Source organism: Sorex fumeus, unplaced genomic scaffold (genome assembly GCF_029834395.1).
Source record: "Sorex fumeus unplaced genomic scaffold, SorFum_2.1 ptg000019l, whole genome shotgun sequence".
Lineage (NCBI taxonomy): Eukaryota > Metazoa > Chordata > Mammalia > Eulipotyphla > Soricidae > Sorex > Sorex fumeus.
Window position 1 is genome coordinate 5,034,684 of NW_026606076.1, and position 72,089 is coordinate 5,106,772.

Here is a 72,089-nt window from a genome sequence, read left to right on the forward strand (position 1 = left end):
GCATCCTCATGGGTCTGAAAGCATAACTGCTCACTAGAGATATTGTCACAGTGTGCATGACCAGAAGAATTCCAACTGGGCTGTTGCTCCCCAAAAGCAAAGAAGGATTCCAATTACTGTGCTGTGCCTGATAGTCTTCTCGTCAAAAAAATTCTAAACCTGAAGGTTGGTTTCTAACATTTACCCATGTCGGTTGCAATTCTGACACGTGGATGGATTTGGCACTATGGATTTGGCATTATGGTACTTTGTCCAGGCCCATTTCGATGCCAGGGTAGCTAGCTCACCACTTGCCCTGGGTCCTTCCAGTCCCTTATCAGGACCCCACCTTTGGGGATTGAGGAAGTAAGGGCAACTGAGGCTTAAGTCAAGAGAGCAGGTGTCTGGAGACAATCAACTCCCAAGCCACATTCTTGTCTTATAACTATCTTCCTGTACCCATACAAAAAGCAATTGCTCTGAAATAGCTAACCATGCAAAGGACATTAAGAAAAAGAGAAAGACAATATTTACAAGTCAAAATATTATCTGGAGACAATCAACTCCCAAACCACAGGCTTGTCTTATAACTGTCTTCCTGTAACCATACAAATAGCAATTGCTCTGAAATAGCTAACCATACAAAGGACATTAAGAAAAAGAGAAAGACAATATTTACAAGTCACAGTCTGATCAGGCGACAAAGGTAATTGACAGGTTGGGGGCAATCAACAAATAAAAGCTCCCAGTGGCCATGGAGGAAGGGCAAACCAATATTATCCTTAATATCTGGCGATGCTCAGGGGGTTCTCATGGCTCTGCACTCAGATATTAATTCTGTCGGTGCTCCGGGAGACTCCACAGGATCCTGGTGGTTGAACCTAGTTTGGCCATGTGCAAGCAACACCCGACACCAATCTACAGTTGCTCTGGTCTCAATTGGAAACAGTTTCGATGAGCTTAACTCTGCACAGAACATCGTTTGAAAGGATGGAAGGGGCCCCATTGTAAAAATTTTTATAAGTGGAAATATGAGTCAACTCCTAAGCTCCCCACATCCCAGCAGGTCATTTCGTTTACTTGATTACTCACGAGGTTGGTCACATTCCTTGATCCCACATATGTCACTTTACGAATATTAAAAGAAAAAAAAACAGTTATGAATGGAAAGAACAAAATTCCATCCATCTATGAGTCAGTCTGGAGCGATAGCACAGCGGGTAGGGCGATCGCCTTACAAGCGGCCAACATGGCCGACCCGAGTTCAATTTCTCGGCCCCTCTCGGAGAGCCCGGCAAGCTACCGAGAGTATTCGATATGCCAGACACAGTAACAACAAAGTCTCCAATGGAGACGTTACTGGGCCCGCTCGAGCAAATCGACGATCAACGGGAGGGCCTTTACTTTTACTTTACTTTACTATGAGTCAGATGGTGCTCAGGGGACCATTTGGAATTCAGGACATTGTACCAAGATTGACTGCATGCAACCCACTGTACTAATCCGATGCTCAGTTTAAAATAATGTTTGTAAAACTCCCTCCTGATAAGAGAAGGAAGACATGGAGGGTGCGGGATCCCGGAGGAAAAAAAAAAAGAAAAAACAGGTTCCAAAAAGAGCCGAGATCACCCGCAAGTTCCAGATGGAATAGGTGCCGCATCCCGCCTCCCCCAGATGGAACCCCGGTGACCAGAAGCCTCTACAAACACAGCTCGAGTATGCGGGAAAGGGGACTTTTTCTCAAAACCGCGCGGCCGCTTATGCGGCCGCGCAACATCTCTCTGTATACAAAGTGATCAATGAGAAGTAAACCACCCAATCTTTCTCCCTTAAAGTCAGAGTTAAGTTTGGAGCAAGGCCACAGCCCCAGAAACACAAGGACTTAATGCAGAACCCAGCAGCTTAGAGCAGAAAAGCGAACGGACGATGAGTTAACCCAGGCCATCATTTCTGCCCAGAGGGGAAAGGGTGTTGCCCCATTCACCCTCTCTTCTCTGGAAAGAAGGATGGCGGCCACATGGGAGCCTTGTGGACAGCAGGTATGAGCCGGGGGTGTGGGGGGCGACTAAAACCTCACGAGAAGGGGGGCGTTCCAGTCCATCCTTCACGCCCACCCGAGGTCAACAGTTGCCCCCCACGAGCGGCTCCCCAGCACGGCCACAGTCCCAGAAGCACAAGGACTTAATGCAGAACCCGGCAGCTTGGAGCAGAAAAGTGAAAGGACTATGCGTTAATCCAGGCCATCAAGTCTGCCGGAGGGGAAAGGGTGTTGCCCCATTCGCCCTCTCTTCTCTGGAAAGAAGGATGGCGGCCGCATGGAAGCCTTGTGGACAGCAGGTATGAGCCGGGGGTGTGGGGGCGACTAAAACCTCATGGGAAGGGGGGCATTCCGGTCCGTCCTTCACGCCCTACCGAGGTCACCATTTGCCCCCCACGAGCGGCTCTCCAGCACGGCACAGCCCCAGAAGCACAAGGGCTTAATGCAGAACCCAGCAGCTTGGAGCAGAAAAGTGAAAGGACTATGCGTTAATCCAGGCAATCATTTCTGCCCAGAGGGGAAAGGGTGTTGCTCCCTTCCGCCCTCCTCCCTCTGGAAAGAAAGATGGCGGCCACATGGGAGCCTTGTGGACAGCAGGTATGAGCCGGGGGTGTGGGGGCGACTAAAACCTCATGGGAAGGGGGGCGTTCCGGTCCGTCCTTCACGCCCTACCGAGGTCACCGGTTGTCCCCCACGAGCGGCTCCCCAGCACAGCCACGGCCCCAGAAGCACAAGGACTTAATGCAGAACCCAGCAGCTTGGAGCAGAAAAGTGAACGGACTATGCGTTGATCCAGCCCATCAAGTCTGCCGGAGGGGAAAGGGTGTTGCCCCATTCGCCCTCTCCTCTCTGGAAAGAAAGATGGCAGCCACATGGGAGCCTTGTGGACAGCAGGTATGAGCCGGGAGTGTGGGGGCAACTAAAACTTCATGGGAAGGGGGGCGTTTCGCTCCGCCCTTCACGCCCTACCGAGGCCACTGGTTACCCCCCGCGAGCGGCTCTCCAGCACGGCCACGACTCCAGAAGACAGAAACCAATTTCTTAACTATCTGACTTTCAGTAGAAATACTTCCAGGGTCAATAGGTAAAATAGCAGAAATCCAAAACCAACATTTAATTCTTGAACCCAGCTGTAGAAAGCAAATCACTTCACAATGCTTTGTCAGCATGTCTGACTTGGGGGGGTTGGTAAACTCTAAATAATAGTGGTGAATCTTTTATTGAAACAATGAATCTAATCAAAGCAGATAGAGTGTTAACTAGAATTCATCTGCCTCACAGGGACGGGGAGGGGTGGGGGGTGGGGTATTATTGGGGTTCTTCATGGTAAAAAATAAGTATTGGTAAAGGGAAATGTGTTTGATATTTGCATGACTGAGACATAAACCTGAAAGCTTTGTAACCTTTCCCACAGTGATTCAATAAATTAAAAAAAAAAAACTCCCTCCTGAGGTTTTCTTGTAGCTGAGAGTCCACTGTTAGCGTGTTGCCAATGGGTAGAGCATTGGCCAGACCGTGCTCTCTGATGTTCTTACCAGCCTTTGCTCCTGTTCCATTTCTCCATCTCTCTGGGTTTCTCCTAGCCCAGTTTCTCTCTTAAGACCAGGGATGACTCCGGAGTCACTGGTTTCACCCCCATCTGGATTTATTACTTCCCCGTGAGTCTCATTGTCCCTTCCCCCACCAGTTACCTACCTGCAGAGTTTGATTTCTTTTTACATGAAAACTCTCATGGCATAGAATAACAATTGGATTCCTTCTTTGCTCTTCTACATGGAAGCAGCCAGCCCTGGTGGAATATCTTTTCCTGCACACTGTGATAAAGGCTCAACTGAGCAATTTTTCCCTCATTCCCATGGGGATGCCGAGACAGGTGAGATGTCTTCTGAGGGCGATTTGAAGAACACCTTTCCTGTGTCCTCAGCACCATCACGTTCCCTTAGAAGCCCATAATGGACAGAACCCCCAGAAATGTAAGCACTGAGAAAAACTTTTGAGTCCAGCCTCACCCTGCTGGGACTATGTGAACATATACACAGGAGAGAAACTGATTAAGTGTAAGGACTGTGGGGAGGCCTTCAGTGGATCCTCATGCCTTATACACAGGAAATTTCATACTAGAGAGTCCGTATGCATGTAAGGAATGTGTCGTGGCCTTTATCTGAATCTTACATCTTAGTATGCACAGAAAAAGTCACACTGGAAAAAAGCCATATATTTGTACGGAGTGGGAAATCTTTGCTTATTCCACAAGCCTTGACCAGGGTTTATGCACAGAAAAACTCTCACTGGAGAGATACCTTATACATGTGTGCAACGTAGGAAGTCCTTTGCTTATTCCTGAAGTCTTAGGTTTCACAATTTTCATTTTGGACGAAACCCTTATATATGTAAGGTAAGTGTAAAGGCCTTTCATTCCTACTCAGGTCTTTCTTAGCATAGCAAAGTTCATACAGAAATGAAACATTATTCGTGTCACTACTGAGGGAGGGTCTTCACTTTCTATTCAAACATTTTTGTCCACAAGAAAACACAAGCTGCAGTGAATCCATATATATGTAAGGAGTGTGGCAAGGCCTTTGCTTATTTTGCAAGCCTTTTGAGGCACAGAAATTTTCATACTGGAGACAATTCTTATGTTTGTAAAGACTTTGGCAAAGCCTTCAATTCGCCCTAACTCCTTATTTAATATAGGAAAATTCATACTCGAAAAAAAAAAACATATGTAGGTATGTGAGAAGTTCTTTACTCAATCCTCGAGCTTTGCTGTGTGTAGAAAAATTTATCCTGGACTGAGGCCTTATATATGTAAGGGCTGCAGGAAGATTTTCATGCAATTAGCATAGTTTTCTGAACAGAAACATTCACAGTGGAGAGAAACCTCATAACTGTTAGGAATGTAGAAGGGTCTTCAGTTTGTCTTCAGCCCTTCCTGTGTGTGTGAAAAGTCATTTTGCAGTGAAACTTTATATATGTCTGGAGTGTGGGAAGGACTTTCCTGGATCCTCAGGCCTTTTTATGAAAAGGAGAATTCACACTGGAGAAAAACTACATATGTGTAAGAACGTGGGAAGCCCATTATTCACACCTGCAGCCTTAAAAGAGAATACTGGAGAAAATCCTGTAGGGAAGGAATAGAGGAAGACCATCATGTTCCCTCAAACTTTAGTAAATATAAAAGTTATTCTGGATCAATCACTTCCATAATTACAATAGCCGGGGTCAGAAAATGAATCTTAGGTAAAACAATTTTAGTTTCCACAAGTGCATGGGGGCCTGATACAGTAAGGAAGGAAATAATCCTGGTATGTGTGAAATCTTCCTGTGATACTAGTACCATAAGTGAAAGGTACTTGCTGATTATCCCCTGCACCATGGTTATGACAATGTCCTGGCATGTGGACTTGCCAGTAAGTTAACTGGTAAATAATGTTTCTTAGTGATAAAGCAAGGTGGAAGGAATTAAATAAGAATTAAATAGGTACAAAAATGCATTTTGCTGGGTACTGTCAAGACTCACCATGGTTTCATTCTTTGCTGTGACTCTGACTTGGCTCAGAAACCCTGGTTTGCGGGGCATCATGGCCGAAATTAACCATGATGCTGCAGTGAATCCTTTTGACATTGGATACTCAGCCAAACCTCCATTCTTCAGGTCCTTCTGCGTTATGTTCCGGGTGCCACATCCCGCTGTGCTGTCCATAAGTTGTGTCCAGGTCAGCCACATGTAAGGAAGCACTTCACTCGCTGTAGCGTATCAGCACTCATTGTATTCAGCTTTCCATTGGATTTACACAAAGATTGAGGGTAAATGTTTTGAGATTTTTACTTTAGGAGCATTTAAATCCTAACAATCGAATATTCACCCAAATGGTAAACACCATGTAGATCTGTGCCAAAGGCCAAGCCAGGCTGAAAAGTGACCAGTGTGGTTTGCTGCCTGTTAGTCCCATGCGTGCCTCCATTCTAGGGGTTGGAATATCTCTCTCTCTCTCTCTCTCTCTCTCTCTATATATATATATATATATATATATGCATATATATGCTATGTTTTGTGTACTTAATTATGTATTTTCATTTTGGGGCAAACCTGACAGCTCTTAAGGGTTACTCCTGGTGGTTCCCATGCCACTATTGGGGATGTCCGGGACTGAACTCAGGTTGACTGAGTTCTGAAACTGCCTCCTATGGCTTTGCTTGTAGGCATGAGTCCACTGCTCTCGTGTTCTTAAGGTTTAGAAGCCTTTCCTCCTGTTCCAGTGTCTCTCCGCATTCTGTGTTGTTACTAGATCTGTTCCTCTCTGCATCTCCAGGGCTGGCTTCAGAGTCACTGTGTAATACAGGATCGGGGGACTTCTCTCTCCAGACCCCCACTTTGTGACTGAATACTCTAGCCACCACTTCTCTGCTCCTTTATGCAATCCAATTCCACTTGCAGTACACTTTTTCTTTTTGGGTCACACCCAGGGATGCTCAGGGGTTTCTTCTGGCTCTTCTATATTCCTGGTCCTGCTTGGGGGACCATACAGAATGCAGATGAATGAACCTGGGTCAGCTGCGTGCAAGGCAAACGCCCTCTCCACTGTGCTATCGCTCTAGCCAACCAGCCTTACACATTTACCTGCATTTTCCTAGTTGTTTTCTGCGCAGCTGGTGTCTGGCCCTTTAAGGCTGCCTGCAGAAGCGGAAGTGACATCACAGCAGGTCTTTTAGGTGTTTGCGTGCAAGATGCTGGATCAGCCTCCACTTGTTGCGCAGGTGAGGGGCGAAGTGGCTGTCCCACTGGAAGGGGTCTGTGAAGGCCGGATTTGTGGCAGGACACCAGCAGTCTTCCGTGAGCGCCCCGCCCGCTCCTCCCTGTGTCCGCGCTGAGGGGCAGGGCCAGGCCACCTTGCAGGACGCTTTCGCGCTCCTTTTTCAATCCTTTCCAAGATCCAGGCGGTTCCTGCGGCGAGGCGGGTTTTGTGGGGGACGCGGAGCTTTGGTGGGTGCAGTGGGGGCTGTACTGCGGCTCAGGGGTGGCGGGCGTGAGTGCGTGGTTCTGGGGATCCCCTGCAGCTCCGCCGTGGGGCGGTGGCAGGTGGGCGTGGGGCTGAGAGCGGGGGCTGCAGAGCGTCTGGGCTGGGCCGTCCTGATCCTCCCAGCACGGTCCTGAGCTGGGCCCTGTCCTGGACACTTTGGCCTGGACCTCCCTGTGTAGGACCTGCAGATTCACAGAGCGGGGAGAGAGCACAGCGGTTAGGGCGTTTGCTTTGCACCTGGCCTACCGACGTTCCATCTCCGAGCTCCACCAGGACGGGTGCCTGAGCGCAGAGTCAGAAGTTTCTCGTCCATGTCACCAGTGGTGCCTCCAAAACTATAAAAAGGCCTGTTCATTTTTGACCGGCAGGGGGTAGCTCCCTAATGGCAAAGGACACTGTAGCCCTCGGTCACTAGCCTTGATGTCCAGGGCCATCCTGGGGCCGTGGTCCTAGTAGAGGTTGCAGTATGCAAATGAAAATTTACTTTTGGGCTATTTTTCATTGTATTTTGGGGACAACTGTGGAAGCTCCGGGATTAACTTCAGTAGCAGCACTCTGCAATTTTTTTTTCATCTTTAGGGGTCACGTGAGATGCAGAGTATAAATCTGGGTCTGCAAGGGAAGCACCCCTCCCAGCTTCCAGCTTACCATCTCTAACTCCACGTTGTTTTTTTCTAGTATGTAGAATTTCTGTACCCTAAAATCAAGCTGATAATTGCACCCCGACTCTTTATCTCTCCCTGATCATGGCAAAACTCAGCTGTTACACTGAGTACTGAGAGTTGTGTTCAAATAATGTCTGGACATGTGCTGTGTGCCTTTGGTGGCTCTGATTGGTCTCCCCACCCTGGCCGGTGAAGGGTGATAGAGGATCGAAGAAGGAAACAGGCCCAGGCTCTTGGTGATCTGCTGGATATTAACTTAAGAATGTTTTAGGCTTCATCTGCGAATTTCCCCTTTTTCCCCTCCCAGAGAAGCTTATCATGTCCTTGCTAACATCCCTAATTTAGTTAAATTTGGTTTAAATTTAAAAATTTAGTTAAAGTTTATCTTTAACCTTTACTTTGTATTTTACCTCACGTTGTCTCAGTTCCCCAAGTCAGTCTTGATTACTTCTAAGCCAAAACTTTCTGGTAATTCTCAACTTTGTATTTGTACTGCTTTGTAGTTGAAGTGCTGTGTATTTGTACCTGCTTTTCAATTTCCTCTGTAGCTTTTTTATGTTTTTACTATACAGAATGTTCTTTGGTTATACAGAGAAAGGCCATAAATGCTATACTCCTAATATTTGGGAGTTGATGCATTCTGAAGTATATCTACTCCTGGGCATAATTGCTTGGTCATAATTATTTGACTCAGGCTATATTCGCTGTAGTTCCTAATGCCCCAAAAGGGAATTCCTGCCATCGGACTTGGATGGTTCCATGGCAAGTGGCAAAACTACCCTGGCTTCAAAAGGAACATTCTAGAAAGCAGAAAGAAGAAATACATGGTCTTGATGCAAACTGTTACAACTTTAAAGACAGGACCCCCATGGGAAAGGACAAGTTGAACTGGCCTGAGGACTTAGTCTGGGATTTACAGTAAAAGCCTTGCTTGCTCTCAGAGCCCAGAGAACTAAGTGTTGGGATCCCTGTCTCTTACTATGTTTGTCCATACAACTGCAAGTATTGATAACTTATACAACTAGAGGAAAAGATAAAAGCAATGCAGATGTCCCTGGGAGACAGAGTGTCTCTTTGAGTGAATCTCTCCCTGAGAATTCCTTCTGCCAAATGTTTTTTTCTGCATAAATGATCAGTCACTCCTATGTCCGTACCTCATGCCCCCTCAGATGTTCTATAAGTGTGGTAGCTGTTCTGCATTAAAAGGGCCATTTTCACCATCAGGCTGTGGTTTTCTGTCTTCCCGTCTCTCTGTCTCTGCTGGAAGGGGCTCAGGAGGTGGGGAGGCAGCGCTGGGCCACCAACACCTCACCGCACCCCCAGATTTTACATTGTGGACTCACAGTGATGAGTTGCCCTTTATTCCGTTCTCCTGCGTACATATACCAGTCTCCCACTGCTCCTCATTCCCTCTCCTCACCCGTCTCCCACAGCCTTTATTCTCCAGCCCATCCCACAGAGTCAGGGTTAGCAAATAGACAGAGATGTGGTTGTACAATCAAAGGAAGGGGAAAGCTTCTAGCATAAAAATCTGACTTGGAAGGAGAGATCAGTTCAAGGGCAGGATTTTCCCTTAAGGACATATTTTTCTTTGCTTAGTTCATTTTCATTGAAACAATCATCTTAAATTGACACTTAATCTTTCTGTTCATTTTGAATGGACACAGTAAGAGATCTATTAAGCTTATAGGGTGTCTCTATTGGGGATATTTCCTATAGCTCCCAGACTACTCTCCCCAGGAGAGTTTAGTCCTTCCTAACCCCAGAATGATCCTTATCCAGTTGCTTATGTTTGGGCCATGATGATGTCGGTGGGCCCCACGGGTGACTTATGTGAAGCAGGGAGGAGAAAGACAGTCACTTTCTCCCCAAACGCCTCTGCCACCCGGGACCCAGGGTTACTGGGTTCTTGTCTCACCTCACAGAAAGGAATTTCAGGAATACACAAGCAGTGAAAGAAATAGATTTTATTTGGAGGATTTTTAGGTGTTGAGGGAGAGAGAGGGAGAGAGTGACGTACTCAAGAGACAACACAGGCTTCTCCAAGAGTGGAGAGAGCCCCTACACACATCCTAACATTAGACACAAAAGCATGAAAGTACACATCTCAAGAGGGGAGATGCGGGCGACTCATGTGCTCGGGCACCACATGTGCTAGGAAACGTGGGTGGAAGAAGCACATGGGCTCGGCAACATATGCGCGCCCTTCCTTTGTTCAAGGTGGCCTTTATAGGGTTTCTCCAACCTTCCCCCATGTGGGCTTCTTCCTATGTAATATTTCCATTACCGAGGAGGTTACCAGGGAGCTTGGGAGTGGTGATGGTTTTCTTTGGGCTGAATCACTAAAGTTAATCAGATTAAGGGAGAGGGCCCAGGTTTTTGAAAAGAGAAACTTCATGGGGAGGGGGCCAACATCCTCAGGGTCTGCTGATGGTCTTATAAGGTCTTTGTTTTCTGTATTCACAAGGTGCATCAGTCCTAGAATTATTCCATGAAACTTTGTTAAGCCAAGTTTCATTGTCAAGGGCCTTTCCCTATCTACCTGCCTACCTCAATGACAGAATTTGTTATGGTGCTTACCTGTCCCTTTTCAATACCAGGGTAGCTCAGAGCTATCCTGGTTCCAACCAGTCTCTTGCTTTTGATGTGCTAGGAACATAGGCCAGCTGAGGCTTAAGTCTCATAAATATGACAATGCCCAGGAGTATATAGTATCTGGAGTCAATTAACTCTGAAGTCACAAAAGCATAATATTGTGTTCCTTTGTCTATGCAAGATCCTCCCAGCACAATCTTCCCGACATGGGACTGCACTGGTCCTTGTCCAGGAGGAAAAAGGACATTTGTCTAAAGTAAACTGCAGAGGAAATAAAGGAAAGGGAAAGTCAAAATTTCACTTATGAATAAAAAATCCAGAGATCTCTGGAGAATCTGACTTTTCAATTCACAGGTTCTAGTTAGGGGAAGTGGGTGATTAATGCATAGGGGAGGTAGAGCACCTGGAAATTAAAGATGAATACTAAGGAAATGGGAGTGATTCGGGAGTATTATTATGGGTGTTACTCAGTAAGCCTAAGCTTGTAGCAGAGGAGAAATGATGGACCAATATTAAACCTAAATTGTTTAGGACTCTAATCCAACAAGGGGAAGGATTGTATTTTTTTAAGCAAGATATTTTTGGTTTTTCAGGAGTAAGGACATTTGCTCAGGGATTACCCTGGGTGTGCTAGGAGCATATTTACTTAGGGCCAGAGCCATAGTACAGCGAGTAAGCATTTAAGCATCCAAGCAGTCAACCTAGGTACCAATCCCTGTATCCCATGTGGTCAGTACCAGAGTGATTCCTGAGTATAGAGTTAGGAATAAGCCCTGAGTCTGCCAGATGTGGCCTCCTAACAAAAATCACACAAAGACACACACACACACACACACACACATATATATATTCATCTAGTCAAACGCCCAACTAACGTTACTGCCTGTCCAAACACAATACTGTTGTTTCTTTTTCCAGATCAGGAATTTCAGCTCCCTAACATCAGGCTGCAAAGCACCCTTCATCTCTCCCTGAGGTAAAGGGGTTTTAAATGTTTATTTTTTGTAAGAAGATTTTTTTGGGTGGGAAGGGAGAGCTGTGTTCATGACTTCTGGTATTTTTGGAAGAAACTTACATAGAAAGGGGCGGAGCAAAAGTACAGCAGGTAGCGTGCTTGCCTTGCACACAGCCAATCCAAGTTCTGTGTCTTGAATCCCACTGGTCCCCAAAGCTGCCAGGAGTGACACCTGAGCGCAGGGCTAGGGATATTATCTGAGCAATCTGGTTCTGACTCAAAGAAGAAAAACATGCACACACACACTCACACAGATACACCCACATGCACACAGAAAACGTGTGATCTCAGAAAAAGAGAATAATAATGAAAAACAATGGCAGAAAAAGGTTTTTTATAATTATTATTAGTGAAACACCATGAGGTACAATTGTAGACTTACAAATTTTGGGGTTTCAGTTATACAGTGACCGAGTACCCATCCCTCCACAGTGCCCATTCTCCACCACAACTAATCCCAGTATCCCTCTCACGTCCCCATCCCCCATCCCACCCTTCCTCTGTGGCAGGGCATTCCCTTTTGTTCTCTCTCTCCTTTTGGGTGCTGTGGTTTGCAAAATAGGCATTGAGTGGCAATCATGTTCAGTCTACAGTCTACTTTCAGCATGCATCTCCCACCCTTGGCGGATCTTCCCAACACCCTTTGTTTGGTGCTGCCTTCTCTATCTGAACTGCCTTTATACCTAGAGTGTGCGACTGGCCTCCAAGCCATGGAGTAAACCTCCTGGTATTTATCTTGGCTATTCTTGGGTGTTAGTCTCCTATTTTTGTTACTTTATGTTCCCCAAATGAATGCAATCTTTCTATATCTGTCCCTTTCTTTCTGACTCATTTTGCTTAGCATGATACTTTCCATGAAGTACCACTTGTATGTAAATTTCATGACTTCGTCCTGCTAATGGGCTGGAGCTATGAAGTCTCACAATGGAGACGTTACTGGGCCCGCTCGAGCAAATTGATGAATAACAGGAGGACCATGACACATCCTTTCTAATAGCTACATAGTGTAGATGTACCAAGGTTTCTTTAACCAGTCATCTGTTCTAGGATACTCAGGTTTTTTGCAGATTCTAGCTCTTGTAAACAATGCTGCAATGAACAAACAAGTGCAGATGTCACTTCGACTGTATTTTTTTTTTTTGGTTTTTGGGTCACACCTGGAGATGCACAGGAGCTACTCCTGGCGGTGCTCAGGGGACCATATGGGATGCTGGGAATTGAACCTGGGTCAGCTGCATGCAAGGCAAATGCCCTACCCGCTGTGCTATTGCTCCAGCCCCCTGACTATAATTTTTGCCTCTCTGGGCTATATTCCCAGGAGTGGTTTTGTTGGGTCAAATGGGAGCTCAATTTCTAACTTTTTGAGAATTGTCCGTACTGTTTTAAAACAGGGCTGAACCAGATAGCATTCCCACCAGCAGTGGAGGAGAGTCCCTTTCTCGCCACATCTGCACCAACACCAGTTGCTTTTGTTGTTTTGGATGTGGGCTAGTCTCTGTGGTGTGAAATGATTGAAATGAAATATTGTTGTTTTGTTGCACCTCCCTGATGATTAATGATGTAGAGCGTTTTTCATATGCCTTTTAGCCATTCGGATTTCTTCTTTGAGAAAGTTTCTGTTCATTTGTTTCCCATTATTTGATGGGGTTGGATGTTTTCTTCTTGTGGAGTTTAAACAGTACTTTGTATATCCTTAATATCAACCCCCTGTGGGATGTGTATTCGGCAAATATCCTTTCCCATTCTGTAGACTGTCTTGTACTTTGGTCACAGTTTCTTTTGAGGTGCAGAAGCTTCTTAGTTCAAGATAGTCCCATTTGTCTATCTCTGTTTTCACTTGCTTGGCCAGTGCTGTGATACCATTTGAAGTTACCATTAGCTTCAATGTCAGGGAGGGTTTTGTCAACTTTGTCTTCAATGTACCTTATGGATTCCGGTCTGATGTTGAGGTCTTTAATCCATCTTGATCTTACTGTTGTACATGGTGTTAGGCAGAGATCTGAGCCCACTTTTTTGCATGTAACTGTCCAGTTTTTTCAGCAAAATTTGTTCAAGATGCTTTCCTTGCTCCACTTTACTTTTCTTGCCCCTTATTAAAGATTAGATGATCATATGCTTGGGAGGGAGATGTCAGTATATTCAACTGTCTTCCATTGGTCTGCAGCTCTGCCTTTGTTCCAGTACCATGCTGTTTTAATTATTACTGCTTTGTAGTAGAGTTTGAAGTTAGGGAGGTTGATTCCTCCCATTTTCTTTTTCCCAAGAATTTTTTTAGCTGTCCTTGGGGGCTTATTGTTCCATATAAATTTTAGGAGTGTTTGCTCCATTTCTTTGAAGAATTTCATGGGTATTGTAATAGAGATCGCATTGAATTTGTACAGTGCTTTGGGAAGTATTGCCATTTTGGCAATATTAATTCTCCTTATCCATGAACAGAGGATATTTTTCCATTTCCTTGTGTCCTCTTTTATTTCCTGAAGTAGCGTTCTGTAGTTTTCTTTGTACAGGTTCTTTACTTCCTTAGTTAAGCTGATTCCTAGGTGCTTGATTTTCTGGGGCACAATTGTGATCGGGAATGTTTTCTTTATGTCACTTTCTTCTTTCTCACTATTTGCTTATAGGAAAGCCATGGACTTTTAGGTATTCATTTTATAGCCTGCAACTTTGCTATAGAAGTCTTTTGTTTCTAGGAATTTCTTGGTAGAGGCTTTAGGGTTCTCTAAGTATAGTATCATACCATCTGCAAATAGTGAGAGCTTGATTTCTTTCTTTCCTACCTAAATGCCCTTAATATCTTTTTCTTCCCTAATCGCTATTGCAAGAACATCCAGTACTATATTGAATAGTAGTGGAGAAAGTGGGTATCTTTGTCTCATTCCTGATCTTAGGGGAAAGGCTCTCAGTTTTTCCCCATTGAGGATGATGCTTGCTGTAGGCTTGTGGTAGATGGCTTTAACTATTTTGAGGAAAGTCCCCTCTATTCCCATTTTGGCGAGGGTTTTCATCATAAACGGGTGCTGGATCTTGTCAAATGCTTTCTCTGCATCTATTGATATGATCATATGATTTTTAACTTTTCATTTGTTTATATGATAGATTATGTTGATTGATTTCTAATGTTACTCCATCCTTGCGTCCCCGGGATGAATTCCACTTGGTCATGGTGTATGATCTTTTTGATGAGTTGTTGAATTCTATTTGGTAGTATTTTGTGGAGAATCTTCACATCCGTGTTCATCAGGGATATTGGCCTGTAGTTTTCTTTTCTTGTGCTGTCTTTGTTTTCTTTTGGTATGAGAGAGATATGGGCTTCATAGAAACTGTTTGGGAGAGTTTCTGTTTCTTCAGTTTCCTGAAAACCTTGAGAAGAACTGGCAATAAATAGGTCCTCTTTAAATGTTTGGAAAAAGTCGCTAGTGAATCTAACTGGCCCTGGGCTTTTGTTTTTGGGAAGAATTTTACAGTTTCAATTTCCTTGATGTTAATAGGTATATTCAGGTACTCTAGGTCTTCTTGATTCAGCTTTGGTAGATGAAAGGAATCCAGAAATTTATCCATTTCTTCTAGGTTCTCTTGTTTCGTGGCATACAGACTTTCAAAGTTGTCTCTGATGATCTTTTGAATTTCTTCGGTTTCTGTTGTGATATTCCCATTCTTATTTCTGATTCGATTTATTAGGGTTCTCTCTCTCTTTCTTTGTGAGTGTTGCTAGTGGTTTATCTATCTTGTTTATTTTCTGGAAGAACCAGCTCTTGGTTTCATTGATCTTTTGGATTGTTTCTTTGGTTTCCATGTTGTTGATTTCTGCTCTAAGTTTTATGATCTGTTTCCTTCTGCCTGATTTGGGCTCATTCTGTTGATCCTTTTCTAAGATCTTGAGCTGTGAAATGAAGTTGTTTATGTGCACCCTTTCTTCTGTCCTGATAAATGCTTTCATAGCTATAAATTTTCCCCTTTACAGCTTTAGCTGTATCCCATGAGTTCTGGTAGCTCGTGTTTCCAGGTATCCTTTTTTTTTTTTGCTTTTTGGGTTACACTGGGCGATGCACAGGGGTTACTCCTGGCTCTGCACTCAGGAGTTACTCCTGGCGGTGCTCAGGGGACCATATGGGATGCTGGGAGTTGAACCCGGGTCGGCTGCGTGCAAGGCAAACGCCCTACCTGATGTGTTGTCTCTCCAGCCACTCCAGGAATCTTTTGATTTTGTCCTTGACTTACTTCCTGACTCACTCGTTGTTCAGCATTGAGTTGTTTAATTTTGAGTTGTTTAATTTCCAGGAGTTTGATTTGGTTCTCCGTGTCGGTGTGTGATTCATTTCTATCCTCTGCTCATCGTGTTCTGAACAGATTGTTGATACTATTTCTGTCTTCCTGATTCTATTGAGGTTCGTTTTGTGACCTAGCACATGGTCTATTTTGGAAAATGCTCTGTGCGTACTGGAGAAGAATGTGTATTCTTTCTTTTTGGGGTGTAAAGCCCTGTAGAGGTCTATAAGCCCTTTCTATTCTATTTCTTCTTTCAAAGCCAATGTTCCCTTGCTGAGTTTTGTTCTTGTTGATCTATCCACAGGTGATAAGGCAATGTTAAAGTCTCCAACTACTATTGGGTTGCTAGCAATGTCCTCCTTAAAACCTATTAGCAGTTGTTTTAAATATTTAGCTGTTCCCTCATTAGGTGCGTATACATTTAAGAGTGTGATTTCTTCCTGTTGTACGTATCCCTTGATAAAGAGAAAATAGCCTTTGCTGTCCCTTCTAATCTTTTTCAGCCTGAAATTAATATTGTCAGATACTTGTATGGTCACCACAGCATTTTGAGGGAGCTGTTTTCTTGCAGGATTGTTTTCCATCCTTTCACTTTGAGTCTGTGTTTGCTTTGACTGTTGAGATGGGTTTCTTGTAGGCAACAGAATGTTGGGTTTTGTCTCTGAATCCATTTTGCCACTCTGTATCATTTAATTGGTGAATTTAGACTGTTGACATTGAGAGAGATTATTGTTATGGGGCTTTGTGTCATCTTTCTGTAAGGGTTTGTTGTGCTTATAGGTTTTGTCTTGTCTTATAGTAGCCCCTTTAGCCCTTCTTTTAGGTTTGGTTTTGAGTCTATAAAGGTCCAGAGCTGCTGTTTATCTAGAAAATAGTGTATCATTCCTTCAATTTTCAGTGAGAGTTTAGCTGGATAGATTATTCCTGGTGACGCATTCATTTCAGTGAGTTTTTCACTATATCCCACTATTGCATTTTGGGCTTGGAGGTTTTCCTCTGATAGGTCTGCCGTGAATCTATGGGGTGCACCTTTGTATGTAATTTCCTTCTTTGACCTTGCTGCTTGCAGTATTGTGTCCCTATTGGCAGCATTGATCATTCTGACTATGATATGTCTTGTAGTGTTTTTGTTAAGGTCCTTTTAGCTGGCACCCTTCGGGCTCCTTGAACCTGAATGGCTGCATTGTTGAGCTCTGGGAATTTTTCAGCAATGATGTGTTTAACTGTGGCTTTTTTATTGGGATTGTTTCCCTGAGCTTCTGGTACTCCAATAATTCTAATGTTGTTCCTCTTGGAATCGTCTCCTAGGACTCTGATTCACTCTAGAGCTATTTTGAGGTCCCTTGCCATTGTTTGTTGTTGCCTGTTGGCTTGGTTCAGCTGATCTTCCAGCTCACTGATTCTGTCCTCAGCTGTGGTCATTCTACTATTGAGGACACAGACTGAGTTTTTTATTTAATCTACGGAATCTTTAATTCGTGACATTTCTGTGAGTAGCTTTCCAATTTCTACTCTCATTGCTTCCTGTATTTTCTCGAGTGTTTCTTTCATGTCCTCCTTTAATTTACTGGATATCTGTCTGACTGTTTCATTGAGTTCATTGAACATCTTCAATGACTTCATATCTGAATTCTTTGTCAGAGAGGTCCCTTCGGTGTGTCACACCTACAGAGGCTTCTGGACTCTTTTCATCATCCTCCGCATGTGGTGGGAATTTGTGTTGTTTCTTCATGTTGGTGCGTAGGTATGGGTACTAGGTTTCTTGGTATGGCTACAATACCTGCAGCCGCTTAAAGGGCCGCCCGCCTAAAATCAGGCCACGCCCATTTCTAACAAAGGCACGCCCACTTCAGAAGAAGTCACGCCCTCACGAGAACCTGGTGTGTGGGGGGGTAAAGACTGGGTGGGGACTAGACCAGGACAGCTTGGAGGGCGAAGCGGAATAGCAGAAAAACAAAGTTTTAAGGACCTGCCATTTGACTATTTAAATGTTCTTCCCTCTTATTTTGCACATGAATTCTGTTTGTTTCTTGTGCTTCGAATATGCCTTTTTGTTTCAGTATTTTTGTTCATAATCTACAGTGCTCAGGTCTTAATTCCTGAGGGTTCATATTATGGTCCTTAGTAAATGCCCTGGTTATTTGAATTATTTTGCTATACAATCGACTGTTTGCGCGGTTTTTCAATATATTCTTCCACAACAAGAGCTAGTGTTGGCTGAGGCTCACGCAGATGTGCAGTTTTAGGGTTAGAGTAAATCAGGACTCATAAGGGCTCAGGTCCAGTGGGAAAGATTTACTGGATATCTGTCTGACTGTTTCATTGAGTTCATTGAACATCTTCAATGACTTCATATCTGAATTCTTTGTCAGAGAGGTCCCTTCGGTGTGTCGCACCTACAGAGGCTTCTGGACTCTTTTCATCATCCTCCGCATGTGGTGGGGATTTGTGTTGTTTCTTCATGTTGGTGCGTAGGTATGGGTACTAGGTTTCTTGGTATGGCTACAATACCTGCAGCCGCTTAAAGGGCCGCCCGCCTAAAATCAGGCCACGCCCATTTCTAACAAAGGCACGCCCACTTCAGAAGAAGTCACGCCCTCACGAGAACCTGGTGTGGGGGGGGTAAAGACTGAGTGGGGACTAGACCAGTGTCTCTGACGCAACTATACCCAGAAGTGATCTCGATCCCCGGGACAGAGTGCTCAGGCTCAGGTTCTGTCCACCTTGCAAGAGAGTGGCTGAACGTTTGTCCACTCTAAGTCCCTGTGTCTTTCCCAGTGGCAGAGACATATTTCCAGGCTATAGTTCTCAAGGGGCAGCACTTCGGCGAGCCTGCAGGGGGCGCTGATTTTTGGGATCTGCTGGGCTCAGAGTCAGTCCCTAGCTGGCCCTGTAGGGACTTTCCTGTGGTATCTAGGGAGGAATCCGGGGATCAGAAAAGGCTGCAGTTTCCACCCCTGCAGCCTGGGCCCTAGCTCCTATCCTGAAGTTCAGCACAGATGCCAACAAAATTTGCATCCCCAGTGGAGACAGGAGCTTCTGCCACTGTCTCCCTGAGGTGGGATTGTGAGCCACTACCCATGTGTTTGGCAGATCCGAGCTCAGGGGTGGGAGGAGGTGCTCCTCTCTGGTGCTCACTGTTCTGACTTCTCCAGGTCTTTGCACGGAGTCTCCTGCTAATCCTCAGAACGACAGTGGTGGGAGAAGATGGTGACACGGTTTCTGATAAACCGTCCCAAGGTAGGAATAAAGGGACAGAATGACATGAGATAGTGCCAGGATTGCCCAGACTTCCTAGGCCATCTGTTTGAGGTGTTTTTTTTTTTTTTTTTTTTTTTTTTTTTGCTTTTTGGATCACACCCAGCGATGCACAGGGGTTACTCCTGGCTCTGCACTCAGGAATCACTCCTGGTGGTGCTCAGGGGACCATATGGGATGCTGGGAATCAAACCCAGGTCGGCTGCGTGCAAGGCAGATGCCCTACCCGCTGTGCTATTGCTCCAGCCCCCAGGGCCATCTGTTTTGAGTTTCTTCTGGACGGATTCCAAGATAAGACTTCCGATTGGACCATTCCATTCTGCTTTTGAAGCTGCTTTTGTGTATGTTTGTTTTGTTTTATTTGGCTTTGGGGCCAACCCAGCAGTGCATGAGGAGTACTCAAAGCTCAGTGCTCAATGATCATCCCTTACAGGTCTAGGTGACCAATGGGATGCTGGAGGTCCAAGGGTTTAATTGTAGGTTTTCTGTTTTATTTGGAATAAGACAGCAAAGGATTCTCACAATCATTCCATGTGCTGCATTCTGGCATTGACAGACATGTCGATTTCTGGGCATGCGCTTATCTGAAGGAGAAAGAGCCAAGGATCTCTGAGGTCAGTAGAGATGTTTGGCTCAAAAAACTTCTAACTTCTTTGAGAGGGATTTGGGGCGGCCCTGAGCAGTGAGTTCCTACAGGCACACATGCCATGCACTGCTCTGAGTAGATGTATATATGGACTGTCGAGTTCTCAGTCTTAGTGGTCAGAGCTGTGGGGGTGCAGCGGTGAGCGTGCAGTGGTTTTTGCTGCAACCAGGGATGGTCATTTGGATCGTACAAGTCTGCGTTCAGGTGATCCTCTCTACAGTGCTCACTGGACCAGTGGTGCTCGTATTGGCCCGGGGGTTACCACGAAAGGCAGATACATCCAAGAACCCTCTGTATAACATCTTCCCACTTTAGCAGATCCAGCTGCCTTATGTGATTTCGGGGGCCTGTCAGCCATGCGTGTGCATGGAGGCTGGTTCATTTGGAGGGGAGAGGACCAGCGACTATATAGGACTTTCGGTCCTGAACTCACAGTAGTGGGAATGAGGCTAAGATCGACTCTACCACCGTAACTGTGTGCTGACTCAGGACGCAGTGACCTTCCATGACGTGGCTTTGAACTTCACCCCGGAGGAATGGTCATGCCTGGCATCTTCTCAGCAGAAGCTCTACAGGGACGTGATGCTGGAGACCTACCAGCATCTGCAGGCTGTCGGTGAGAGCAGTGTGGGGCCAACCGTGTCTGGACAGATCCACTTGGGCTTCCTGGGGTTGGGCCACAGCTGTGTGTACAACAGTATCAGTGACTGTGACGGGCCGGGATGTTGGAGAGCCATGTGGTAGCTGTTCCCTCCCTGGTTTTTTTTTAGGGTTCACCTGTGGATAATCAGGGCTTACTCTCAGCTCTGTCCTGAGGAATCACTCTGGATGAGGAGCAGGACCCTAGGGGGTGATTCAGATCAACCCATTTCGACTGTGTCCATGGGAAGATTCCTATCTGCCCAGTTATCACTCAGGTCCCTTTAAATAGTTCCATCCATTGGTGAATCATTTTACCTTGTTTACTACACGAACTTTTGTGTGTTTAATTGGTTTTGCTTTTGTCTTTGGGGGGTATAGTCCACAGTTCTCCTGGCTCTGTGCTATAGGATGACTCCTAAGAGTGCTCAGGAACCGGTGTACCTTGGACTGAAACCTCATGGCATCTTAAAACATTGGTACCTAATCCCCAGTACTATTCAGGCAGGCTCTAAAATCATAGGGCTTTTTCTTTTTCTTTTTTTCCTTATGGATAGGGATTATGCCTGTCATTGTATTCAGGATCCACACCTGGCCTTGTTCCGAAACCACATGGGCTGCCTGGGATCAAACCCACATGTGTGTGCAATGCTTCTTTCCTATGTGCTGTACTATCTCTCCCACCACCGGGGCTTTGATATCTCATTTCTCAACTCATAAGACGCTGCCCTATTTTAATGCTTGGATTTACTTCTAATGGATTTTGTGAGACTTCAGCAGGACTCAGGGTTTCCTCCTGGACTCTGCACTCAGGGAACACTCCTGGATGGCATGAGGGACCCCAGCGGATGTCACGTATCGCAACTGGATTGGCCGTGAGAAACTCCTGCTGTGCTCTCACTCTGGAAACATTTTTCGCATAAAAAATAAGGGTCCCTTACCACTTTGGCCATTTCCAGATTTGAGAGGCTCAGGAAACTCCATGTTGTTCTGGGCCTAGAGAAACAGTACAGGGAGGAAAGTGATTGTCTTTCAAGGAGCGCACGTGAGTTCAATTCCGGATCCCATGTCATTCCCAAGCACAACCAGTGATGATTTCTGAATACAGAGTTTGGAGAAACCCCTGAGCATTGCCAGGTGAGGCCCCAAACAAGACAAAAACCAACAACATATTGTGATGATCAACCTCCTGTTGGCCATACACAAGGCCAGGTCTAGAGTATTTGTGGTATATTTAGGGCCCACCTATTTCACTCTTAAATTAAAACCTGGGTCTTACCTCTTGAATAACTACAAATATGTGGCATTTTGGAAATGGACATTCTGCTCATGCTTTTCAGATATTTGCCCAGTTATATCAGGAAAACATGGGAATTTACCTGTCACCTTTTCCTTGTCTCTTATCCATGTCTCTGTCTCTGTCGGGACAGGGCACTCTGGGATGAAGCCTGCGGTGATCTCCTGGCTGGAAGGAGGAGCCCTGAGGTCAGGGAGGAGAGGCGTGTGTGCAGGTGAATGTATGAGGACCTTTGCTAGCTCAGGCCCTGTGCAGTGTATGGGTACCCTGCGCATGTATGAAACACACTGCTGAGTCCGGTGGACTCCTTGGGTCCATGGGTCTGTGACACACTCATGCTGCTCTTCACTCCCCTGGACTGTGTCACAGAATGATCCTGTAATTTGCTTCCATGTCTTTGTTGTTATTCTTGCTCTCTGTCAGTCCATGAGATTCACCGTTCCTGATCCACCCCCTCCCCTATCTATGACTTACCTGATTGGATTCACAACCACAGTGTCACTATACCTGTAAAAAATATGTTTAGACCCTTTTGTTTAAATTCGAATAAGTGAGCACATAACAGAACTAGTTTGGATCTGAACGATAGTACATGGAGTAGTGCCTTGCAGTGCCTGCCGGTGACCTGTTAAATAACCAGCATCACATATGGTTCCCCGAACATCACCAGGTCTGCTCAAAAACAAAAACAAAACCTAGTGTAGTATTGCCAAGATCCTCACAATTCTCCTCTGACAGAATCTTTTCCTCAGTGTGGGACTCTCTGGACTTTGAGAACTACAGAGATGTACTCTAACTTTGTGGCATCATTTTGCTACGTATATTTTTTGACAACTTCTTAAATTGCATGTTGTGTTCGGTTCCAGAACTGAAACCGCGGCTTCAGGATTGGCATTACAGCACTTTGATTCGGGAATGAGTTCAGCAAGTACGTTTGCGTTGGTAAGATTCGTTAATTCAGAATAAATATTAATATGCCGGCAGGCTAGTTCAGTGGACCAAGTATGTGATTGTTAAGGTGGAGAGCTGGGCGTGGCAGGGAGGAATTCCAAAGCCTGATGCTTGGAGTATAGGGCCCTTAGCTTCACTAGATACTGAAATCAACCATGTATAAAAATACTGTGAGTTTTTATTTGCTTGACATTGGTAGTTGTTTACAATGCTAATTTGTGGGTCCTAGAGATAGTGCAGTGAGAGATATACTTGCTTTGCACAGGGATGGATATTCCATGCCCAGCAGTCCTTATGGTCTCCATCGACCCACAGAACTGATCCTAGACACTGCATGGTGTGCCCCTCCACCCACACAACCCCCAATAAATAGAAATTACAAAACAGAAAAAAACAAAAAATTTATTTGATCCTGAAAGCCATCACTTGTGGTGAGACCTTTGCAATGGGCGTTTTGTCTGTCTCAGCTGTGTGACGATGCAGCGTTGCCGTCAGTCCTGCATCACAGGTTCCACACTGAGCATTAATCAAACCCACATGTGATGTATTTCATTTTGACTTTAAAAGGGTGAGTCAGTTTTCTATAGTAGGAATTATTTCCAGTTTGCTCCTTTATTAAGTTGGGGGGGGGATTTAAAGAATGTACTGACTGCGTCCATCAATTTTTTGTGTCCAACTTACAATAACATGAAGTTATTCTATAATAAGACAATTCATATGTTGGTAATTGCATTTGTATGGTGCATATGTGAGAAAACACATCAGATGGGCTCAAGTTTTTTGACAGGGAGACTCGGTAAATAAATCAATAATTGGAACCCTTCTATGCCGTTCTAAAGGAAAGCAGCCAGCCTGAGAGGAATGTCTCTCATCCTGCACTCTGTGACAATGTTTCGAGTGAACAATCCTGCCCTCATTGCCTTGGGGAAAACGAGACAGGCAGGATGTCTTCTGAGTGTGATCAGAATGGCGTGAGCGACCTCACTCTGAAGATGCCTTCCCATGAAAAAAGTTCCTTGGAGTGTGTTGTTCTCAGTTCACGGGCACAAAATCCCCCAGTCCGGCAGCCCCTAGGGAGAGAAGCACTGTTTATAGTGAGTCCCTCACAGCGACGTACCCTCAAACAAAGTCACCATGAGCAGAACACATCTAAGTGTAAGGAATGTGGGGGATCCTCCCCATGTTCTCAGCACCATGGTGTTCCCTTAGAAAATTACAGTGGACAGAATCCCCGGAAAAGTGGGCACCAAGGACAAAGTGTGAGTCAAGGTTTACTCCATCATGACTATATGAATATAAATGTAGGAGCAAAACCTTATGCATGTGAAGAATGTGGGAAGGCCTTCACTAAACCATCACATCTTATTGTGCATAGGATAATTCATACAGGAGAGAAACCACATAAATGTCAGACTTGTGGGAAGGCCTTTATTCAGAACTCACATCTTAATAGACATATGAAAACTCATAGTGGAGAGAAGCCTTATATATGTCAGGAGTGTGGCAAGGCCTTTACTCAATCCTCAAGCCTCAGTATCCATGGCAGTATTCACACTGGAGAGAAACCATATAGATGTAAGGAATGTGGAAAGGCCTTTGCTGATTACTCAAGTCTAAGTGTACATAGGAGAAATCACACTGGAGAGAAACCACATATATGTAAGGAATGTGGAAAGGCCTTTGCTGGAGCCTCAGGACTTAGAATACATAGAAAAATTCACACTGGAGAGAAACCATATATATGTAAGGAATGTGGAAAGGCCTTTGCTATAGCCTCAAGTCTTTGTTACCATAGGAGAATTCACACTGGAGAGAAACCATATATCTGCAAAGAATGTGGGAAGGCCTTCTGTCAATCTAGGTACCTTTGGAAGCACAGGAGAATTCACAGTGGAGAGAAACCTCATCAGTGTCAGACATGTGGGAAAGCCTTTACTCTGTGCTCTTATTTTACTGCACATAAGAAAATTCATCTTAGAGAGAAACCACATCAGTGTCAGACATGTGGGAAAGCCTTTACTCTGTGCTCTTATCTTACTGTACACATGAGAATTCATACCGGAGAGAAGCGTTTTATATGTGTGGAGTGTGGGAAGGCCTTTACTAGATCCTCAAAACTTAGTGTACATAGGAGAATTCACACTGTATAGAACCCGTATACATTACGGAATGTGGAAAGGTCTTTTCTGGATGCTCAAGACATACTGTTCATAGGAAAATTCACACTGGCGAGAAAGTGTATATGTAAGGAATGTGGAATGCCTTTTCTATGGCCTCAATACCTAATATGCATAGGAGAATTCACACTGGAGAGCAACTTTATATATGTAAGGAATGTGGAAAGACCTTTGCTGGAGCCTCAAGACTTAGTGTACATAGGAGCATTCACACCGGAAAAAAACCTTATATACGTGACGAATGTGGGAAGCCCTGCCATTCTGAATACCTTGCTCAGCACAGTAAAATTCACAGTGGAGGGAATTCTTATCAGTGTCAGACATGTGGGAAGGCCTTCACTTGGTGCTATTCTCTTACTCAGTATATCAGAATTCATACTGGAGAGAAACCGCATATATGTCAGGAATGTGGGAACGGCTTCATGTTACCCTCACACCTTGGTCAACATAGAAAAATTCATACTGGATGATTTGATTCCTTAATAGTCTCTAAGGTCAGAACAGAACAGCTCAGCAAAGCAAGTTTCCTTTGGACAAGATGGTCAAGGGCGCTACAAAAGTGCAGTTAGGAGGGAAATAAGCCTGCCTGCTTGGGATGGCCTTCTCATGTAAGTGAAAGGTACCTGCTGATTTTCACCCGGGCTGCAGCTATGTCAGTGTGCTAGTGCTGAACTTGCTTGTTTTATTTAACTCGTAAATAACGGGTATTGGTGATCAAAATTAGGAGAAAGTTGACTGAATAAACAGGTACAAAAACACCCCCTGTTCAGCGCTGTCATGGCTCACCACTGTGTTATTGTTTGTTCTGCTTCTGGCTTGGCCCAGAGCTGCTTATTAGCAGTAGTTATGGCAGAAATCACCCAGGATGCTGACTTGAATCCTTAGAAAGTGGAAAAAAGGCAAACCTTCATTCTTCAGTCGTTTCTGTGTTAGGATTTGGGATGCTTGAGCATCCTGCACCTCTGGTTTGGGAAATTCAGCGTGGGTCCCGCCAGCTTGTAGGGCACTTTCACCCTTGCTTTTTTTTACTTGTTCTGGATAACCAGGTGTTAGGGGATGTGGTGCTTTTGAGGGGTGCGTGGGGGCTGGTCTGTGGTGCAGGTATCTTGGGTGAGGTAACGTTATCCTGAAAGCCCTTGCAGCCACGATCGCAACCAGGTCCAAGATGGCACTGGAGGGTGGGCACATGGAATTTGGGCCTTGGTTTGAGGGACCTGCAGAAAGTGGAGATCTTAGCCATCTCATACCTCCCTACTCGGACAGCGTGTGGCCCTGTTTGGAGTCTTTGGACTGGATATAACACTAATAAAAATTCCAGGTATACCGCCGTCATTTTTATTGGGTCCCGTGCTGGGATGGGACCTTCGGGGCGTGTCTTTACAAGTGAGAGGTATTTGCCTCTAAAATTTGCTCTTTTCATTATATATATTTTTTGCTTTTTGGTTGACACCCAGCAATGCACAGGGGTTACTCCTGGCTTATACACATAGGAATTACTCCTGGAAGTGCTCAGGGGACATATTGTTGCTGGAAATCAAACCCGAGTTAGTCGCGTGGAAGGAAAATGTCCTGTCCGCTCTGCTGTCACTCCAGCCCCTCTTTGGATTAATTTTAGTATCTCTTTATATTCAGTGGAGTTGGAAGGGAAGAAAAGACATTCTTCGATGTTCAAGGCTTACTTCTGGCTCTGCAGCTCAGGAATTATTCTGGGGTGCTGCTGGGCTTCTATGGGATGGGAAGGTTTGACCTGGATCAGCAAGGCAAACATCCTACTCAATTTACGGTGAGTCTAACCCCAATATTGGTGTTTTTTTCCCATATCAAGAATTTCTACTTCCTGGCGGCGTGGTGCCACCAGCAGGTCAATCTGTGGCTGTGAGGCGAGTGTATCAGCAAACTGATGGTGCCATTAGACTTCCAGATACCCCAAAATTGCTGCTGTGCCTTTGGCCAGACTCCAAAAACTTGGGGCAAAGTTTACCAGGAAAGTAAACAGCCAAAAGTTAGGTATGTGTGAGACACACCAAAAAACCATTTCTTGCTCAGCTATATATATGGAGGTAAGGCTTCTCTGGTTCCTGATCAAACTGCTTAAAGTACATTTTCCCATAGACTCGGAGATAAATCTTGGAACCCAGCAGCCTTTGCAGAGATGCACCCAGTCCCCGCAATGGGCTACCAGTGCCAGACAATGGCAAGGGGGAAAGGGTGTGTCCCTCTGCCTGATCCCACTTTGGCTTGACGGCTGCCATCTTCCACTGGACATCTGCCATTGGACAGTCAGGTTCGGGCCTGCTGTGAAAAAACACGCAGGGACTCATGAGATGGGGGTGACATGGCTCTTTCTTCCCTGCCCCAATCAGACCCTGTGTCACTGCCCACTAATGGACTCTCTTGCTTGGGATCAAGCTGCTTAACGGCCATGATCCCAGAGACTCAGAAACAAATTTTGGAGCCCAGCAACTTTTAGCAGAAATGCATCTGTTCCCCATAGTAGGTTACCGGCGCTGGGCCACCCCAGGTGGAAATAGGTTTCGTGCCTTGGCCTGTTACCCATGGTGGCTCGGTGGACGCCATCTCCAATGGCCTCTGGATGGTTAGGTTTGTGCCCACAGTGATGAGACATGCAGTACCGAAGGGGATGGTGGTGGAGCTGGCCCTTTTCCCCCCACCCCAAAGAGACCCCGAGTTGCCTGGCACCCATGAATGGCCTCTGTGGCTCATGATCAATCTTCTTAATGGCCATGATCCCAGAGATTCAGAGACAAATCTAGAAACCCAGCAGCTTTTGGCAGAAATGTGTTGGGACCACACATTAGGTTACTGTTGCTGGGTCACACAGGGGGAAAGGATGCTGTGCCTCTGCCTGCTCCACTTAGTGGATACATGGCCACCATCCTCCAGAAGCTATTGGAAAGACAGGTTTGGGTCCACAGTGACAAGATACAATGGGCCTCACAGTATGGGTGTGGAGGTGGCCCTTTCCTCCAGCCCCGAGACCCTAAGTTGCACCCACAAACCGCCTCTCTTGCTTCTGATAAAGCTGCTTAATGGCCATGATTCCATATACTCAGGAACAACTATCAGAACCCAGCAGATTTGGGCAGAAATCCCTCCATATTGTTAAATTTTCAAAATTAAAAAATCATGTTATTTATAATCTGCAACAGAAAATAAATTGTCTATTGTTGCTTTTTCAGCAGATCTGAGTGCTTGAGTAAAATTCCAAATAGTAATGGTGGGTCTGGTGTCAAAATATTGAATGTGATCAAAATAGAGAGAGAGAGAGTAATGTGGAAATCATCTGCCCCACAGGTAGGGGGAGGATGTGGAATGGGGGGTATACTGGGGTTTTTGGTGGTAAAAAAAATGGGCCCGGTGAAGGGATGGGTGTTTCATTGTATGACCGAGATTTAATCCCGAACGTTTTGTAACTGCTCTCACGGTGATTCAATAAATAAAATTATGAAAAAAGGGGGGAAAGTAAGGTGGAGTTCATGCCCATTTCAATCAGCCTAATTAATGGCTGAATAAACAGCAATATTCCTAGGAAAAAAAAAGAATTTCTACTTCCACATGCCCAGTTGCAAACAGTCCCTTTCTCTTCATCACTCCCTGACCAGGATTAAAGGGATACTGGTTCTTGGGGTGGCTACATCGGTAAGCTTGTTGTTTTATGTTTTTCTGAAAGGGAGATATTTGAGTATGGGGAAGCATCCTCCACCCAGATCCTCCATATTCCAGTAGGCAGGGGTCACACCCACCAACTGGCCCCCTGCTGCCATGTAATGTGTAATCCCATCAACGGCCAAGACCCAGAGATTATAAAACCCAGATCCAGGAAGAAAACAGCGCAGTCTCCTGCCCCCATGCCCGGATGTCCTTGCCGGGGCCCCTTGGAGTGGAGTGGGTTGAGTTTCCCTCCCCCCCCTGACCAGGGCTCTGGCGGCCGAAGACCTCCAGAACCAGCCACCACCATGGTGAGACCACTCTCCACACACCTGAAGGTACCAGCAGAGGAACAAAGGCATGCGGGTCCCGGGACTGAGATCTCCAAGCCTGCTCAGATCGGGCCTGAGCATCCTCCACCCAGATCCTCCATAATCCAGTAGGCAGGGTTCACACCCACCAACTGGCCCCCTGGCGCCGTGTAATCCCAATAACGGCCAAGACCCAGAAACTATAAAACCCAGATCCCGGAAGCGAATGCGGCTGAGCAACATTATTATTTCATGCTTACTTTGGACAAACTGGCAGGCTACCAAATGTAACCTGCCCACATGGCAGGGTCTGGCAAGCTCCCCGTGGCATACCCAATATGCCAAATACCAGTAACAATGATGGGTCTCATTCTCCTAACCCTGAAATAGCCTTGAATCTCAGGGTTAGGATGAAGAAGATGTCATGGGGGCCTGCTTGAGGTAATCGACGAACACAAGGATGGTCGTGATCATGATCGGGGAAGGGGAACTTTACTCAGGGGTCACTCCTAGTGTGTTGAGAAGAAATTCATTTTAGAATCGGCCAGAGCCATAGTAAAGCGAGTACAGTGCTTGCCTTGTATGTGGCCAACCCAAGGGTACTCCGGTCCACAGCATCTTTGAGTTGCTCACTGGAAATTGAGTGTCTCCTTCTCATCCCTAGAACAGGTGATGTTGGGGTGCGGCATGAGGGAGGAATGTCTAGTGGGTCCAACCCAGTGTTGCTTTCTTTTGGTCCTACTTGGTCTGTGCTTAGGTATTACTCTGTCTGGTGCTCACAGGAGCAGTGTTCATTGGCTTTGTCCCTGGGGTGGCTGTGTGCAAGTCCATCAACTTTCAGTATAGTGCCATTGTAAGAGATCTGGCTTCCATACTGTGATTACTGGGGCCCGTCACCCTAAAGTGTTGGTGGAGGCCGGTTTCTCCCTTCTGAAGTGGGGAGACGGGAGAGGCCCTGAGCTCCTCTCTGGTGTTGCAGTATATCATCCTATGGCCCTATCATGTGGAGTGGGATGGCCTCCTCCTCCCCTTGTGTGTGCTGGTTCAAGATGCAGTTACCTCTGTCAACATGGCAGAGAGTTTTACCCGAGAGGAATGAACATGCCTGGTTGCGTCTCAGAGGAATCTCTACAGGGACGTGTTGCTGGAGTCAAAAGAGAAACAAAGAGATGGGGGACCACTGACTGATGATCAGAATGACCCATTTAGTGCAAAGCTGTTAGCATACTTACAGAGCATTGAAGGGGTTTGAGGTATAGGACTACACGTAGGGGTGACTGCACACGCCCTGCTCGGGTTCCTGCATAAATAATTCCTTCCATTGATAAATTAATTGTGCTATACTTCAATTCAGTATGTTATTTTGGGATTTGTTTCGGGGCCACAGTGCCCATTCCTCCTGGCTCTGTTATGAAGGATCATTCTTGGCAGTGCTCCAGGACCCACGGAGGTGATGTGGATTAACCCAGTCAAACAGCGAATGAGGCTGGTGTCTTATCCACTCTAATACTGCACCAGGCCGGCAACTTCATTCATTATTTTTTGGTTTTGATTTTGTTCGGGGGCTATACACAGCAATGCTCTGGATTTCTCCTGGGAATACATTCAGTAATTTCTCCTGGCAGTGCTCTGGTGCCAAATGGAGGTCAGAGATCAAAACTGTGAGTGTCAGGCATGTGTCCGCCCCCTGGACCTTCCCTCCAGCCACAGGTTCATTTTTTCTAGGGTCCCACCCCATCAGACACAGGATTGTTTATTGGGATTACTTCCAGTGGTTCTTGGGACACTTCAGCATGACTCATTTACAGCTTAAATTGAAATATGGTTATTCTACTGCCTACCTGCCAGTTACTGAAACAACCTGCTTCATTTTCCCCTATGGACTTGAGTGTGAGAGCATTGGTTCACCCTATTACAGCATCAGGGCACTTCTCCTTACTCCCAGCCCCACACTGTGTGACCAAACACTCCAGGAGCTTCCTCTCTACTCTTACGTATAAGCCCATCCACGTTGCAGCACAGATTCACCTGGGTTTTCCGAAACAACCTCTCCACACCTGGAGCCTGGCCCTGTATATGCTGCCTGCGGAACCTGAAGTGACATCACAGCGCAGGAGCTACTGGGTACACATTTTGTTTCTGACACAGATGCTTCTGTCACGCTGACATTGGGAACCCGGAGGGAAGGAGGAAGTGGCGTTCTGGCATGGCACGGGGACTCTGAAGGCCGATTTTGTGGCAGGAAGGGAGCAGCCTCCCATGAGCACCCCACGCCACCCATCTCTCCATTGTGAGCGGTGGAACCATGTCAGCTTGGGGGATTCTTTCGTGCTTCTTTTTCGCTTATTCCCCTATATCCAGGTAGTTCTTGAGGCACAATTGCCTCCAGCTCTGTGATGGTGTAGCAGCGGGTGGGTGCAGGCTGGGTGCAGAAGATTGGGCCTTGAGGTGCGGGATCTGCGTAAGGATGGGGGCTTGACCGTCCCGACCCTCCCAGCACAGACTGCACTGGGCCCTGTCCTTGAACCTTTGGGCCAGACATAGGAGTCAACCTAGAACCTCCAGACTCACATGAGGGGCATTGCTACAGCCTCTTGCTGGCAAAGGAACCGGTTTTCATCCTTGTTTGTCACTGGCTGCTGTGATGGGGCGACGCCACTGGGAGCATGGTCCTTGCAGGTGGCTGGGTTTGCCAATTAAAATTCTTTTGTGGCTATTTTTATTTGGTCTTTTTTTTTCTAGGGTGGGTGGTACACTCGTAGATGCTCAGGTCTTATTTCTGTCACTGTGCTCAGGAATTATTCCTGACGGTGCTCTGGGGGCCATACGGGATGCAGAAGATTGATCAGAGTCAGCAAGTTAAGCATCCAACCTGTTTTATTGTCTGTCTTATCCCTACATAGTTTTATTTCCAGATCAGGATTCTCTAGCCTCTGAAGTCAAGCAGCAAACCACCCCTCACCCTCATCTCTCCCTGGCCAAGTGACCCCTGGTAACTGGTTGTTGGGTGAGTACAGTGGATAGACATATCTTTGTATTTTGTTTTTTCGTGGTTTTTTTTTCTTTTTTGAAGGAAAGGGTTTTTTTTTGAGACAAGAAGCTTTGCTCAGGGATCACTCAGGGATCACTCCTCGTGTGCTGAGAAGCAATTTGTTGATAAATGTCCAGAGCCAAAGTACCGTGATAAGGGCACTTGCCTCGCACAAAGCCAACTAAAGTTTGAGCCCCTGCATCTGAGTAAAAGGCATATAATGAGGCTTTAAACACCCACTGTTTGGGGCTGGAGAGAGAGCACAGCGGGTAAGGCATTTGCCTTGCACACGACCAACCCTGGTTCAATTCCCAGCATCCCATATGGTCCCCTAAGCACCGCCAGGAGTAATTCATGAGTGCAGAGCCAGGAGTAACCCCTGAGCATCGCCAGGTGTGACCCAAAAAGCAAATAAATAAATAAATAAACACCCACTGTTTGACTCTTTAACTATAGCAGACTAGAATTTGTCATTGAACATGACATTGTTTTCTGTTTTCTTTTCTGTCCTGCTTGGTTAGAGTTACCTTTTTGTGGTTGCTGTACTTCTGGGCCACATCCTGCAGTTTGTCGGTCTAACTCCTGACTGAACTCAGGGCTCACTGCTGCCAGGGTCAGGTCACCATAAGGTATGCTTGGGTATTTCCTTGGGACAGCCAACTGCAAGCTGATAGTACATGCTGTAATATTGCTGTGACACATGAGATAGAAAATGTTTAGTTAGAAAGTAGACTTACACAAGAAGTTCTGACTGTCAGACACAGTTCCTATCATGATCTTTAGTAAACACTCTGGATAATAGGTTAATTATATTCTGCAACACATATTTGCATGGTTTTCAAATCTATTCCTGCAAGACAGGAGCGAGTGCTGGAAGAGGCTCATGCAGATATGCTGATTCAGGAGTAGCGTAGATCAGGACCCAGAGGAACCCGTTCCAGCAGGACAGAACTGGGACTGTGCCTTGGGCTCACATGGGCCCAGAAGTGATCCTGGTCCCCTGCAGAGAGCTCCCACATGCATGTTCCTGATGAGCTGCCAGAGGGCACCTGATATTTTGTCCATGCTGAGGCCCTTTAGCTGCGCCCATGGCAGTGCCACTTTCAGGCTGAGGGTCACTGGGGGCAGCATTGATGCCAGCCTGCAGGGGCCGCTGATGTGCTTGGGCACCTGGACTCAGATTCAGCCCCTTGCTGGACCTGTGGGACCTTCCTGTAGTTTTTAGGATGGAGTCCAGAGACTCAGGCAGGACTGCAGTTTTCTCTCCTGTGTCTGTGACCCAGAGCTTCTGTTTGGACAAGTAGCCCGGATTCCAACCCACTTTGACATCCTCATGAGAGGAAGAAACTTCAGTGTCTTTCTGGAGTGGGTCAAGGTTCTGGTGCTAATATTTTCACCATTGAAAGTGTTTCTGCCTCCAATGCTGGGGCTTCTGGTACGGATTTAGGGGTGGGGTGTGCTCCTCTTTGGTGCTCATGGATCTGACTTCTCCAGGTCTTTTCACATAGCCTGCTGCCGATCTTTAGGAATAACAGATGCTGGAGATGATGGTGACACAACATCTGACACACTGTCGCCAGTTAAGAGGTACGTGACAAGATAACATGATGCAGTGCCAGGAACTCGCTATCTTCCAGGCCCATCTGTCTCCAGTTGGTTTAAGAAGGAGCCCTGGACTGAGGTTCCTGGAAAGGGTTTCCAACTATGCTATATGAGGTAAATTTTGTCCCTGTTTGTTTTGTTGTATATGGATTGATGCCTCAGCCAGAGGTGCTCCAGAAGTACTCCCAACTCAGTGCTCAAGGATCACTTCTTTGAGAACTGGGGATCTTACGGGGTACTCGGGGTCCAAGGCTAACTTTGGGGTTTTGGGTTATTTTATTTTGGGATGTGATGTGGGACCAGACCTAGTGATGCTCACAGTTACCGCTGGATCTGCACTGCAGCATAGCACCTCAGAGTGCATGAAGTACCGTGTGGGACTGCAGAATTGCCAGCCCTACCATGCTGCTTGCTGCGTTGTTTTCTTTTATATTTATTTTTGTGCCACAGTGGAGGTGCTCAGGGCTTCCTCTTGGCCCTGTGCTCTAGGTTCACACCTGAGGGGCATTAGGGGCCCCTGGTATGTTGGTCCCATATGTATTCTGGCAGCTACAGTGACTCAGGCCCCAGGACATGTGTTTCCCCTGCCTTGTTCTTCCCGCTCTGGAGAGCCTCGCCTGCTCAGTCACACGGTGTCACATTCACATGCTGCCTGAGCTTGCGCCGGTACCTGGGAGACAAGCAAAGTATGTCTGTATCTGGTAGAGGTGTTCAAGATCAAGACATTTTTGCCTCTGGAACAGGGATTAGAGGCAGCCCTGAACCGTGACTTCAGGGTCCTACAGGCACATATGTCCACACAGAGCTTTGAGTTTGCCACTGTACATTGAGTGTCCCCTTCTCATCCCTAGAACAGGGCGTGTGGGAGTGTGACATGGAGGGGCGTCTAGTGTTTGGTCCAACCCAATGTAGCTTCTATTTTTGGTGCTTCTGGTTATGTACTTGGGTGTTTCATTCCGCAGTGCTCACCAGAGCAGTATTCATTGGCTTTGTCCCTTGGGTGGCCCTGTGTAAGTCTAGTACCTGCAGGAACCTTGTAGTATAGTGTCATTGTAGCATATCTGGCTTCCTTCAAGTGATTACCGGGACCTGTCACCCATCACCCTGAAATGCAGAGGAGGGTGGTTCCTCCTGATGGGAGTGAAGAGAGGGGGAGGCCCTGTACTCCTCTAGGGCACTGGGTGTCTCATCCTCAGGCCCCATAGTATAGGGTGTGATGTGTGATGGCCTCACTCACACCCCCTGTGTGTACCAGCTTAGGACATGGTGATCTTCCCCGATGTGGCCATGAGATTCACCATGGAAGAGTGGACATGCCTGGATGACTCTCAGAGGAAGCTCTACAGGGATGTGATGCTGGAGACCCCATCAGCACCTGTGGGCTGTTGGTGAGAGCTGCTGGGCCTGCTTCCCATGCCCAGAGAAACCCGTGTGGGCTTCTAGAGGCTGGGCCAGGCTGTGATTCTGATTGGCTGGAAGGTGTGACAGTCATGCAGATAGCTGTTTCTCTACTTCCTTTCATTTTTTCCTTCCTTCTTTCTTTCTGTTATATTTTCTTTCTTACTTTCTTTCTGGGGCACACTATTGGTTCTGAGGGGTTCTTACTGATTCTATATTCAGGAATCATTGCTGCTGAGCATGGAGAATCATAATGGATGCCCAGTATCAAACCCGGGTCAGATAAATGCATTCAAACACCCTAGGAGCTGTTTTTTCTTTTACTAAATGAAATTACTTTCAGGCAGAACAATAGTATAATGAGTCTGGCATTTTTTTCTGTGTGGCTAGTCCAGGTTCAATCCACGGCATCCAATACGATCCCAAGACACAGCCAAGAGTATTTCCTCTGCCCAGAGCCAGGATTAAACCTTGTGCATTGCTGGGTGCAACCCCCAAAATATAAAAAGTAAATTTACTTCTATTACCACATTTAACTTGCATGTTTTCTTTTGCTTTGGGTATTATTCCGGGACCACACTCAGCATTTTTCTCGGGTTCTGTGCCAACAGATCACTCCTGGCAGTGATCAGGGGACAATGCGGGTACTGTAGATTGCAACCCGGTCAGGAGTTTGCAGAGTGCACGCCTAGACAGGCCTTCAACTTCATTTATTTTTTGTTTTTGTTTGGGACCACACCTGGCAATGCTCAGAGGTTCCTCCTGATGGTACATTCACGAGCTCCTTCTGGTGATGCTCAGGGAATCATATGGGATGCAGGTTCGGAGCACTAAGTTTGTGTAGGACACAGGCAAGCCCCGACCTTCTGGAGTATCTCCTAAGCACTTGCTTTATTTGCTCTGAGTACAACTTAAGTTTTTGCTTTGTTTGTTTTGTTTGGGGGCCCACCTGGTGATGCACATGGGTGACTCCTGCTTCTTCACTCAGAGATCACTTCTGGAAGAGCTCTGGAGACTACAGGATATGGGGACTCAAATCTAGATCAGCCACAGCAAGCCAGCACTGTCCCCACTGTACTGTCTCTCCAGCCCCTATTTTATTATCTGGAATGTCATTTTATTTATTTGAGAGGGGAAGTGTGGGCCACACCCATCTCTGCTCAGGGCTCCCTCCTGTGTCGGCTCAGGGCAAGGTTAGCGCCCTCTGCTCAATATCTTCTCATTAATCCCAAAGATTCTAACTTGAGTAATAATTTGTAAAAGTGTGACTCGAGTTTGTTTAGTCCTTTTGCTTGTAATTTTAAAATTTTCGTTCATTTACTTTTTGGCTTTTGGGCCACACTCAGTGGAGTTTAGGGGCTACTCTGGCTCTGCCTTCAGGAATTACTTTTGGCAGTGCTCAGGGACCTTGAGGGATACATGGGATCAAACCCGGTTGCACTGCGTGCAAGGCAGACTCCCTCCCTGCTGTGCCATCTCTCTGTCCCCTAAGATCTTTATATCTTAGCGCCTAACCCCCTTAGCTGCTGTTCTGTTCAGTGCTTGGGGTCACTTCCAGTGCTCCCAGGAGACCAGATGGTGCCTGGAATCAAGTCAGAAGGTCCCACATGCAAAGCATGTTCCCCAATCCTGTGCATTGTCGCCCTGCCTCCACTGGACTCTTCTACGGATTTTAAAATTTGTTCTGGACCAAACCAGTCGGACTCAGGGTTTGCTCCTGGGCTCTGCACTCAGGGATCCTGGCTGGCTGGTAGGGCATAAACTTGGTTTGACTATGGGCAAGTCCTTTGCCCCACCTGCTGTACTATCTGCCTACACCGCCTTCTATTTACCTTTGTTTTTAGCTTAAAATAAAGTTGGGGGTCTTGGCATCCTTGTCCTCACTTGGGTGCTTGGATTTCCTCCTGATCGTGCACTCAGTGATCACTCTGGGAGGGGCTCAGAAACCCCATTTGTTTCCAGGGTGAGACAACGTAAGTGTGGAGGGCGCTTCCTTACTCGCAGCAAACCGGGTTCAATCACTGACCTTCCATGGAGCCAATACTACCAGAGGTGGTTCCTGAGTGCAGACACAGGATTCACCCTTGAGCATTGCCAAGTGTGATCCCAAAACAAAACTACATACAGTGCTGGGATGAAACTTAAGTCAGCCATATGTCGGGCCAAGCCTAGACCATTAGTGGTATTATCTGGGGCCCCATTATTTAACTCTTACATTGAAACCTTGGCTAATGTCTCACTCCCCACCAATCTCTGGCATATTGAAAGTGGATATTATGGTCATGCCTTTTCAGTAATATGGCCGGTTAGACCAGGGACACACGAGGTTTACTTGTCGTCTTTTCCTTGTGACTAATCCGTGCTTCCATCTCTGTGGGGACAGGGCTTTTTGGGGTGAAGCCAGTGTTAATCTCCTGGGTGGAAGAGGAGCCCTAAAGCCGGGGAGGAGAGGTGTGTGTGCCAGTGAGCATCTGAGGACCCTGGCTGAGGCCCTGGGCACTGTGTGGGTGCCTTGAGAGCATGTGATACATGCTGCTGACCCCGAGGTCCTCGGGCTCCTGGATCAGGTGTCTGTGCTGTGCTCTTGCTGCCCTTCACTCCCCTGAGCTGTCTGTTACTGAGCAATCCTGAGCTTTGATTTCTTGACTTTGTTGTTATTCTTCCTCATCTGTCAGGTATGTGGAATGGTTCATGAGTTTCAAGGCCCTTGTTCCCCTGGCTGTATAACCAGCCTGACTGTACACCTACAGGGTCGGGTGCCCTTTCTGGAGCACTGGACCCCGCTCTGTCAATATGACACCATGCTTATCTTTGCCTTTGGATCATGCCATGGTGTTTTGAGTATAGAAATAAATGTAGTTTTCTTTGGTTTTGTGGCCTGGGGGTTCCCAGCAGTTATTCCTGGTAGTTCTCAGAAGTTGCTTTTGGCGGTGTTCAGGGATCAAACCCTGCTCACCCCATGCAAGGCTACCTGCTGTACTCTTGACCAACCACAAATGTTATATTGTGTGCATGTGAAATTGTGAGTGTGAGCCCATAGTGAAGATAATGGGGACCAGAAAGGCAGTGTATCAGGGAGGGTGCTTCCTTACAGATGCCGCCTCCCTTTGGTGTCGGCATCCCCTATGTTATCCTGAGGATCACTGGGTCTGATCAGAAACAAAACCCAAAAGGTTTGTTCGGGAATTGCTGTGCTCCTCCTAGAGACACTTCCAGCAGAATTTTTCTTTCTGTAGGCTTGTTCTAACTGAGAACCATGGAGATGTCCTTCACCTGCTCAGCCATTCAGGTGTGTTCCATTCAACATTGGACTAATTCTTGTGCATTGTTTTTCATTTGAGAATTCAAATCACAGGTTCAGGATATGGCATTGCAGCAATTTCATTTGGGAGCATGGATATTGCATACAAGTGTGCTGGTAAGATTCTTTTGTTGAAACTAAATATTATACCGTTGGGGTGCTTAGTGGACCAAGCATGTGACTTGAAAGGTAATGTCCGGCTCCATCCCCACAACCACATCTATGGTCTCAGCACCACAGGAAAAATATCAGCCTAATGCTGGGACAAGAGGGTCTTTAACGTCAGTGGGTGCCAAAATCTGGAAATTTATTTCATTGTATTGTTTTTTAAAGTGCCAGGATTTTAAAAGTTATCCGTAGTTGTACTAAGGCGTACAATAATTCAGCACCAATCCCTGCACCCGTGTCACACGTGTTCCCATATTCTCTACCCACCCCAGTCCCAACTCCACTCCCGCCTGTTCTGGACAACCACATGACTAAGTTTCAGTGGTTGCGGCTTAGATCTCTTGTTTTTCGATTCTGTTGCATCTGTATTTTGGGTAAATGACTACACCCCTCACTCATGTCACTGGCATAAATGAAGCTCTGATCCCTGTAAACTTCTGGTTCTCTTCTGCTCCCAGACTTCTTTCCTTCTTTGACCGGCTTCTCTCTAAACACTGGAGTCAGGGATGATTTAAGCAGCCCCTTTAGAGTACATTTCTACATCCAGTAGTGTTCTGTATTCCACAGATGAGTGACATCATCCTGTTTTTGTTTCTTTTTCTGGCTAACTTCACTCAAGATGGTATCTTCCAATTCCAACTGTTCGGCAGCACATATAATAAAATTATAAAACCTAAAAAAAATATTAATTTTTTGCTTTCTGGGTTACATCCAGCGATACTCAGGGGTTGCTCCTAGCTTTCCGCTCAGGAATTATTTTTAGGGGTGCTTGGAGGACCACATGGGATGCCTGGGATTGAAGCTGGGCTGGCTGTGTGCAAGGCAAATGCCTAACCCTGTAATATGGCACCGACACCCCCAAAATTCTTTTTATTACAGGGGAAATACTGTGACTTTACATTTGATAGACAGCAAGGACAGCAAGGACAAGTGTGTTGAAAAGAACTCAATGGTTCAGCACTAGTGGTTTTGCATTAGGAAGGACACTTGCTTGGCACCAGGAAGAAAACTATGGTTCCATTCCAGCACACCACATGGCCCCCAGTGCCCCAGCAGCAGGACTCCTTGAGCAATGCTTGGTGTGACCCTCTCCCCACCTACGTAAATAGAACACTGTCACTGTCCTCCCTTTGTTCATCGATTTGCTCGAGCGGGCCCAGTAACGTCTCCATTGGAGACTTTGTTGTTACTGTGTTTGGCATCTTGAATACATCACGGGTAGCTTGCCAGACTCTGCTGTGCAGGCGAGATACTCTCGGTAGCTTGCTGGGCTCTCCGAGAGGGGCGGAGGAATCAAACTCCGGTCGGCCATGTTAGCTGCGTGCAAGGCAAATGCAATACTGCTGTGCTATCACTCCAGCCCACGTAAATAGAACAAGATAACAGAAACTCAATGGTCCAGGAGAGGAACCTGCTTCAGGTGAGATGTTTGTAAAGGTCCATCTCGGCTGTGTGGGGATGCATCATTGCCTTCACATGTGTATCCCGGGCTCCAAACTGAGCTAGAACCAAACCCAGTCTCAGGCCCCTTTTATTTTCACGTTAAACTGAGGCTTCAATTTTCTGGAGAGGAAGTTATTTCCACTTACTGTGTCTGTTCTTTTGAGTTGGAAAAATTTTACAGAGCTATGTGACCTGCCGTTGGTCTATTTTGCTTGTCCATCTTGCTGAAATGTTAGGTCTTTGCCTGGAAAATTCATCCACATGTCAGAATTGAAATTGAGTCAGGTAAATGTTAGAAACCAACATGAAGGTCTAGAATTTTCTGAACAAGGAGAATCTTAGGCGCAGCACTGTAATTGGAATCCTTCTCTGCTGTTCTTCGGATAGCAACCAGCCTAGGTGTGATTCTTCTGGTCATGCTCACTGTGACAAAATCTCGAGTGAGCAATTATTCCCTCAGCCCCATGAGGATGCCAAGACAGGTGGGATGTCTTCTGTGGGCGACCAGAAGGAAGTGAGCGCCCACACTGCGAAGAAGCGCTCCCCTGGGAAAAGCTACTCGGAGACTGTTCTGCTTAGTCTATGGACACAAACCACCCCAGGAAAGAAGCCCCTGGACTGTGGGAGAGGAGCACTGTTTATAATGAGTCCAGTTATGTACCCTAAAAGATCTGAATGCTGGAATCGAACCCAGGTTACCCAAGTGAAAGAAAACACTCACATTCTTTGGCTCTCAATACACCCCCACCATCATGCCCGAGTGCTTCCTCAGTGCAGAGCCAGGAGAACATCTGCATATTGCTGGATTTGTGACCTCCAAACCATGAACAAACCAAATAAAACCACAACAGCCTCAGTCCCTTATTGGAGGATTCCCTCACCCCAACGAGGGGTTTCTGAGCTGTATCTTGCTGTATCCATGCTGCCTCTTCCTTGGAGTAGAGGTTTGGGCTTCCTCAGAATGTGGTGTGCTGGAGTGTGGGTTGCCAATAACAGGAAATATTTCTCAATGGCTTGGTCACAGGCATAGCAAAGTGGCTTCAGAAGGTTTCTAGCTCAGTGAAGAGAACAAAAAATAAAAATAAATGACTTCGCCTTGCTCTTTCCACATCAGGTTCAATCCTCTGCACCCCTCCTGGTCCAGAGACAAAGCGTGAGCAACCCACTCAACCCCCAAGAAGATTCAGATATGTGCCCCACAAGATCTGAAGTCTGGAATCGAACCCAGGTTACTCTAGTGAAAGAAAGCCCTCGTCCGGTTCTCGTACAGCAGCACCTGTGGAAGCGACTTGCTTGATCCTTAATTATCCCATACTTATCCCTGAAGCAAACCCAAGGGTGGAAAATTCTTAAGAGAAACAAGCCTGGGGAGGGACGGAAATGCCCACAGTTCCATTTCATGGCGCTTCACAGAACTGCTGCTTGCCGACCTTTCCCACGCTTAAGATTTCCAGCCCTTTTCTTTGCTTCAGTGTTAGGGATAGGGTCATTAATCAGGTAAGCCACTTGGGTCGCTGCAGCGGGAGCAGGGCGGTTAGTGCTCTTGGCTTGCAGTCACAGGTCCCTGGTTCTTTCTTTGGCTCTTTGTACAGCCCACCATCATGTCGGAGTAATTCCTGAGTGCAGAGCCAGGAGTATCCCTGAGCATTGCTGGTGTTGGGCTCCCAAACCATGAACAAACCAAATAAAACCAAAACAGCCTCAGTTCCGTGATGGCACATTCCCCCACCCTAACTTGGTGGAGTCTGAGATGTATCTTGCTGTATCCTTGACCCCTTTTCTTTGTAGAAGAGGGTTGGGGCATCTTCAGAATGTGGGGTGATGGTACGTGGGGTTGACTATAACTGGAGACCTTTCTAAAGAGCTGGGCCACTGACAGAGCAAAGAGGGCTCATAACTTTTCTTGTTCAGAGTGAACAGAACAACGACAAAATAATCTCACCCTGCTTGTAACCGACCAGGTTCAATCCCAGGTACTCAATGTTTCCCAGAACCCTGTGGGCACACACCAAAACAGCCCCCCCCCAAAAAAAAAACCCTCGGAGCCAGAGCTACAGTGTAGCTGGTAGGATGTTTGTGTTGCGTACAGCCAACTTGTGTTCAATCTCCAGCTTCCCATATGGTCCCCCAAGTACCACCAGGAGTAATTTCTGAGTGTACAGCCTGGAGTAACACATGAGCATTGCTGGGTATTACCCAAAAAGCAAAAAAAAAAAAATCCTTCGAAGAAGTGATGTATTTAGATTTTCCAGGGAAGGAGATTGCCCAGTCTTAGGCTCATTATTACTGTGTTTATTAAAATTCTTCTTAACACACCCTAGTTTCTCTGATGGCTGTTACCGTCACCCTAGACATCTGGAGATGCTGGAGTTGAATCTGGCCTCTGCCACCCTCCTCCACGGAGAACAGAAGACATGGGAATTCTCATATGTATAGGAACCACAAAACTCAGGACGGAAGATGGCACCCTCAGCAATGTTGGGTGCTGTGATATGTGGACGTGGGGTTTCAGAACTGAGTTGATTGGACACATCGTACTGTGGGAAGGCAAGCCTCTCCTGTGTCACCCTGTTCGCTCTCGGGTAGCTGGCTCTGGAGCACTGCCCACTGGGTGTGCCTCCACACATAGAGTGAGGGGGGCGAGCCCCAGGCAGCAGGGACACCCGGACACAGATCCCCAGTTTATTCTCTGACCCAATGCCCAGTCGGATGCAGGCAGGGCCGGAAGATGCTGGACACTCTCATCCCCTCCAGCCCTTTGCGGGTGTAAGAGAGTTGAATCCACCAGAGGCGGCCTCCTCTTGTCACACGGACCCCTCGAGAATGAAGCAGAACCATTGGGGTGCTCCCCCATTGAAGTCTCGGGTCATCCCCCAAACACCCACCCCACCGCACCGGGTCCACATTTCCTGATCTGACTATATAATTTGGGGAAAGTGGGTCGGAAGCAGTGGTGGGGGGCTCCACATCCTTCTGGAGTCCGACTTTGGTTCCCACATTCAGGGACCCCCCACTTGCCCTGCTCCTGCAAATGTCTGGGAAAGCCAATGAGTGGTCTCCTTTGAACAGAAGGGAATCCAATCTAGGCTTTTACCTAGGTTGAAATCCCGTTGCTAAGGAAGTTGCCTAGGCAGGTTGGGAGTGGTGATGATCTTCTTTGAAATTTCTTTCCTGGCCTTTTGTTTCAGCAAGAGCTTCTCTGGTTCTTTTGCTGGCCATAGGTGAGGGCGTGATCAGGCCTTAATTCCTGTTTTTTTGCAAGGTTGGCCTTCACAACTTCAGAGCTATTCCCAGGAAATTTACTGCCTTTGCCTTGGGAGGGGGGCCTTCTTTATCTGCCTGCATGCCTACATCAATTCCCTCCAAACCATTAGGAGTAGCTGGACGTTAGGACTTTAGGAGACCTTAACCCTGGCCCCAGAGGAGTGACTCCTAAGTGCAAAGGCAGGAATAAATAAGCCCTGAACATTGCTGACTGTGTTTCCCTCCCCAAAGATGCATATCCTAAGGCTCCCATTGCTGCCCAGGTTGCTCATTACTCCCTGTGGTACTAGGGGTCCATTTGATACTGTAGGTGAGCTCAGAAAAACCATCTACAGGCAGAGAAAACCTTGATCACAGGGATCACTGAAATCGCTCACATCTGTCATTCATAAACCTGATCCCCCTGACATAGCGCTTTCTGTTCAGTTCAAAAAACAAGTACTTTTTTGTTTGGCCGGGGGTAAGGCACAACCAGAAATGCCCAGGAGTTACTTCTGGCTCCTCAGGCAGGATCACTGCAGGTGGGCCTGGGAGGGAAAGGGATCATATCCCATCATCCCCTGCAAGACAAACGCCCAGTAGTCCCTAAAATCAGAATTTCAATTTACCTTGAATGCATCATTCAATCTCCCCCAGGCCTTGGGTGGGATACACAAGGCCTCCATTATCTCCGGGTTCCTCATGGCTTGCCTTGACGATTTTTTTTTCATTTTTGTGTCCCACCTGGGTGATGCTCAGGGGTTTCTCCTGAATATGCACTCAGGAATTAGTCTGGGAGTGTCGTGCTTGGGGGATCCTATGGAAAACACTCGTCTTCAACCTTTTGATGTCTTAAATATACACTCCTAGTTCATTCTTTATGTTAGAGTTCTCAAGTTCAAATTAAACTGGTGACTTCAGTACTATGAGGAAAAGGGAATTGCTGATGATTGCAATTCAGGGAAACACAAAGATCTTCCCATTGTGTACACTCTTAAGAGTTCTTGCCACTGTGTATTTTCATATGCCTACTAAGGCCTGAGTTCCTTATGAACCTGAATTAACCTCCTGAGTTACCTTATATAGCAAACCATAATAATAATAATAATGATTACTATTTCCTATGCCAGTGTCCCAGCACTTGGACTTGATGTGTATGTTAACCTGTAAATAATGGGTCCTTTTTTCTTTTTTTTTCTTTTTCGGTCACACCTGGAGATGCACAGGGGTTACTCCTGGCTTTGCACTCAGGAATCACTCGTGGCTGTGCTCGGGGGACCATATGGGATGCTGGGAATCGAACCTGGGTCGGCCGCATGCAAGGAAAACACCCTACCCGCTGTGCTATTGCTCTAGCCCCTGTAAATAATGGGTCTTGATGATGGAATCCAGGTGAAAACTGTTTAAATAAGAATTAAGTAAATGGGTACAAAAACCACCCCTCGATCACAGCTGTCAGTGTCACTCTTTTTGTTTTCTTTTGCTTTTTTGGTCAAACCCAGAGATGCACAGTGGTTAATCCTGGCTCTGCACTTAGGGATTACTCCTGGCTGTTCTTGGGGAACCCTATGGAGTTCTTGAAATTGAACCTGGGTTGGCTGCATGCAATGAGACCGCCCTACACGCTGTGCTATCACTCCAGCCCAGTGTCTCATTTTTGCTTGGACGCTGGTTTGAGGCAGAGACCCTGGTTGGCGGGGTTTATGATAGAGATCAACCAGGATGTTGCAGTGAATCATTTGGAATGGAAAAAGAGGCAAACCTCCACACTTCAAACCTTCCTCTGTTATGTTTTGAGGAGTCACACCTGTTGTGCTCAGGCCACACTCTTGGGTCTGAGCTCATCCATTACTGCGAGGGAGGACATAGATATCCTTATGGGGATCTGGACTTAGAATCTGGATCAGTCTTGTGCCATCAAGCACCTTCCCGCTGTATCAGCTCTGCACTGTACTGTTGTATTCAGATTTTTATTAGATTTCCCTTAACATTTGGATAAATATTTCTGAAAAGTTTAGGATAATGGCTCTGTCATTATTCTGCAATGGGGTGGATTAAAGATAGTTGAAATGGACTTGACTATGCACAGATAGATTTCTGATGGTTCTATGAAAGGATGGAACAGGCCCCTTTATCAAAATATTTTACAAATGGTGGAAACCTGGCAGAATGCCCAAACTCCCATCTCAGCAGGCAATAGCATCAGCTGTGATGACTAACTATAAAGGGTGGTCACATTCCTGGATTTGACTCTTCTCATTTCAGTTATGTTAGGAGAAAAGATGACAAAACGTTGCATTTGCAAGTGGTAAAATCTCAACCCTACTAGCCACCAGAATGATTAAAATGTTTTTGGTCTGTCCAAAAGACGGAGTCTACAAAATGATCTAGTACACTTTGGTGCCCATTAGCTCCTATGTGCCTCCGTTCTTAAGGTAGGTCCATAAATTAATTTATTTATTGAAATATGTTTTATGTAATTCATGCCATTCTTCGCAGGTCTTAGGAGGTTGTGTTGTTTTGGATGCCAGGAATGGAACTCAGAAAAACCATGTTTAACACAAGCATGGGATTGAGCGATAGCACAGCGGTAGGGCATTTGCCTTGCACGCAGCCAACATGGCCGACCTGAGTTCGATTCCTCTGCCCCTCTTGGAGAGCCCGGCAAGCTACTGAAAGTATCTCGCACACACGACAGAGCCTGGCAAGCTACCCGTGATGTATTTGATATGCCAAACACAGTAACAACAAAGTCTCCAATGGAGACATTACTGGGCCCGCTCAAGCAAATCAGTGAACAGTGGGAGGACAGTGACAGTGAAAACACAAGCATTAAGCCACAGTACTAACCTCTTTCCCCATACTCTTGGTTGAAAACGTGTTTCTAGAGCTGTGTCCTGGGGTTTCCTTGTATATTCTTATATAGTGTGTTTTCAAGGGGTAGACTGTTCACTGTACAGAGCACTCTGATGTCCTTCCCAGCCTTTGCTCCTGTCCAGTGTCTCTCCAGCTCTGTGGGTTGCTGCTAGGCCAGTTTCTCTGCATCTTCAGGGCTGGCTTCAGAGTCACTGCACCCATTTTGATGAATGACTTCCCAGAGAAAGTCACTGTCCCATGACCCATTCACAACCTACTTGAGTGTTGTATTTTGAATCAATTTGCTTTTGTTTTTATGATGGACATGTCTGTGGGAGCATTGGTTCCATGTTTGACAAGTACAGGACCAAGGGAGTCTGCCTTAACTCACGGCCCTGAACTCTGTGACCAGCCCGTCTGGCACTTACCTCTCCTCTACTTTATCTGACCTCATTCTCTTGCACTGAATCACCTGGTCTGGCACTTGTCTGTCTGCACTTGGAACCTGGCACTTTAAGGCTCCTTGGTGAAATGGATGATGTCACAGATGGGAGTCTTCCATGTGCACCTTTACTTCCTAATGATGTCCAGTGGATCAGGCCTCCTCGGGGCACACATTTAAAGGACAAAGTGATACTTCAGTCAAAGGGGGGCACTGAAGGCAGTTAGTGGCAGGACATGAAGACCTCTCAACTCCAGTGCCTGTAATGTGACGAACGGGATTGCGCCAGCTTTTGGGGCACTTTCCTGGTTGTTTTTCACTCGCCCTCATCCATATCCAGTGGTTTCCTGGGGTCTGTCTTGCTCCATTGTCTTTAGGGGGATATAGAGCTTTGCTGGGAGCTCTGGGGGGATTTAGCATGGCACAGGGCTCTCGGGTGTGAGTGCATTATCCTTGGGGGCATCTTCACTTCCAGCTCTGCATTGGGGCAGCATGGCAAGAATGCAGAGCTGAGCACGGAGGCTGTGGTTCTTGAGGATGCCGGACCTGCTGATGGCAGAAGCCTTGACCATCCAACCTTCTCAACCAGGGGTTGTTCGTGGCCCTATCCTGCAGCTTTCTGTGTAGTCGTGTGTATGTAAAACTGCCAGATCACTTTGAGCGGCCGCTCCACAGCTCCCAATGGTGAGAGAACTTGTTGAAGCCAGACTTTTTCATTGGCACCTGCCAGGAGGAATCCTGGGGGCCTGGTCCTAGCATGTGGCTGAGGGTTGTAAATGAATAAATAAATGAACGTTGGGACTCAGGGAGATGGTCTTGGCGGCTGTTTGCCAAGTATTTTTGTGGATTTTATTTCTTCGTCAATACAAAAACTCTCTGTTCAACATGTTATCTGTTCAGCTCATAGCTCTCCATCTATCCCAGACCTGGTGACCCCCTGATGTCTGGATCACCCGATCCTATCCAGAAAGCGAGGGAAAATGAACCTTCCTGACCAGGCAAGTACCTGGTCAGGAATATTTGAAGCCTGGCTCTTTAAGGCTCTGGGCAAACGTGCAAATGACGTCACAAAATCCGCAACCTTTATCCGCTGGCCTTGGCGTTTGGTGCAGAAGTGCCTGCGGGTCTCATGGTTGAGGAAGGTGAGGGGCGGGTGAGGGGTCAGATAGTGGGGCAGGGAGGTCCCCGAAGGTCGGTTTCCCCGACGCCCGCCCGAGTGGTCGTTCTGAGCGCCTGAATGACCGCGGTCTCCTTGTGGGCAGCGGGGTCGCTCCGTGGCTGTGGCCCGGGGTGGCGGCCACTCAATCGGGACTCAACGAGCGCTCCTGCCGAAAGCTTTATCTTGTTTATAAACTGATTTTGAGGGAAACACGGTCATTTTTACTGAGGAGAACTTATTTAGGAAGATGCGTAAGGGGGGGAAGCGGCCGCCCGGGTTCGATCCCGGCACCCAACTGCGTCCGATCACGGCCTGGAGTGAGCCCAGAGCCTGGAGAAACCCCTGGGCAAAGCCCACCAGACCCCCAAAAAAGAGGGGTGGGTAGAGGAAGCACGTGGTCGAGGAGAAAAACGAATTGGAAGTGATAAGGTCGTTCTGAAAGTTCCAGAACCAAGGACAATAACCGAACAAACAAAAGTGGAAAAAAAGTTGTTTTTTTAAATGTCTTTTAGACCCTTACTCGGTGGTGCTCAGGACCCCCTCCATGGGGATCCGAGGACGCTTCGGGGTGTCGGGATGCGAGGCCAGTGCTCTCCCTGCTGACCCATGGCTCGGGCCCCTCACAAAGCAGAAAGAGTCAGAGCTAAAGGGAGCCTCAGTCTCCCCCCAGATCTGATGGGGCAGGTGAGGGATCCTCAGTGTTATCTTAGTTTGGCGGCGATGACCAGCACCTGATCAGGCACAGGGGTGGGTGGTTCATCCCAGCAGTGTCCCCGGGACATCCCGTTACTGGCCCCCTTTTGTTCCTTAGGCGGATTGTGGAGCAGGAATAAAGCATGGGATTCCCTCATCAAAGGGACCTGGGGGCACATTGTTTTTCCTCATGGGGGGTGTTGAGCCCCACCTGGCAGTGTTCAGGGGTCAATACTGGGGTTGCTCAGGGTACCCCATATCTGGGTCAGCAGCATGAAGGTAAAAACACCCTCCTCTCTGTCCTGTCATTCTTGGGGGGTGTCGGGGCTAGATAGGGGAGGGGCACGGCATATTCTTTATGTGCGTGGGGCTCAAAAGCATTTGGCAGAGCCTTTGATGTTCACTGGTTCTTGTGCATTCAGGGGATTTGGGGAGTTCGGGGAGGTGGGACGCTACTCTTTCCTTTTTATTTATTTATTTTGCATTTTGGGTCACACCCATCGTGGCATTATGGTTACTCCTGGCTCTAAATCCAGCAAGCACTTCTAGTGATGCTAGGAACCATAAGGGATGCCCAGAATTAAACCCACGTTGGCCACCTTCAAAAGAAATGCTCATTTGTCTATGTTGTCACTCAGGCCCCAAGGTTTGGAGCTTTAAGACAACTCAGGTTGCGGTCTGGATGGGTGCATCAGGGTGGTGCTACAGTGGGTCTTGCAACCAAATATGCAGTCTTAGCAGGAAGTAGCTTGGGCACTTCCAGAGTGTGCCCTAAACCCTCTAATGATGCAATTTAGGATCACTATTGGCCACCATACATTTATTCATTTAAATGAATTAATTATTTAGTTTTTAGGAAGTACAACTGCAAGAATCAGTTACTTCTCCTGCCTTTGCACTCAGGGATCACTCCTGGCTGGGCCCTGGGCACCGTAGGGGATGCCAGGATTCAAACTTGGCTTGGCCGAGTGCAAGACAAGCACCTCACCTGCTATACTGTGTCTCCAATCTCTTTACACAGAACTTTCTCTTTTTTGGATTTTTAGGGTCACACCCAGCGATGCTCAGGGTTTACTCAGGCTTTGCATTCAAGAATCACTCCTGGAAGTGCTGGGGGACCATATGGGATTTCGGGAATCGAACCCGGGTTGGCCTCATGGAAGGCAAACTCCCTACCTGCTGTACCATCGTTCCGGCCCCAGAAATGTCTTCATTACTTTATTTATTGTACTTTTTTGACCACAGCAGCACTCAGTGCTCAGGGGTTACTCTTGGTTCTGAGTTCATGTATCATTTTCAGCAGTGCTGGAGTGGGTGAGCCTATGTCCTGTTGCATATTGACCCCTGCTTAGCTACTTGAAAGAAAAGCACCCTGTCAACTTAGTAGCTTTGCTAACCCTATGTGATTATATTTCCTCAGGAAAAAGAATTGCTGCCTCACATGTCCCGATTATAAGCATCTCCACAGTCCATCTCTCCAAGACCAGGGATGTGCCCTGCTGTTGAAGTGAGTACTTGCAGAAAGGGGTGTTCCAGGGACCAGCTGCAATAGGTTCTAAATATCTCACTCTTAGTGGTGGTGCAGTAGTACAGACAGGAGGGCGTTTGTTTTTCTTGCGGTGACCAGAGTTATCCCTGTCACAACATCACTAGGTGATACTGTCCCCTGAGAATCACTAGGTATGACCCCAACCCTCCCACTCCAGAATTTGTCTTGACACATGAGCATTCTTTGAGCATCTTTTTGGGCTTGGAGTGTTTCTCCTGTTTTCCCCTCTCCTCCCTTCCCCTGCTCCATTTGCTGCAAACTTGGAGATAGTCAGAGACTGTCCCCCTCTTGTGTCTGTGTGTCTGAGATGCAGGGGGAGCCATGCCATGCCGCCCAAAGGTAAATCAGGTGCTCAGCCCTCTGAGCTCCTCTCATTGGTTGTATCTCATTACTTGGGGAGCAGATGAGGTGAGATTTGGGGCCACACCTGGTAGTACTTGAGGTCTGTGCCCTGCTCTGTGCTCAGGGAACTAGTGGACACTGGATACCAGCGAAGGCCCTTTGGGCTTCCAGGTGGCTGGCATCTGCTTCAGTCTGGTGTGCTCTCTCCTGTTTATACCTTCATGAAAAGTTATTACACGTGAAATTTCTTGAGCCCTTTCAACAGATGGCTGTTAGGGGGAAATGAAGGAGTTGGAGGCTCTGAGCAAAATTATGGACTTTAAAATCTCGTTTGGGCTAAATTTAAATTTTTTCCCTCTCTCTTTATTGTTTTTGGGACAGCGGTAATGCTCAGGTGTTATTTCTGGCTTGGCCCTTAGGAATCACTCCTGGGAGTGCTTGGGGGACTGTATGTGAAGCCGGGGACCGAACATATGCCCTGCAAACAGTACTATCACTCTGGTTCCAAGTATAATTTTTCATCCTCTTTTTCTTTTGTAAAGTCACGTATCATAGGAGTAAAATCGTAGTCTGAAAACCTGGCCTGTAAGATCTGAGCATTTCTGGATGTGGTCCCAAAACAAAACAACAAACCCAGAGGAATGACCATTCAGAATATATTACTAGATTTCACGCCTCTTCTGTTGGAAGATAACTCCTCATTGCCTTTATTTGGGCAGGAAGGGTATTGGCTATGCGGGCTTTAGCCAAACCCAGCAGTGCTCCGGCATCACTCCTTGGCAATTCAATTTGTGAAGTTAAGTCCTTTGCGTTCATGACAAGTGCCCTCCCACTCACTGTCAGCTCATATGGTCATACCCTGTGGTTGCTGCCAAAAGGTACCAAATGATACTCAGTGTGGTGCCGGGTTATACAGGTCAGCCATGTACAAGGCCAGTACCGTACCAGACTATAATTCTGGCACCTAAATTTATTGATTTATTTTTGGTTGGCTTCACCCAGTGGAGATTAGAGTTTACCCCGGCTCTGTTCTCATTGATAATGCTAGTTTTGGGGACTCTGTGAAGTGATAGTGATTGAACCCTAGTCAGCTATGTGCCAGACAAGCAACTCGTGCTCTGTGCTATCTCTGTAGCCTTCATAAAAATGCTTTTATGCTAAATCGAGAAATTTGGTTTTTTTTTTCTGATTAACTACACAATTGACTTTTTTTTTTGCTTATTGAGTCACCCCCAGTGATGCACAGGGTTTATTCTTGGCTCATGCATTCAGGAACTACTCCTGGCGGTTCTTTGGGGACCATCTGGGATGCTGGGAATAAAACCTGCATTGGTCGTGCCCAAGGTATACACCCTACCCGCTGTGCTATCTCTGCAGTCCCCAAAGTTCACCTTTTGTGTTTTTGTGCTCGGATCACAGCCAGAAGTGCTCTGGGCTTACTCCTGACTCTGCACTCAGGAGTCAATCCAGGGGATGCTGGGGTACCCTATGAGAAGTGGGGGTTTTAACCAGATTTACACGTTAACAGATGTTCCCAGTTTCTCCTGGCGTCTCTCTCTCACTGTCCACATTTGGTGCTCTCGAGCCACTTATCCACCCTGGACAGCTGTTGCTTTGGACCGATGAAAGTAGAATGAGGACCAGACTGGTTGCTGATTAGTTGCCGTTTATTCAGTCTCTTGTCTCTTCCAGCTCTATCCAACCCTCTCTCTAACTCGCTCTCCAATGTTCTCTGTGACTCCTCTCCAATCACCCCAGCCACTCTTACTCTCAGCTCTCAGCCTTTCTCTCTTAGTCGCAACCATGTCCTCTAACTCTCTGTCTCTTCTTCTCTCACTGTATCATTGTCATCCTGTTGGCCATCGATTGACTCAAGCAGGCCCCGGTAATATCTCCTTCTTCCTATCCTTGAGAGTTTTAGAAGTGCCACATTTGAGGCTCTTTCAGGGTCAAGAGAATGAGAACCATCATTGTTACTGGGTTTTGGCATATTGAATACACCACGGGGAGTTTGCCAGACTCTGTGGTGTGGGAAGGATACTTCTGGTAGCCTGCCAGTTTTTCCAGAGTAAGACTAGATAATAAAATTTTGTGTGGCCGCGCACTTCCCAGAGCACGGTTTTATAGTCTTTGGGTCTTGGCCATTGATGGGATTACACGGCACTGGGGACAGTTGGTGGTTGTAACGCCTACATACTGGAAGATGGGAGATCTGGGTGGAGGAGGCCCAGTCCCAATATGAGCAGCTTGGACATCTAAGCCCCGGGTCAAGCACACCTGGGTTTCTCTGCCGGTTCCTTCAAGTGTGAGGCTCGTCTGAACTTGTGGAGAGTGGTCTTAAGCATGGTTGTGGCTCGAACAAGAGATCTTCAGCTGCCGGGGCTCTGCTCAGGGTGGGGAGGGAAATTCAACACACCCTCCTACAAAAGGCAGCAGTAAGACAGCCAGACGCAGAGGCAGGAGACTGCTGTTCTCTTCCAGGAGCAGGGTTTTATGGTCTCTGGGTCTTGGCCATTGATGGGATTACACTGCACCGGGGACAGTTGGTGGGTGTAACGCCTACATACGTTAAGATAGGGGAACTGGGTGGAGGAGGACCATCCCTTTTCTCAGATTCCTTCATTCCCCCTGTCTCCCTGAAGCTGCTCTTTTTGTTCTCTCAACACGACCCCAATCCACGCCTCCCCACGGGACGCCCAATGAAAAATGGTTTTCTAGACTTCCCCATCACCTGCAGCCCACTAAGGCAAAGCACCCTTTAAGGTGTCTTGCTCTCCATAGACCAGCAACTTAATGGACATATTTAGTTTTAATTCCTAATGATTACCATTGTGTATGGACACAGTAAAAGACACTTTTAAGCTTGTTGGTGACTCTCCTGGAGACTTTTCACCACAGATTCAGAATCCAGTGCTCAGGCCGGATCAATCACTCCTAATCTCAGGAGCGTCCAAGTCTAGTTATTACTTTTTGATTCATGACAGAATTTGTCCATGACCAGGCTCTTATAGATAAGCATTATGGTACTTTGTCCAGGCCCATTTCGATGCCAGGGTAGCTAGCTCACCACTTGCCCTGGTCCATCTAGCCCCTCATCGGACCAATAATTTGGGGATTGAGGAAGTAAGGGCAACTGAGGCTTCAGTCAAGAGAGTAGATGTCCAGGATGTAATATTATCTGGAGACCATCAACTCTCAAGCTCAGGCTTGTCTTTGTAACTGCCCTCCTGTATCCATACAAAAAGCAATTGCTGTGAAATAGCTAACCATGCAAAAGACATTAAGGAGAAGAGAAAGACAGTATTTACAAGTCAAAGTCTTATCAGGAGACAAAGGTAATTGAAAGGTTATGGGCAATCAACAAACATAAGCTCTCACCAGCCAGGGAGCAAGGGCAGACCACTATTATCCTACAATACCTAGTGATCCTCAGTGGTTTCTCCTGGCTCTGCACTCAGGTATTATTTCTGATGGTGATCGGGGAGACTCTACAGGATCCTGGGGATTCAACCTAGGTTGGCCATGTGCAAGCAACACCCTTCCCAGATCTACAGTTGCTCTCGTCTCAGTTGGAGAGTTTAGATGCACGTAACTGTGCACAGAATGCCATTTGAAAGGATGAAGGCACGCCTTGATGAAATCTTTTATAAGTGGGAATATGGGTCAGGTCCCAATCTCCCCACATCTCAGCCGACCATTCCGTTTACCTGTGATTACTCACTAGGTTGGTCACATTCCTGGATCCCACCCAGGTCACTTTACTAATATTAGAAGTAAAAAAGTAAACATTTATGATTGAATGGAGCATAATTCCATCCATCTATGAGTCAGATGGTGCTCAGGGGACCAATTGGAATTCTGGACATTGTACCTAGATTGACTGCATGCAACACACTGTACTAGCCTGATACCCTCAGTTTGAAATCATGTTTCTGAACCTGCCTCCCAGGGTTTTCTTTGTAGCTGAGAGTCCACTGCTCACGTGTTGTCAAGGGGTAGAGCGATGGCCAGACCTTGTTCTCTGATGTTCTTACCAGCCTTTGCTCCTGTTCCATGCCTCCAGCTCTCTGTGTTTCTACTAGGCCAGTTCCTCTCTGAATCCCCAGGGTTGGCTTCGGAGTCACTGCTTTCATCCCCATCTGGATTTATTACTTCCCCAAGAAACTCATTGTCCCGTACCCTACCAGCTACCTACCTGCAGAGCTTGATTTCTTTTGACATGATAACTCTCATGGCATAGACTAATGATTGCAATACACTGTTCTACATGGATGCAACCAGCCCTGGTTCCTGTACCCTTTGATAAAGGCTCAAGTGAGCAATTTGGCCTTCATCCCCCCAGGGATGACGAGACAGGTGGGATGTCTTCTGAGGTTGATCTGAAGATCACCCTTCCCATGTCCTCAGCACCATCACTTTCCCATAAAAGCCTATTTTGGACAGAATCCCCAGAAATGTAAGCACTGAGGACAAACTTTTGAGTCCTGCATCACCCTGGTGGGACTATGTGAACATCCACACAGGAGAGAAACTGTTTAAGTGTAAGGACTGGGGGAAGGCCTTCAATGGATCCTCATACCTTATACACAGGAGATTTCATACTGGAGAGTCTGTATGCATGTAAGCAGTGTGTCGAAGTCTTTCTCTTACTCATACATCTTAGTAAAAATGTAAAAGTAAAGGCCCTCCCGTTGATCATCGATTTGCTCGAGCGGTCCCAGTAATGTTTCCATTGGAGACTTTGTTGTTAATATGTTACCATATCGAATACGTCACGGGGAGCTTGCCAGGCTCTGCTGTGCAGGCAAGATACTCTCGGTAGCTTGCCGGGCTCTCTGAGAGGGGCGGAGGAATTGAACTGGGGTCGGCCATGTTGGCTGCGTGCAAGGCAAACGCCCTACCGATGTGCTATCGCTCAGCACATCTTAGTATGCACAGAAAAAGTCAAACTGGAAAGAAACCACATGCATATACGGAGTGGAAAGTCTTTGCTTATTCCACAAGCCTTAGTACACAGAAAAACTCACACTGGAGAGATAACTAATACTTGTGAGCAGTGTAGGAAGGCCTTTGCTTCTTCCTGAAGTCTGTTTCATAATTTCTGTTCGTAGAAAACCCTTATATATGTGAGGTAATTGGAAAGGCATTTCATTTCCTCTCAGGTCTTTCTGAGCATGGGAAAGTTCATACAGGGGAATGAAACATTATTCGTGTCACTACTGTGGAGGGTCTTCACTTACTATTCAAACTTTTCTGTCCATAAAAAAATGCACATTGCAGTGAATCTCTCTCTCCCTCTCTCTCTCCCTCTCTCTCTCTATATATATGTATATATATATATATATATATATATATATATATATATAATGAGTGTGGCAAGGCATTTGCGTATTTTGCAATCATTTTGAGGCACTGAAATTTTCATACTGGAGACAAATCTTATGTTTGTAAATACTTTGGCAAAGCCTTCACTTCCTCCTAACTCCTTATTAAACATAGGAAAATTCATGCTCGAAGAAAACATATGTAGTGGTGTGGGAAGTTTTTTACTCAATCCTCAAGCTTTGCTGTGTGAGAGAAATTTATTCTGGATTGAGGCCTTATATATGAAAGGACTGAAGGAAAATTTTGGTGCAATTGGCATAGCTTTCTGAACAGGAAAATTCACAGTGGAGAGAAACCTTATAGGCTTAAGGAATGTGGAAAGGTGTTCAGTTTGTCTTCAGCCCTTACTGGGCATGTGAGAAGTTATTTTGCAGTGAAATCTTATATCTGTCAGGAGTGTGGGAAGGACTTTCCTGGATCCTTGGGCTTTTTTATTCATAGGAGAATTCACAATGGAGAGAAGCTATGTATAAATGTACATATTTATATATATGTAAGAATCTATTTATTTATGTAAGAACGTGGAAAGCGCATTATTCGCACCTGTGACTTTAAAGAGAATCCTGGAGAAAATCCTGTAGGTAAGCAATACAGGAAGGCCTTCATGTTCCCTCAAGCTTTAGTAAATATAAAAGTTATGCTGGATCAATCACTTCCACAATAAGAATGGCCGGCGTCAGAAAAGATCCCTGAGGTAAAACAATTTTAGTTTCAACAAGTGCGTGAGGTATGGATACAAAAGTACAGTAAGGAAAGAAGTAATCCTGTTATGTGTGAAAGCTTCCTGTGATACTAGTACCACAACTGAAAGGTACTTGCTGATTATCCCCTGCACCATGGTTATGACAATGTCCTGGCATGTGGACTTCCCAGTATGTTAACTGGTAAATAATGGTTATTAGTGATAAAGCAAGGTGGAAGGAATTAAATAAGAAGTAAATTGGTACAAACATTGCATTTTGCTGGGTACTATCAAGACTTACCATGGTTTCATTCTTTGCTGTGACTCTGACTTGGCTCAGAGGTCCTGGTTTTCAGAGGATAATGGCAGAGATCAAGCAGGATGCTGTGGTGAGCCCTTTTGAGGTTGGATAGACAGCCAAACCTCCGTTCTTCAGGCCCTTCTGTGTTCTGTTCTGAGAGTCACATCCTGCTGTGCTGTCCATAATTTGTGTCCAGGTCAGCCACATGCAAGGAAGCACTTCACTCCCTGTAGCATATCTGCACTCATTGTATTCAGTTTTCCGTTGGATTTACACAAACATTGAGGGTAAATGTTTTGAGACTAACACTTTGGAAGCAATAAAATCCTAACAATCTGTTATACACGAAAATGGGACCATATAGAATCCAGATGATTGAACCTGGGTGAGCTGCGTTCAAGGCAAACGCCCTTCCACTGTGCTTTCCCTCCAGCCAACCAGCATTTACCTGCTCTTTCCTAGTTGTTCTCTGCGGAGCTAGTGTCTGGCCCTTTAAGGCTGCTTGCAGAAGCGGAAGTGACGTCACAGCAGGGGATTTCCGTGTTTGCGTGCAAGCCGCTGGATCTGGCAACCGTTTGTGACGCAGGTGAAGGGAGAAGAGGCTGACCCCGTCAGAGGGGTCTGTAAAAGCCGGTTTCGTGGCAGGTTACTAGCGGCCTCCCGTGAGCGCCCGGCCCTGCGCCTCCGGGTGTCTGCCCTGAGGGGCGGGGCCAAGCCAGCCCTAAAGACACTTTTAAGCCCCTTTTTCAACCGATATCCAGGTGGTTCCTGAGCCTGCCAGGGTTTGGTGGCAGACGCGGAGCTTTGGTGAGTGCAGTGGGGGCTGTGCCGGGGCGCAGGGGTCGCGGGGGTGAGTGCTGGTTCTGGGGATCCCCTGCAGCTCCGCCGTGGGGCGGTGGCGGGTGGGCGCGGGGCTGAGCGCGGGGGCTGCAGAGCGTCGGGGCTGGGCCGTCCTGACCCTCCCAGCACGGGACTGCGCTGGGCCCTGTCCTGGACGCTTTGGCCCGGACCTCCCTGCTGCAAAACCTGCAGATTCACTTAGAGGACCGGAGAGATAGCACAGCGGTTAGGGCGTTTGCTTTGCACTTGGCCCACCCAAGATCGATCTCCGAGCTCGACCAGGACAGGTGCCTGAGCGCAGAGTCAATTTCCTCATCCATATCGCAGGTGCTGCCTCCAAAACTATAAAAGGACTGTTCAGTTTTCAGTGGGGGGGGCATCTCCCTAATGGCAAATGACACTATAGCCCTCCGTCACTATTCATTAGTAGCCTTATTTTGCAAATGAAAATTTACAACCTATTTTTGGTTGTATTTTGGGCACATATGTGGAATTACTTTGGGAGCAGCACTCTGGAATTCTTTTTTTTTAAGTTCTTTAGGGGTCATATGAGATGCTGAATATCAATCAGGGTCAGCATGGGAAGCGCCCCTCCCAGCTTACTGTCTCAGACTCCACATTGTTGTTTTTTCTAACGGAGAATTTCTGTATCCTAAAATCAACTTGAAAATTGCACCCGACTCTTCCTCTCTCCCTGATCAGGCAAAACTCAGTATTACACTGAGTACTGAGAGTTGAGTTCAAATAATGTCTGTGCATGTGCTGCATGCATTTGGTGGCCATGATTGGTCTCCCCACCCTGGCCGGTGAAGGGTGACAGAGGATCGAAGAAGGAAACGGGCCAGGCTGTTGGTGATCTGCTGGATATTAACCCAAAGTGTTTTAGGCTTCATCTGTGAATTGCCCCTTTTCCTCCTCCCAGAGAAGCTTATCATGTCCTTGCTAACACCCCTAATTTAGTTAAAGATTATCTTAAACATTTCCTTTGTATTTTCCCTTGTGTTGTCTCAGTTCCCCAGGTCAGTCTTGATTACTTATAAACCATAACTTTCTGGTAATTCTCAAGTTTGTATTTGTACTGCTTTGTAGTTGAAGGGTTGTGTATTTGTACCTGCTTTTCTATTTCCCCTATAGATTATTTATAATTTTACTATACAGGATGTTCTTTGGTTAAACAGGGTAAGACCATCAATGCTTTGCTTCTAATATTTGGGAGGTGATTGACTCTGAAGTCATCTACTCCAGGGCATAATTGCTTGGTGATCATTACTTGACTCGGGCTTCAGTTGCTGTAGTTCCTAACACCCCAACAGGGAGGTTCTGCCGTGGGACATGGATGGACCTGGGGCAAGTGGCAAAACTACCCCAGCTTTGAAATGGAACATTCTAGAAAGCAAGTGTGCATGGTCTTGATGAAACTGTTACAACGTTAGAGAAAGGATCCCTATGGGGAAATACAAGGTGAACTGGCCTGAAGACTTAGTCTGGGATTTACAGTAAAAGCCTTGCTTGCTCTCAGAGCCCAGAGAAGTAAGTGCTAAAAGCCTTATTTGCTCTGGGTGCTGGAGAGATAGCACAGCGGGTAGGGTGTTTGCCTTGCATGCGGCCAACCTAGGTTCGATTCCCAGCATCCCATATGGTCCCCTGAGCAACACCAGGAGTAACTCCTGAGTACAGAGCCAGGAGTAACCCCTTGTATCACTGCGTGTGACCCAAAAAAGCAAAAAAAAGCCTTATTTGCTGTCAAAGCCCAGAGAACTAAGTGTTGGGATCTTTGCCTCTTACTGTGTTTATCCAAACAACTACAAGTGTTGATAACTTATACAACTAGAGGAAAAGATAAAAGCAATATAGATTTCCCTGGGAGACAGAGTGTATCCTTGGGTGAATCTCCCCATGAGAATTTCCTCTTCCAAATGTTTATCTGCGTAAATGATCAGTCACTCCTATGTTATGGTGTTTAACTGTCCCTTTTTGATGCCAGAGTATCTCACAGCTATCCTGGGTCCATCCAGTCTCTTGCTTTTAGGGTGCTAAGAACAAAGGGCAGCTGAGACTTAATCTCATAAACATGAAATGCCCAAGAGTATATAGTATCTGCAGTCAATTAACTCTGAAGTTACAAAAGCATAATATTGCATTCCTTTGTCTATACAAAGCTGAGGGATGGGGGCATGGCCATCCCAATCCTCCTAGCACAATCCTCCCAACCTGGAACTGCACTGGTCCTTGTTCAGGAGCAAAAAAAGGACATTTGTCTAAAGTAAACTGTAGAGGATATAAAGGAAAGAGAAAGTCAAAATTTCACTTCCAAATACAAAATCCAGAGATCTCTGAAGAATCTGACTTTACAATTCACAGGTTGTGGTTATGGGAAATGGGTGATTGACGTATAGTGGAAGCAGAACACAGGGAAGTTAAAGATGAATACTAAGGAAATGGGAGTGATTGGGATGGGTGTTACTCAGTAAGCCTCAGCTCCTTGTAGTAGAGGAGAAATGATGAACCAATGTTAAAGCTACATTGTTTAGAACTAGAATCCAGCCAGGGTAAAGGGTTTTTTTTTAAGCAAGAAAGTTCTGGTTTTCAGGAGTCAGGACATTTGCTCAGGAATCCCACTGGGTGTGCTAGGAGCACGTTTACTTAGGGCCGGAGCCATAGTACAGTGGGTAAGGACTTAACCATCCAAGCAATCAACCCAGGTTCTATCCCCTGCATCCCATCTGGTCTGTCCCAGATTGATTCCTGCGTGTAGAGATAGGAGTAAGCCTTGAATCTGCTGGTTGTGGCCACGAAACAAGAATCACACAAAGTCACACTTATATATACACATATACATGCATGAACAATGGTGAGAGAACAATAGGGATTCAGGAGAACGTGTGAGTTTCTGTAGCAGGGATAGATCAAAAGTAGGGAAATTTTTTTCTTTTTTTAGATCACACCTGGAAATGCACAGGGATTACTCCTGGCTCTGCACCCAGAAGTCACTCCTGGCAATGCTCAGGGGACCATATGGGATGCTGGAAAACGAACCCGGTTGGCCACGTGCAAGGCAAAAGCCCTACCCGCTGTGCTATCTCTCCAGCGCCAAGAATAGGGGATTTTTAAGGACCAGAAATTTGACTCTTTTAATGTTTCACTTTCAAATTTGTCTTTGTACATCATTTTTACCCCCTTCAGTAGAATTTGCCTTTTTTCTTGTTATATTATTCACCACAACCTACAGTGCTCAGTGTTTACTCTTGTCTCTGAGCTCAGGGATCATTTGACAAGAGTCAGGGTAACATTCTGTGTTTAGATATCATTGGTTTGATGTTGGTTCGATGCAGGATCAGGGGACTTCTCCTTACCCCCAGGCCCCCAGTGTGTGATCGACCAGTCCAGCATTTGCCTCTCCACTCCTTTATTCGAGTCCATCCCCCTTGCAGCACAGATTCACCTGGGTGGCAAAAATGTTCTCAGTGCCTAGACTCTGGCTCTTTTAGGTACCTAATGGAAAAGGAAGTGATGTCATAAATGTCATGGTTCATTTTCCATCCCTGACTCAGACACTTTGGCTGTTGCTCACTTGGCAAAGGACAAGTAAATTTGCGCCCCATCCTGGAAGGGGGGTCTCTGAAGAAGGATTTAGTTGCAGGACTCAAGCAACCTCCTGTGAACACCCCGTGCCTTCCCGTTTCCACACTCTGAGCTGAGGGGCCGAGCGAACTTGGGGGGCAGTTTTGCGCTGGGTTTTTACTTGTTCGCCAACATCCAGGTGGATCCTGAGGAGTGATGGAGTTTTTAGGGGGACCCAGAACTTTGGGGGAGCAGTGGGGGCTGTCTCAGGGTTCAGGAGTGACAGTTGTGAGTTCGTGATTCTGGGGTGCCTCTTTCGCCACTATCGTCTCCAACTCAGGGATGGGGCAACAGTGGTGAATGCGAGAATCATTCGAGGGCTTGGCTATTCCAACCGTCCCAGCAGTCCAATGTTTGAACCATCGACCCTAAGCTCGCTTCTGTAGAATCTCCAGATTTGAGGGGCAGAGCTTCAGCCCCTCCACCTATTGGCAGGAGACCTATTGCTGGTCATCTTCATTGTCTTCCGTGATTGCCGCAATCATGCGGGGTATGTGGGGGGGGAGGGGTCCTGCAGGTGGCTGAGGTTTGCCAATGAAAATGTATTTGGGGGGCTATTTTTGGTTCTTTATATTTTAGGGGGGATAGAGAACACATACATGGAGATGCTCATGACTTACTCGAGTCTCTAAACTCAGGTATTATCCCTGACGCTACTGGGGGTCACATGGGATGCCAAGGATTGATCGGTTCATCTAGTCAAGCACCCAGTTCACATTATTGCCTTCTAAGCACAATACCACTGTATCTTTTTCTGGTTCATGAATTTCAGCTCCCTCACATCAAGCTGCAAAGCACCCCCAACCCTTCATCTCACCCTGAGCAGATGACACCTGCCATTGTGGTAAATACTGAGGTCCCCAGGACAGAGTGCCCAGGTGCATGTCCTTGTCTACCCTGCAAGAGAGTGTCGAAGGTTTGTTCACTCTAAGTCACATGGTGGAGCCACATTCCAGGCTACGGTACCCACGGGGCAGCACTGCTGCCAGCCTGCAGGGGGGCGCTAGTATTCGGGAGCTCCTGGCCTGAGTGTCGGCCCCTGGAAGGTCCTACGGGGACTCTCCTGTGGGAGCCAGAGAGGAATCCGGGGATCAGAGAAGGCTGTCTTTTCCTCCCCTGTAGCCTGGGCCCAGTCTCCTCTCCTGAAGTGCAGCACAGATGCCAACAAAATTTGCATCCACCGTGGAGACAGGAGCTTTTGCCATTGTCTCCCAGAGGTGGAATTCTGAGGTTGTGCCCGAGGATGTGGCTGGTCTGAGCTCAGAAGTGGGAGGAGGTGCTGCTCTCAGGTGCTCACTGTTCTTACTTCTCCAGATCTTTGCTCGGAGCCTCCTGCTGATCCTTAGAACAACAGTGACAGGAGAAGATGGTGACGCGGCTTCTGATAAACCATCCCAAGGTAGGAGTAGAAGAATAGAATGACATGAGGTAGTATGAGGTGTGCCAAGGCTTCCTGGGCCACCTGTTTTGAGTTTCTTTTGGACGGATTCCAAGATGAGACTTCCGATCGGACCGTGCCATTCTGCTGTTTGAAGCTGCTTTTGTGTATGTTTGTTTTGTTTTAATTGGCTTTGGGGTTGACCCAGTGGTGCATGAGGAGTACTCAAAGCTCAGTGATCAATGCTCATTCCTGACAGGTCTAAGTGACAAATGGAATGCTGGAGGTCCAGCATGCTGCAGGTCATCTTGGGTTTTCTGTTTTATTTGGGGTGGCAGAGAGAGGATCATTCCTTGTGCTGCACTCTGGCATTGCCCCTGGCAGTACTTGTGGGACCATATGGGATATTGGGTATCGCCAGTCCTACATGCTGTCCCCGGAACAGCTGTCCTGTTACGCCAACCTGCGGCTTCGGTTTCTTTTGCATTGTTTTTGTCATCAACTGTCCTCTTGACTTTGTGCTCTGGATTCACAACTGATGTACCTCAGAGCACCCTGGGGTGTGCTGGCCCCGTTTGCTCCCTGGCAACTGCAGTGACTTGGGCACCCAGACTTGCTTTTCTCCTGTTTTGTCCTTCCTACTTTGGGAACACTACCTGTTAGGTCATATAGTCTTACGTTCACATAATCTTGTGTGTGGATTTCTGGGCATGCACCGATCCCAAGGAGAAAGAGCCAAGGACCTATGAGGCCAGTAGAGATGTTTGGGTAAAGAAGCTTCTACCTTCTTTGAGCGGGATTTGGGGAGGTCCTGAGCAGTGAGTTCCTACAGGCACACATGCCATGCACTGCTCTGAGTAGTTGTCTATATGGACTGTCGAGTTCTCAATCCTAGTGGTCATGTGCTGTGGGGGCGCAGCGGTGAGCGTGCAGTGGTTTTTGCTACAATCAGCGATAGTCTTTTGGATCGTACAAGTCTGTGTTCAAGTGATCCTCTCTACAGTGCTCACTGGACCAGTGGTGCTCGAATTGGCCCTGGGGTTACCAGAAAAGGCAGATACATCCAAGAAACTTCTGTATAACGTCCTCCCACTTTAGCAGATCCAGCTGCCTTATGTGATTTCTGGGGCCCGTCAGTCATGCGTGTGCATGGAGGCTGGTTCATTCGGAGCGGAGAGGCCCAGCGACAATATAGAACCCTGAGTCCTGGCCTCACAGTAGAGGCAATGAGGCTAAGATAGACTTTGACCCCCACCCTCTCCGTGTGCTGACTCAGGATGCAGTGACCTTCCATGACGTGGCTGTGAACTTCACCCCGGAGGAATGGTCATATCTGGACGCCTCTCAGCGGAAGCTCTACAGGGACGTGATGCTGGAGACCTACCAGCATCTGCAGGCTGTCGGTGAGAGCAGTGTGGAGCCAACGGTGTCTGAACAGACCGTGTGGGCTCCCTGGGGTTGGGAGGCAGCTGTGTGTCCAATAGTACCTCTGTGATGGGCTGGGATGTTGGTTAGCTGTGCGGTATCTGTTCCCTCCCTCGTTTATTTTTTAAGGGTTCACCTGTGGATACTCAGGGCTTTCTCTCAGCTTTCTCCTCAAGAATTACTCTTGTGGGGTCGCCAGATCCTATGGGGTGATTCATATCAACCCGTTTCGACTGTGTCCATGGGAAGAGCCCTATCTGCCCAGTTATCGCTCAGGTCCCTTTAAATAGTTCCATCCATTGGTGCATCAATTTACTTTGTGTACTACACGAACTTTTGTGTGTTTAATTGGTTTTGCTGTTGCCTTTGTTTGGGGGCACAGCCCACAGTTCTCCTGACTCTGTGCTAAAGGATGACTCCTAAGAGTCTCAGGGGCCATGGGGTACCGTGGACTGAAACCTCTTGGCAACTTAAAATGTTGGTGCCTCACCCCCAGTACTTTTGCACCAGCTACTAAAGTCAGACGGTTTTTGCATTTTCTTTTCTCCTTAGAGATTAGTGATTATTCCTGCCTGTGTATTCAGGATCCACACCTGGCCTTGCTCCAAGACCATATGGGCTGCCTGGGATCAAACCCACATGTGTGTGCAGTGCTTCTGTCCTATGTGCTGTACTATCTATCTCCCAATACAGGGGATTTGATATCTCATCTCTCAACTCATTTGACGCTGCCCTATATCAGTGCTTGGATTTACTTCTAATGGTTCTTGTGAGACTTCAGCAGGACTTAAGGTTTGCTCCTGGACTCTGCACTCAGAGATCTCTCCTGGCTGGCATGAGGGACCCTAGGTGATATCGGGTATCACAACTGGGTTGGCCGTGAGAAACTCCTGCTGTGCTCTCTTTCTGGATATATTTTTCAGCTTAAAAAATAAGGGTCTCTGGCCACCCTTGGCCATTTCCAGATTTATTATGCACGTAGTTTTACTGAAATCCGTGACAATTTCATGAGGGGCTCAGGAAACTCCATATGCTGCTGGGCCTAGAGAGATAGTACACGGAGGAAAGTGATTTTCTTGCAAGCAGTGCATGTGGGTTAAATCCCCGGCATGCCATGCCATCCCTGAGCTCCACAGGCAGTGATTTCTGAATAGAGAGTCAGGAGTCACCCCGGAGCATTGCCGGGGGAGACCCCAAACAAGACAAAAACCAACAACATACTGTGCTTATCAACCCCCTGTCGGCCATATACATGGCCATGTCTAGAGTATTTGTGGTATTTTCTTGGGTCTTACCTCTTGAATAACTAGAAATATGTGGCATTTTGGAAATGGACATTCTGTTCATGCCTTTCAGATATTTGCCCAGTTATATCAGGAAAACATGGGGATTTACCTGTCACCTTTTCCATGTCATTTATCCATGCCTCTGTCTATGTCGGGGCAGGGCACTCTGGGAGGAAGCCTCCAGTGATCTCCTGGCTGGAAGGAGGAGCCCTGAGGTCGGGGAGGAGAGGCGTGTGTGCGGGTGAGTGTTTGAGGACCCTTCCTGGCTCAGGCCCTGTGCAGTGTTTGGGTGCCCTGAGCATGTATGAAACACGCTGCTGAGACCGGGGCCTTGGTCTCCTGGATCCTTGGGTCTGTGCCACACTCACGCTGCTCTTCATTCCCCTGGACTGTCAGTCACAGAATGATCCTGTAATTTGCTTCCATGGCTTTCGAATAAGTAAGACCATAACAGAGCTAGTTTGGATCTTAATGATAGTACAGCAGGGAGTGCCTTGCAGTGCCTGAAGATGACCTGTTCAATAATTTGTTCAATAGCCTTTTCCCCCAAACATTACCAGGTCTGCTCAAAAACAAAAACAAACCCTAATGTAGAATTGCCAAGATCCTCACAGTTTTCCACTATTCAAATCTTTTCTTTAGTGTGGGGTCTTTGTACATTGAGAACCACAGAGATGTACTCTTATCTACATGACATCATTTTGCTACATTTTTGGACAAGTGCTTGACTTATGTTTTGTTCAGTTTTAGAACTGAAACCGCGACTTCAGGATTTGGCATTACAGCACTTTGATTTGGGAATGGGGTCAGCAAGTACGAGTGAGTTGGTAAGATTCGCTAATTGAGAATAAATATTATTATGCCAGCAGGAGTGGACCAAGTATGTGATTGATAAGGTGGAGGGCTAGGAATAGCAGTGAGGAATTCCAAAGCCTGATGCTTGGAGTAGAGGACCCTTAGCTTTATTAGGTGCTGAAATCAACCATGTAGAAAAATACTGTGAGTTTTGATTTGCTTGACAGTGGTAGTTGTTTCGAAAGCTAATTTGTATGCCCAAGAGATGGTGCAGTGAGAAATATACTTGCTTTGCACAGGGATAGATGGTCCTTACCCAGCATGCCTTATAGATACCATAGACCCACAGTGCTGATCCTAGACACTGCATTGTGTGCCCCTCCACACATAAAACCCTCAATAAATAGAAACTACAAAACAGAAAGAACAAAGAACGTCATTGATCCTGAAAGGCATCACTGTGGTGAGAGCTTTGCAATGGCCACACTGTCTCTCTCAGCTGTGTGACGATGCAGCGTTGTCTTCACCCCTGCATCACAGGTTCCACACTAAGCTTTAACAAAACCCAAATGAGGTTGTATTTCATTTTCTCTTGAAATGGATGCATCCGTTTTCTATAGAAAGAATTGTTTCCAGTTGTATTCCTTCATTAATTTAAAGGGGGGGAAGTCACAGCATTTACTGACTCTGCATCCATCAATTTTGTGCGTCCAACTTACAGTAACATGACGTTATTCTATAGTAAGACAATCCATATGTCGGTAATTGCATTTGTGTGGTGCATATGTGTGAAACCACATCTGAAGGGCTCAGTTTTTTGACAGAAAGACTCAGTGAATAAGTCAATAATTAGAATCCTCTGTTGTTCTACAGGAAAGCTGCCACCCCGAGTGGAATGTCTCTGATCCTGCACTGTATGACAATGTCTCCAGTGAGCAATCCTACCCTCAGCCCCATGAGGACTCCGAGACAGGCGGGATGTCTTCTGAGGGTGATCAGAATGGTGAGAGCTACCTCACTCAGAAGAAGCCCTCTCCTGGAAAAAGTTCCTTGGAGTGTGTTATTCTCAGTTCACAGGCACAAAATCCCCCAGTGCAGAAGCTGCTAGGGAGAGGAGCACTGTTTAAAGTGAGTCCCTCACAGCAACATACCCTCAACCACAGTCACCGTGAGCAGAACCCATCTACGTGTAAGGAATGTGGGGGAGCCTCCCCATGTTCTCAGCACTGTGGTGTTCCCTTAGAAAACCACAGTGGACAGAATCCCCAGAAAAGTCAGTCCCAAGAACAAAGTGTGAGTCAAGGGTTACTCCATCATGACCATATGATTATAAATTCAGGAGCGAAACCTGTTGCATGTGAAGCATGTGGGAAGGCCTTCAATCACTCATCACATCTTATTATGCATAGGAGAATTCATACAGGAGAGAAACCTCATGAATGTCAGACATGTGGGAAGGCCTTTATTCACATTTCTAATCTTAAGAGACATATGAAAACTCATAGTGGAGAGAAGCCTTACATGTGTCAGGAGTGTGGTAATTCCTTTACTCGATCCTCAGGCCTCAGTATACATAGGAGAATTCACACTGGAGAGAAACCGTTTAAATGTAAGGAGTGTGGAAAGACCTTTACTCATTCCTCAGGCCTCAGTATACATAGGAGAATTCACACTGGAGAGAAACCGCATATATGTAAGGAATGTGGGAAGGCCTTTGTTACAGCCTCAAAACTTACTGTACATAGAAGAATTCACACTGGAGAGAAACCATATATATGTAAGGAATGTGGGAAGGCCTTTATTGAAGCCTCAAGCCTTAGTATACATAGGAGAATTCACACTGGAGAGAAACCGTATATATGTAAGGAATGTGGGAAGGCCTTTGCTACAGCCTCAAGACTTAGTAAACATAGGAACATTCACACTGGAGTGAAACCATATATATGTAAGGAATGTGGAAAGGCCTTTGTTGTAGCCTCAAAGCTTAGTGTACATAGGAGAATTCACACTCGAGAGAAACCGTATATATGTCAGGAATGTGGGAAGGCCTTTGCTACAGCCTCAAGACTTAGTAAGCATAGGGACATTCACACTGGAGAAGGACCATATATATGTAAGGAGTGTGGAAAGGCCTTTGCTTGGGCCTCAACATTTAGTGAACATAGGAAAATTCACACTGGAGAGAAACCATATATATGTAAGGAATGTGGGAAGGTCTTTGCTGCAGCCTCAACACTTAGGAAACATAGGAATATTCACACTGGAGAAAGACCATATATATGTAAGGAATGTGGAAAGGCCTTTGCTTGGGCATCAGCATTTAGGGAACATAGGAAAATTCACACTGGAGAGAAACCGTATATATGTAAGGAATGTGGGAAGGCCTTTGCTGTAGCCTCAAGACTTAGTGTACATAGGAGAATTCACACTGGTGAGAAACCGCATATATGTACGGAATGTGGGAAGGCCTTTGCTGTAGCCTCAACTCTTAGGGAACATAGGAAAATTCACACTGGGGAGAAACCATATATATGTAAGGAATGTGGGAAGGCCTTTGCTAGAGCCTCAAAACTTACTGTACATAGGAGAATTCACACTGGAGAGAAACCATATATATGTACAGAATGTGGGAAGGCCTTTGGTGGAGCATCAAAACTTACTACACATATGAAAATTCATCTCAGAGAGAAACCTCCTCAGTGTCAGACATGTGGGAAGGAATTCACACGGTTCTCTTCCCTTACTCTACACAGGAGAATTCATACTGGAGAGAAGCCTTAGACATGTCTGGAGTGTGGAAAGACCTTTACTCCATCTTAACAATTGACTGTACATAGGAGAATTCGTATAGTGGAGAGAAACCATATATATATATAAGGAATGTGGGAAAGCCTTTGCTACAGCCTCAAATATTAGTATACATAGGAAAATTCACACTGGAGAGAAACTGTATATGTAAGGAATGTGGAAAGGCCTATATATGGCCTCAATACTTATGTACATAGGAGAATACACACTGGAGAGGAACCATATACTTGTAATAAATGTAGAAAGGCCTTATGAGAAGCCTCAGATTTAGTGTACATAGGAGCATTCGTGCCAGAGAAAAACCTTATATATGCGAGGAATGTGGGAAGCCCTTCTGCCATTCTGAATCCTTTCTAAGCAGAGGAAAATTCACAGTTGCGGGAAACCTTATCAGTGTCAGACTTGTGGGAAGGCCTTCATTTGGTGCTATTCTCTAACTCATTATGTGAGAATTCATTCTGGAGACAAACTGCATATATGTCGGTAATGTGGGAAGGGCTTCATGTAACCCTCACACCTTAATAAACATAAAAGTTCATACTGAATGATTTTATCCCTAATAACAGTCTCTTAGGACAGAACAGAACAAGTCAGTCAAGCAAGTTTCCTTTGGACACTATGGTCAAGGGTGTTAAAACAGTGCAGTTAAGAGGGAAGTAAGCCTGCCTGTTTGGAACAGGCTTCTCCTCATGTCATTGAAAGGTACCCGCTGATTTTCCCCTGGGCTGCACCTATGCCAGTATTCTAGTGCTTGGAATTGCTTGTGTGTTAACTTGTAAATAATGGGTCCTGGTGATGAAAATAAGGAGGAAGATGACTGAATAAACAGGTACAGAAAAATCTCCCTGCTCAGAGCTGTCATGGCTCACTACTCTGTTATAGTTTGCTATGCTTCTGGCTTGGCCCAGAGGGGCTGGTTAGCGGGAGTTATGGCAGAAATCAACCAAGATGTAGCATTAAATGCTTTGAAAATGGAAAAAGAGGAAAACCTCCATTCTTCAGTCTTTCCTGTGTTAGGTTTTGGCATGCTTGAGCCCCCTGGAAATCCCTGTTTGGGAACTTGAACGGCAGGTCACGCCAGCTTGTAGGGCACTTTCACGCTTTTTTTACTTGTTCCGGACATCCAGGCTTTAGGGGATGTGGAGCTTTTAAGGGGTGCATTGGTGGCTGTTCTGTGACTGAGGTGTCATGGGTGAGGGTGCGTTATCCTGAGGTCCCGTGCAGTCACGATTGCATCCAGGTTCAAGATGGCACTGGAGGGTGGGAACATGGATTTCAGGCCTTGGTGTGAGGAGACTGAAGAGAGTGGGGGTCTTGACCATCTCATTCCTCCCTATTTGAGACTCTGCAGGACCCTGTTTAGAGCCTTTGGACTAGACATAACACTTATCATAACTCCAGATATGTTCACGGGCAGCCCACAAAGGAAAGGGACACTTTTGCGGTCAGTCATTTTCATTGGCTTCTGTGCTTGGGTTTGGACAAGTGAGAGGTATTTGCCTCTGAAAATTTACTGTTTGGATTACTTTTTTTTTGCTTTTCGGGTCACACCCAGCATTGCACATGGGGTTGCTCCTGGCTTATGCACTCAGGAATTACTCCTGGTAAAGCTCAGGGGTCCATATTGTTACTGGAATTTGAACCTGGGTTGGACACGTGCAAGTCAAACACCCTACCCGCTCTGCTATCACTTCAGCCCCTCTTTTGATTAATTTTAATAGCTTTTTTGTTCAGAGGATTTGGAAGCAATTCTTTGATGCTCAAGGTTATTTCTGGTTCTGCAGCTCAGGAATTATTCTGTGGTGTTTCTGGGTTCCTATGGGATGGGCAGGTTTGACCTGTATCAGCAAGGCAGGCTAGAGCAAATGGACGAACAACAGGAGGGCCTTTACCTTTACCTTTACCTTTACCTTTACCTTTACCTTTACTAGCAAAGCAAGCATCCTACTTGCTTTACAGTGAGTCCAACCACACCATTGGTGTTTTTTTCCATATATAGTATTTCTACTTTCTGCGTGTATGCTACCACCAGCAGGTCAATCTATGCTGTAAGGCGAGTGCATCAGCTTCCTGATGGCACCATCAGACTTCCAGATACTCCGAAATTGATGCTGTGCCTTTGGCCAGACAACAAAAACTTTGGGCAAAGTCTTCCAAGAAAGTAAACGGCCAAAAGTTAGGTATGTGCGTGACACAGCAACAAACCATTTCCGGCTCAGCTATATAATTGGAGGCAAGGTCTCTGGTTCCTGATCAAACTGCTTAAAGGCTATGATCCCAGAGACTCAGAGACAAATCTCGGAACCCAGAAGCTTTTTGCAGAGATGCTCCCAGTTCCCGCAATGAGCTACCAGTGACAGACCACCACAAGGGGGAAAGGGTGTGTATCTCCGCCTGATCCCACTTGGTGGCTCGGTGGCCACCATCTTCCAGAGGCCATTGGACAGACAGGTTTGGGCCTGCAGTGACAAGACATGCAGGGCCTCATGGGATTGGGGTGGATTCTGCCCTTTCCTCCCCGACTCAATGTGACAGACCCCGAGTTGCTGCCCATGTACAAACTCTCTGGCTCTTGGTCACTTGGCCATGATCCCAGAGTCTCAGTAACAAATCTCGGAACCCAACGGCTTGCAGCAGAAATGTGTCTGGTTCCCACAGGAGGTTACTGAGGCTGGGTATTTCAGGTGGCAATAGGTTTCATGCCTTACGGCTCAGTGGCCGCCATCTCTTATGGCTTCTGGACGATTAGGTTTGGGACTGCTTTGAGTAGACTTGCAGGGCCTAACTGCATGGTGGTGGAGCCGGCCCTTTTCTCCCCACCCCAACAAAACCCCGAGTTGTCTGGCACCTATGATTGACCTCTGTGGCTCATGATCAAGGTGCCTAATGGCTATTATCCCAGAGATTCAGAGAAAAATCTCAAAACCCAGCGCTTTTTAGCAGAAATGTGTCTGAACCCTGCAGTAGGTTACTGTCCCCGGTCCACCCCAGGGGGAATTGGTCCTATCCCAACAAATGCTCCCACTTGGCGACTCGGTGGCCTCCATCCTCCAAAGGCCTTTGGAAAGTCAGGTTTGGGCCTACACTCAGGAAGATACGTGGGGCCTCTCAGGATGGGGTGGAGCCGGCCAGTTCCTCCCCACCCCAACATGGGCGTATGTCATTCCCACGAACCGCCTCTCTGGCTCGTGGTAAAGCTGTTTAATGGCCATATTCCCAGAGACTCAGGAACAAATCTTGGAACCCAGCAGGTTTTGGCATAAATCCCTGCAGATTTAGTTATTAAAATTTCAGAATTCCAAAATCATATGTTATTTATAACCAGCAATCAAAAAAGAATTATCTGCTGTTGCATTTTCGCCAGATCTGAGTGCTGGGGTAAAATCCCAAATAATAATGGTGGGTCTTGTGTCAAAATATTGAATGTAATCAAAGTAGAGAGAAGAATGTGGAAATTATCTGCCCCAAAGGTAGGGGGAGGCTGTGGAATGGCAGTATATTTGGGTTTTTAGTGGTGGGAAATGGGCACGGTTAAGGGACTGGTGTTTCATTGTATGACCGAGAATTAAACGTGGAAGCTTCGTAATTGCTCTCCCATTTTTTCCCATTTTCTCCCATTTATTTAGAAATGGCCAGAGCAATATTAGGGCAAGTAGGATGCTTGCCTTGCATGTGGCCAACCCAGGAGTCCTCCAATCCACAACCTCTTTGAGTTGCTCATTGGACATTGAGTATCCCCTTCTTATCCCTGGAACATGTGATGTGGAGGTGTGGCATGGGGTAGGGGTGTCTTCTCCCCGGAGCTGTTCGTTTC